Genomic DNA, 52,730 nt, shown 5'->3' on the forward strand with positions numbered 1-52,730 from the left:
TGAGTTATAAGTAAATTATTGCTGAATAATCTGGCTGAAAAGTAAGTAAAATTTGAAAGGACAATATTAACCAAAAAGTCTGCAAAGGAAAAAAAGAAGAAGTGAATTTTGTGATCTCAAGCATTTATATTATTTGTATAAAATGACATTATTTAAGCAATATTGTGATTTTTTTCTTCTTTTTACTATAGGATTAATATTATTTTGGTGATACATGTTTCAAAGAATATAAAAAAAAAGTGATATAATTTTTAAAATTAGGCAGACAAGCGACAAATTATTAACTTTTCTGTTAACTTTAATGAAATTGGTTACCTTTTAGAGAAATGACATTTTTGCCACGTGACTTTGTTTAGCACTAAAGGCACCACCAATTCGAAAACGATATTTCTACCCTTACTCATTGATTTTTAATTTTTCTTTTATGAAAAATATAAGTTAAATCTAAATCTGAGTTTTTTTAAGGTTAAATCAAACTAATATTTCAAACAAAATTCTCGTTGAATCAAACTAATTTTTTAACATAAAAGAAGAAGCAAATGACTCAAATATTCAAGAATCCAATATAATGGGTTGGTAAACATTTGTTCTTTCATAGCAATCAATCTATCTACAAGTCCAGTAGTAACAAAGGTATCTAATATATTTTTTCAACAAAGCTCAATCAATATCTTTTTCTCATGTCTCTATCAATTACAACACCTTTGTATCGTTAGAGTTAACGGTAAAACTTAACGATTTGTCATTTGTAAGAGTATTTTCTAAACAATTGTCACCTGTGTGATATATGCCAAAACATGTGTCACCCAAGTGACATTACCCCTTTTGTTTTCTATTATTGTATCTATTATTCCCATTTTACCCTTGCGTCGTTACAATTAACGGTAAAAGTTTCTGAATTGTCACTTATCTGTCTATTTTTTAAATCATATTGCCTTTCAATATTTGTTGAAACATGTATCACCCATATGGTATTAACCCTTTAAAATATTATACAATCAACTGGCATATTACAATTATGAAATACCACAAACATAAATTTATATAATAATTGTTAGAATATCTATATTTGAGTCTTAATTGTTATTTGACATTAATTTATTAGATAGAAAATCTCTTAACTGGTGAAATTATGATTCTACCATTCATTAAATGAATATCACATTAGTTGTGACTCAAATTATAACTCAATTATTGAGATTCTTGGTATTATTTTAATTTTATATACTCACTTATTTATAAAAGGAAGATATTAAGTTTCTTAGGAGTCTCCAAAACCTTGTCCTCAAAGAGTGATTATGACATGACTTATTTTATTTTATTAAAATTTTGATAGCAACATTAAATTACTTGTTTTAAACAATTTTTTTTAAAAAAGATTTGGGTAGAAATTAATCTAACCAACTATTTCAACACTTGCCTTTTTTATCATTTAAATTAAGTGCTCAGTTGATTGTTGGTACATAACATATTCACGATTGAGCTACACCAAAAAAAAAAAAAAAAATGATGTTAAGTATTGTTTATTCATGATGATTGTGATTATATATAAGTAATCATTGTCGAAAAAATATGCTATTCAATAACTCAACAGGAAAAAATTAATATCTTACGGTTTTTGCATGGAGTATCAAATAAGGCATCGCTTTTTCCTTTCAAATCCAATTGAAATAAACCTTATATTATAATAATAATTGATATCAGCCAATAATAAATCGGCTACAAACTGCCAAAATAAATAAATAAAATTGTTGGACACGTCATTGTTCCAATCGAGTCGGGTGCATGAAAGAATGCCCCAGCTGCATATTTTATTGTCGGCCTGATGCTTGAGAATGAAGCTTCGTCGAATTTACTTAAAAAAGGATTGATGACTTAATGTTGTCCCTTGCCGATTCTATTGATTAGAAACATTTTGTTTATTGAAATCAACAATTTAGCTGCTAATTACCATTATAGTAATCGGTCAAACGAGACTACACCGTGGCACATTGGGACGATTTGAAAGTCAACATCAAGCAAGTGAGTGTTCATAATTTAATAAACAAAATGTGTTTTTAAGAAATATTAAAGTTTGTCTTTAATAGGTTTAATCTCACAAGATGAGTATAATTAAAGAGTACCCTAATATTTAAAACAATTTTTAGTAAAACAAAAAAAAAACAAAAATCAAATATATGGTCAACGACCCAACTTAAAGTCAAGTACAAAATACAAGTGCAGGGAAACGATCTCCAATTTTCCACAACTCAATTATTATTTGTGTGGTCAGAATTATGTATTTGAAGATTAGAATTATATACTTTACGGCATGAATTGCGCAATTGCAAATTTGATCGCCAATTTGGCATTTTTTGTTTCACTGTTTGAAAAAACTTTATGATATTTTTTAATTTGAGTAATGATACAACCACAAACTCTTGTACAAATTTATTTTGTACAAACTGATGTGGCATGATAAGATTAGTTGAATTAAATATCACTTGGCCCACATGGTTTGTTTTTATTAATTTATATTTTCATTCAACCAATCAATTAATGCCACGCCAGTTTGTACAAAATAAGTTTGTACAAGAGTTTGTGGCTGTATCATTACTCTTTTAATTTATAAAATTTGAATAAATATTATGAAATTTGAATATCATCATTTTTTATGTCTCTATTCACTGGGGTCATACTACGGCACTCAGTATTTAAAGACGATCACTGATACATCGCCTAAACATGTTAAATTATTAAAAAAATTAATAAAATTAATAAATTTTTATTATCTTAATTTACATGTAGATAGATCACGATAACTTTATAAGAGTAATGTTATACATCTTAAAAGTTTTATACTAAAATTTAATCTCAAATAATATGTTATTTATCAAATAAATAGTGGAACGATATAATTAATTCACTTTAAAATTATAAAAGATTATTAACAATTCGATAAATGACACGTCACATATCACATCATTTGAAATAAAATTTATGATAAAATTTTGAGAAATCTGTCATTAATGTTTTTTTTTTACGTACCGAACTTATAGCTTATTGATTGATATTCTGCTTTACATTTAAGCATCAATTTAATGAAGGAGAAGATCATGCCTCAGAAGTCTTTAATTCGATTTCAGAAAATGGTCACATGCAATGCACGTGTTAGATTGACAAACATGCAATTTTCATTGTTATTGTTTTTTTTTTTTTTTTTTTTGATAATCAAGCTCGACAATTGTTTTGAGGAAGCATGTGCAACAGATCACGCCAAACGACATAAACGGTTGCTTCTAATTTTATGCAATTTTTATTTTATTTTCTCTTGAACTAAAGGGAAGACCAAGGCTTATTGTGTGAAAGAGTAATCTTCATTCAAGTGTATCATTCGTTTATTAAAAAAAAAAAGGGGAAAAATCCACATAATTTGAACAATGCTTGGGAAAAAAATAAAAGAGGAAAGAAAGAAAACATTTATTTCACTTGCAATTTTACATAAATAACTTATTTTTGGTTTCAAAAATAGAACAATACTTTTTATAAGCAAAAATACATTCAATTGTGTCCAAATTTAAAGCATGTTTGAAAGGGAATGCAATAAGTTAAAATTTTCATAAAATGGACGACATTTTTTTTTCAATTGAAACCCTTATATTTTTTTTTGTAATAACAAAACCAATGACACAAATGTGAGAACCGATTCTTAGATTCCTTGCATCTGTCACAAGTTAATCATATCACTTGGCATGTTATGAACGCAACGCAAAGGAAACATGACAAAAGTGTGTAAGAAAGAGAGCATGTGCATGTTGTTCTTTAAAAAAAAAACTAAAAAAAAATAATAATAATAAGAGAATACGCCAAAACGAAGCTGGGCATTGGGGCAAACGACCGACATCGACAGTTGATAACGATAATTTTTAATATCTTCCTCTCTTTTTTTTTTATTATTATTAAATTACTTTTCCTTTTTGAATTTTGTCTTACACTTAAGCGTAGAGCTGGTAAAATTTGACATGATCCGATTACCCGACACGAATAGAACATAAATAAATAAATATGAGTCGTCAAATTTAACACGATTATTAAATGGGTCGGGTCCGGATCAACACGATTTTTTCCGTGTCGGGTTTGGGTTAAAATTCTTGACCCATTTACCCGATCAATGACCCAATTATATTTTTTATTTTAAAATAATTTACATATTTTTATCATTAAAACTCAAATATTAGAGATGATTTTCTTTTTTTTATTCTTTAAAAAGGTGAATATAAACACAATGTTTTATTTATAAAATTTTAAATACATTTAGAACTTCAATAGTGTAAATGTGTAAAAATTGATAGACATGTATATTTTATAATATTGATATATATATAATTAAAATCTCAATAGTGTAAATGTGTAATATATTGGTAGATATGTATATTTTATAATATCGATAAATTATGTATGTATGTATGTACATACGTATGTATGATAGTATGTAAATATTTGATGTAACTTTTATTCAATATATAGATATTAAATGAGTTATTGGGTAACCCGATTATTTTTTCGTATTGGATTTGAGTCTCAATATTTTGACACGATTATTAAATAAGTCGGGTTTGGATCGACCTAAATTTGACACGACACGAACACGATTCGATGACCCATTTTGCCAGTTCTACTTAAGCGGGGTCACCATCACGTGATCACACACACCAAACATTTTTGCCAATTAATAATTCCTATTGCTTGCAATGTGGGAATTGGACCCGACGGTCGATGTGAGGCTGATTAAAATCTTTAACTAATTACTTTTTTTTTTGTCCCTTTAAACAATTGAGTAAAACGCACGTAGTATTACGAAAGCTGGAAATCATAGAAGTCAAAAGTTTTGATAAAGAGAATAAAGGGAGGAGATAATGTAGAAATTAAAGGGTAAAAGCATTCTTTCTTTCTTTTTGTTTTTTTCTTTCTTTCCCCCCTATTTTTTACAAAAAGGGTAACCAATAAGCCTGCATTATAGTAGGATCCGGTGCTTAGAACTTTTTGTATTGTCTTTTTGTGCGATAATGGTAAAAAAAAAAGTTAAAAAAAAAATGAGTGGTGCTATTGGCGCATCCCCAACATTCTCTTACAACCTCACTTAATTTTACTTACAATTTTATCTCTAATTGAAATTTATTCTCGACACCCACACTTTTTATCTCTAATTGAAATTTCTTCTCGACGTCCACACACATAAATTGTACATGAAGACACATTGTAAAGCCAATTAATGTAAACATTATAAAAAATGATTTCCTTAGAAAGAAATAATTTTACACATGAAAGCACTCACTCTCATATAGTTTGTTTGTAAATCTTTTAATACCCACGTGATTCAACTTCCAGAATTAGCTGCATTCAGCCAACCAAACTTCAAATTATTCATTTTCATAGTATAAAATTATGAAAAGTTGAATAAATAGACAAACTATGATAGATAAAAATAATCAATAAGATAAGTAGTTATTATATTGTTTGTATTATATATTCTTAAATCCCTCGATAAATGGATTTAAGGAGGAGGATACTGCAAAAAAAATTACCTGAAGAAGTTAAAGAAAGAGAACTTAAATGGGCTTTGTTAGGAGAAAGAGTAATAAAGGTATTTGTGAAATAAAAGAGGGCGTTTAATATATATATATATATTTTACTTTGTATGGAAAATGAGTTTTAATTAAGAGGATAATAGAGAGGTACCAATAGGGGTGGCAAAAAAGCATGGGCCGGTCCAGTTCGGGCTTGCGGGCTAAGGCCCGATCCTCACACATGAGGGACTGGACAATGACCCAAGAAAAAAGCCCGGACAAAGCCCAGACCCACTACTTTTTTAAAAAATAATTTTATAAATTAGAATAATATAATCAAAATTGAAAAGTAATTTAAAAAAAAACTTAAATTCTTAACTTATAAATCAATTATGATTCAAAAAAACTAAAATTATAATACTAAATTTTCTCTTTTGTATCAATTAATTAGGAGAGTGTTTGAATTAGAAAATTCAGTATTAAAGAAAATTAAAGTTATTTATTTTATTTATTATTTTAATTTGAAATATTCATTTTCTTTAATTTATCTATGATTATAATAATTTGTTGATCATTAATTTATTTCAAATTTATAATATTTTAAAAAATTTAAAATAAATAAATAAAGCTCAAGTCCTGCCGAGCCCGACCCAGGCCCACACGCTTAACTGACTGTGGGCCTAAATCTGAGCTTGAAAAAGCCCGGCCCAAGCCCGTTGTTTGCTATCCCTAGGTGCCAATGGATCCAATTAAAAAAAACATATCTCCGTCGGTATTGACACGAGGACCACGCGAGACTGAGTAGAGCTGACCCAACGGAAGCCCAAACCAACTTGGGCAGGCCCCAGTCTTTAGCTACAAAGCCCAATAAATATTATGAATTTGGTTATTCATTCGGTTTGAATGGGTCGGGCTGAGTCGATACTATTAAGTTTTAACATTTTTCTTTCACAATATCTGTACGTTGCAACCAGAAATCAGCAAATATTAGCAAATGAAATATTTAGCGTGCAACTTAAATTAAGTTTATGATGACATAAATATTAGAGGAGCCCTTACTACTCTCATACGTAACCCATACACAAGGGTAAAGCTATTAAGGGGCCAGAGCTGGGCTATATAGTCTAGGCAAAGTTTGGCAAAAATTTTTAGTTTTAGTTTTTTTATTATATAGTGCTGATGTTTGTTCACAAAATTAATATGCAGTATTTACAAAACTAGTTACCACTGTTATATTTTACAAAACTGACAAAATAATATTTAAAAGTTTATCACTCAATTTGTTTTAGAATTTGGCCACTGTCATTTTCCTCAACTTCTTCTCCATTCCATCTCGTTTTAGGTTTTTTTTTTTTTTATATGTCGCAGGTAAACTTGTGATAACAAGACATTTATCGATTATTTGGTTTTTAACTCTTCAAAGTTGGAACCTTTCTATGATTTATGGGGAATACCGTACCACACAGACTGGGCATCATCGGATAATTAAATGGGCAAAGCTTATGTTACATTTGTTGTAACAAACAATCAGTACATTTGGGTGGTTGGATTTTAATATTTTTCAATCCAATTAATGAATGAAAATAACTTTAACCTAAAACGAGGTATGGGTGTAATAGTTTTTTACAAAATTTTTATTTTGAATCACATATTTGTTTTTTTTTTAAGTAAGTCCTCATTAATTTTGTATAACTAAATGACTTTGTTAACCATCTCTTCTACATTTATTCTTAAAATTTTTTAAAGTTTTTACTATATTTTTATAAAGATCTAAATAATTATCATATTCATAAATATTTACAAGTTTTGAATATATATTTGTATCTGCATTTATAATTTCTTATCTCTCCTAAGAATAAACTAGATTATATGTATGTATGTATATAAAATTTATATTTAGCATCTTCGATTATAAGAGATATTATATGTCATAAATATGTTATGACTCTAATAAATTACTAGAAAGATGTTACAATGAATAAATCATTAGAATCTCTAATAATTTTACAAAATATATAAATTATTGAGTTACCACATTCCAACTGCATACGAAGAGGATTTTCTTATAAAAGATTTTAATTCTTTGATCCGATCAATGATTCAGATATGTGGGAAAATAATCAATTAAATTGATTTTCACTATATTTATTAAATAAATTAGGAAACTCAAATTTATTTATAAATGATTTAGAAAAAGCAAACGACACCACATTGTAGCTATATACAAAGAGGATTTTCTTACGAAAGATTTTAATCCTTTAATTTGATCAATGATTTGTACATGCGGGAAAATAATCAATTAAATTGAATTTCACTATATTTATTAAATAAATTAGGAAACCCAAATTTATTTATAAATGATATAGAAAAAGTAAACAAAATATTATAAATTAATAATTTTAATGAAGAAAACATCAAACAAATTAAAAAGTTAGGAGATCAAATGAGTAAAAAATTTAATAAGGTTAAACAATTAATAAAAAACTTCACATTGAAGATAATGATATATTAAAGTAAGAAATTGTTAATATAATAAATAAAAAATTAATAAATATAAGATTAAACAAGTTAGAGATTCAATTAGATAAAATAAAAACTTGGTACTGAATTTGCTATAAATATAAATAAAAAACTTAAACAAATTGAAGTACTATTGCAGTGTAGTTTGGGGATTAAAATAAAACTTTAAAATTTATTGACTTTTTCATATTTATTAACTTTTATGAGGATTCAAAAATTTATAGTTGTAACTTACCGCTGATATAACATAAGCTCTGCCAATTAAATGATGCTAAAAGTTCATAAATAGCAACCATCTCATGGTACTAGATTGTGGGATATGGTACACCCATATGATATTTTAGTAACAGTTTTGAAGTGGATGATTTTTCTTATTAAATGAACTTAATCCACAAGGTATTTTTCAAGCCTTAAAAGTATTAATTTAGTGTTACAGTTTGATTTATTAACAGCTCTGCTTAGCCCAACCTACAAAAAAATTCCAAACTTCGCCCCAGGCCCCAGCCATGCACGGGCTTGGAGCTCGTTGCCAGGCCGAGTCAATACATGCACAGAATAGATAATAAATACACAAAAATAATTATTTGTGGACCAGCACATGTAAAGCTCTTTATCAGTACCTTGTGGTAAGCAACTGCTTGTGTAGTTCAATTATGCAGTGCTTCAAACTTTCATAAACGGAATTACAGTTGTGAATATTAATCTAACAATGGTAACGTGTGTAATTTTATCCACTAGATCATTACTCCCCATAATTATAATCAATTAGAAATCACAGCATATGCATAATGGAGCCGATCTTTTGTTAAAAAGAAGGATCGTCTGTGTTGGCACGCACGATGATTAATTTGATCCTCTAAAATCTTACTGTGATTGCTAAACTCTGAAAAAACAAAAGGCGTTCGGTACACAGACACGTGCATTTTATCTTAATTTAATGATTTAGTGGTTGGTAAAAATCCCACTTAAAGTTAATTAAAACCATCTTACTCATTCGAGTGCTCCATTTGATTATTATTTTAATCTAAACTTGAATAAAGAGGATTTTTGATGCTCATTGTCATGAACAACTGGACAAACTACTTTAGTGTTGATGTCCCCCCAATGCATGCGATGCACACCAAATATATATATAATAATCACAATGATATGAAGAAGGAATTTCAAATAGATTAACAAAATCTGAATTTTGTTTTTTCTTTTTGTCGGTGGGGGTGGTGGGAGGGTGGCAGCTGCAATGAATATTCTTTAATTAGGGTTTTGTGTGAAGTGGTGTAAAAACAATGAGAAACTATGAAGTGGGTGGCAATTGCTTTAATGAGATTCAATGTTGGGGCATCGCCTTCACCTTCATCGAATCCGAAGGTTCATTATTTTGCCCAAAAGAAAACTTGAGTTGTCTTCCAAAGCACCTGCTCCGCATAAAGTGTCAATTTTTGTTTTTTCACATTTCACATATTCACATTCACTTATCCAATTGGGAAATTAAGAGCAAATTAATCCTTCTTCAGTTTTAAAGGAATTCTATTGATGCATATCAAAACCATTAATTTTTTTTAAATAATTAATATCAAGAGGTTAAATCTCTCTTTGTCGCTCGGTTTTTTTTTTTTTTTAACCTTTTTAGAATTTTTACATTTCTTTACTTTTGAGCATGCGGGGGTGATTTAAAATTGATTTCCCTTTCGGTGGAGAACTTGGTCCTTATTGAAGCTTTTCATTTGATTTCTTCTTCATTTTCTTTTCCTTTGCTTTGCTTTAGTTTGATTCCTTCCATGGCAAACAAGAAAAGGAGAGAATTTAGTATCAACAACAAAGAGGGCAGAAAGCTTATTCTATTCATGAATTAGTAAACTTCCTCAGCAATCAAGCATTTTAAAAGAAAAGTGTGAACACACAGGCAAATGTTGTTTGAATCACTGCACATGCTCGATTTGTTTTTCAACTTCTAATTTATGAGTTTGTAACTCACAGGCAGGTCAATTATGTTACCGACTTTGACTTGAAAGAGCTGAAGATTCTGAAAGGATTGTGTGCCCATTAATATTAATCTTTTCAATTTTGATTACGCTATTAAATATTAGTTATGATGCTCCGACCACCAATCTACCGTCATATTCTCTCTCAATTTGGTTTACAAAAGTATTCTGCTTTGTCTTCTCTGTGGGAATCTACGATATCAATGCAATAAAAATATATTTAATGAGTACCTCGTTATTAATTGACTTTGTTATTTATTATTATTGTACTAAACTCGTTATACGAAATTGTGAATTATAGGTTGCTCACTACGATAAAACATATATCACAACCATCTAAATATAAAATTACTGTCAGAGTTCTTTTTTAGTGCGAGCTCTCTCATGTTTTTTATGTAGACACATTTTTAAGTTGTGAATTTTGATAGAATTAATTTTTAAGCCTACTAAACTACATGATATTATAATGTATTAAAAATTAACTATGTTAAACTGCACGCTTTAACAGTATGTTCGCAATTAAAAAAATAAGGATATTTTCACTTAAGAATGATTATTTACTCACATAACCTAATGAATTGTGCTAATGATGAATGTTCACATATTAAACATACCAACAATAAAAAACTTATAAAATAAGATTTTAAATGATATATAGACTTATAAAATTAAGATTTTAAACGATGTGCCATCAAGTAATATCTGTAGGAAAATTATTAATTTTCTATACCATCATTATTGATATGAAAATCATTTAGCACCAATTAATGACTCATCTGCGAATTGCCATGCCAATGGATATCCATGCACATTTAATGGATACCCATGCACATTTAATTATTATTTTTTTTAATACTGTTATACAGGACGGTAGGTATTACAATTAATATTTACAAACAGATTCTACAATTGGGACTTTCTTCGTGGTATGTACTCCTCTGAAGCGCTGTCCAAATTCTTCAAACCCTCTCAAATATTCGAGAGCTGTCCACTCTACTCACATTTCGTGAGGAATAGATTGGCTCCACTCAATTATCAAAATATTCGAGAGCTGTCCACTCTACTCACATTTCGTGAGGAATAGACTGGCTCCACTCAATTATTTGATAATTGAGGGAGGATTGTAAATAAGCCTCATAAATGCTTTTATGGAAGCTCGAACCCTTGCACTCATTATTGTAAGTGCAAGGATTCTCCCACCGGACCAAAGGCCCATTGGTACATTTAATTATCTTCAAAATGACAAATTCTGCAATATAATTGACTTATGCCCGGATAGATTAGCGAAGCTCACAAGCGAGAGCCACGGTTAAAAAAAACAAAAGAAAGAAAAAGACGGTGTGGGCACCGGGTGGACGAGGAGATAAAGACCATTAAAGAGAAATCTTCATTTCTCTTTATTGGGGAGTTTTGTCCAATAATGTATGGACATGTTTTGAAGTGGTCACATTCTTCTTTTTTATTCTTAGAAGAATTGATCTAGTTGCTTGGACAAAGTCAATCGATCCCATTAATTACCCATCTAATATATGCCTTTAACGTCTAATTTCAATTCAATCTATTAAACTTATAGAAATCAAACCAAATATGTAAGAGTCCAAGAACATGATCTTGAAAATACAAAAGCAAAAAAGGCAAAACAACTCAAGAATTCTTATTACTTCTTCAGGTGTCAAAGCTGTCTTATTAATAAACTTGCCTGATAAAGCAAAACCCATATCAATGGGGCCGGATAAAAATAACACGCGTACAGTATAAGCATACATATTTGCCAGACCAAAAAGAAAAAGAGAGATCGTTCTATCAATTGGGTATTTGTGTTTGCTCCTCAGGATGAAAAATCCCATCAAAATAAGAAACAAATTTTGCTCAAAAAAGGAAACTGGATTACACCTACCATTCCCCATAATTGTGTTTGGTTTAATTGGTTTGATTTTCCAAAATTTACAACCATGCGCTTTTCAACCTTGTTTTCTTGTTTTAGCTTTTTGATGTTGTCATGATATCATTTTTCATGATGTGAAACTGTTGACAGATTTGTAAATTAAATATCCCAACCATTTAATTCAATCTTGAATTGGAACCTAATCCGATTAAATTGATTAAATGAGATCGTTCCATACGAAAAGGAACAGACTAATAACAAACCACACAATGCCGATTATACACTTCATTAAACAAGCTTGTTATGCGACGCTTTCAATTGTCTTTTGATGGAAATAAAAAGTCAATCAACTTGGAATCGATGGAAAGCTGATTTTTAGGGATCAAATTAAATCAATTAATATCCTTATGAAGGATGATGCCTATTGTTCACATAATATCTGTTTGCTACAAGTTCCTTGTCCCTACTAGCGAAATTACCTAGTCTTGTCTTTCATTTTGTAAAATGGACAAGCGTGACACAAGTGACAATACAAATGGTCGATTTCTTATACAGATTTTTTTCCACCAATTATTAAGTGTCAAAATCGTTATGCAAGGAGCAAAGCTAGTGGTTAGAGCCCAAATTTCACAATTGTGAAGTTATGGGTTCAAGCCCTTGTGGGAATTTAATTTTCTTCCCCAATTTGAATGAATATAATTTTTTTCTTTTTAAAATATGAGAGGAGTAGATATCTCTTGATTATTAGAAGGGTAGATGTCTCTCGAATATTAGATGTGAATAGAGCAGATATCGCTGATGTGAGTGGAGTATATATCTCTTAAATATTAAATGAATAGATATCTCTCGAATATTAAAGATGATAAAAATATGGGCGTTGTTTCATAAGAATTGATTTAAATTAGTCCTAATAATAATCTGATTTATACATATCAGTGTAATATTATTTAATAAAAATTATACTTTTAAGCAATAGTCTCATATAATAAAAATAATAATTCCGCACAGAAAAAAGATTTTGTATAGTCATGATTTTTTTTTTTTAGTTACACATTCAAGATTCAATCTACACATCATATCAACCAAGATTTCAACTTGGAAAAAGGGACACGAAAATGAAGGAAAAAGAAAGTAAAATAACAATAATAAAATCTATTGGCCATTTGAAGAAGCATAAACCGGCGGAGGAAGCATGAAATGCAATAAGGCATCATGATGCCTTAATTTCTACCATCATCATCAAACGCAGGTTGAAAAAGCATTATTTGCAATAATTTGTACCTTAAAAGTAAGCTGAAGTTTGCAAAACTCCATTTAATGAGACTGACAACTGATCAGAAAAGTGCAGTATGACTAAAACTATTTCGATATTTTGACGGGCATAAACGGTTTGAGGTTCCAGCTATAATATAATTAATTTGGGTTGTAGCGCTGCAAATGGTATAATGTAAAGACTGTAGATTAAGAATCTATATTTGTTGGGATTCGTGAACAAGTGTGAGAATTCAGTGATTATCCACCTAATCAAGGCGACAACACGTGAAAATCTTCCCAAATTATAATATATGTAAGCTCTCACATACAACAACATGCCAGCATGCACATATATCTATGTCTATATCTATATCTAACTTATGGGAAGTGAAGAGATGGAGTGGAGGAATCAGGTGCTTTAATTATCAACTAATCAAGAGATAAAGATCGGAAATGCCTTCCATGACCCCACTATTAGTTGTCATCAAAAGGGACATTTTATTTCAATGTATAATGTTTTAAGTCTTCCAAAAGTGTAATAGCAATGACTCAAAGAAAACATTATCACATGCAGTGAAAAAACACAGTGAGGACGACGACCCCTTCTTAGTCAGCACTCAGAATCATTGCAAATCTCTCTCTCTCTATTTATAAATATATTTTTGTGTTGTCTCTCTCTCTCTCTCTATATATGTATATTATACCATCTCTCTCGAGTTCATTACATCACTAAACACCATATAGAACCTCAAGAATCTTCTGCTCTTCTTTGTTGAGTTTTTTTTTTTCCTCTCCTTTTCCTTATGGGAAATTGTCAGAGTTCAGTGATGTTCCATAAACTGAAGGAGAAGGTATGTGCATGGCCGATAACAGGGACGAAGACGAAAGGTGTTGATGAGAGCAAGACGAAGATCAAAGGGACTGTGGTGTTGATGAAAAAGAATGTGCTGGACTTCAATGATATGAAAGCTTCATTTCTTGATCGGCTTCACGAGCTCTTAGGCAAAGGTGTTTCGATGCAGCTTATCAGTGCAGTAAATGCAGACCCAGGTGTGCCTTTTTGTCCCATTAAAATTTTATTGAATTATCTAAGTGAGTACTGTAAATGAAGGGGAAGCGAGCAGACAGTCATGGCGAATGCATATGTAAAGACAGATGAATTTTGAATCAAACACCATAAACGCGTCATTCTTGTACTGTTCATCAAATGGAAAAAAACTCATGTGAATCATGTGATTGATGATACTTAAAATGGAAATCTTTATTAATCCTCTGTTCTTGTTTTGCAGAATAAGCATAATTTGAGTACCGTGATCTTTTATGCATTTTTCATTTTTCTTTCTTCCTTTTTGTTCCCTCTCATTATTTCTCTAATCCTGGCAAGTAGATGAAGTAACAGTACAGTCTTTATAGTTGTTAAAGACAGTTTTCACGTTGGTTCTTCAAGTCTTGTAGATTCAATGCAATAGTAAAAAATATACTCAGGTTTATGCCACTTTGGTTGAAGTTTTGTATCTTTTATGTGTTTAGCTAATGAATTGCGGGGAAGGCTTGGGAAGGTAGCATATTTGGAGAAATGGATTACGACCATAACTCCATTAACGGCCGTAGAGACCTTATTTACCATTACATTTGACTGGGATGAAGCCATGGGTGTTCCTGGAGCTTTCATCATCAGAAATCATCACCATAGCCAATTTTACCTCAAGACAGTTACTTTAGAAGATGTTCCAGGCCATGGCCGGATACATTTTGTTTGCAATTCCTGGGTCTACCCAACACATCGTTACAAGTATGATCGTGTATTCTTCTCAAACAAGGTAAAATAACTATCCTTCACTAACATGAAAGATTTCAAGAGAAAGTTTCCCTCTTTGTCTATCTTGATCGTATTCTTTTGGTAGTCCACTGCTTTGATTATCCAGAGGCAAGAATTATTCTTTTTGTTTAATTCTAAAGAGATTTCTTAAATGAAGGCTTAGGCCCCATTTATTACTTTATGACTCAGTATCAGCATCATTCTGACCCACATAGATAGAGGTTTCTATCATGATTGTTACCTTTTAATAATTATTAGAAGCTTTTCATATTACTTCCTTTTTCATGATAAAATCATACTGTCTAATTTTTCCAGCCAGATTAGACAGTCCTTTTTCTTACTTGATTGATTTTGGATATGAATTTTCAAATCAGAACTTTTTACTGTAAGGCTGAGTAACAAAAGTGGTCTCCAATTTCAATTTCAAGTCAGATAGAAATGAGCTTCAAGTGTCTTAAGGTGTTTTATTTGTTCACAGCATGATGTAAACTTTAATCTAATGGATCAGAATAATTATCTTTCTTTTACTGTCGAAATAGAACTATAATGTACTAATATAAAACTACATGATTTATGTTAGACTTACCTCCCCTGCCAAACACCAGAGCCCTTGCGGAAATATAGAAGAGAAGAACTTGTAAATCTCCGCGGAAATGGAAAGGGTGAGCTCAAAGAGTGGGATAGAGTATATGACTATGCTTTCTACAACGATCTGGGAAATCCAGACAAAGGTCCAGAATATGCACGCCCTGTTCTTGGTGGATCACAGGAGTATCCGTATCCGCGAAGAGGAAGAACTGGCCGGAAACCAACAAAAACAGGTAGAGAACTGAATTCAGAGTGTTCAGTTACTTATTTGAATGGAACAAAAAATATTGAATACAAACAATGGCAAGTTTCAATCAGTATATCAGAGCGGTTCATTTTGTTTCACTTACAATCAGTAAATTTCAGCTTTCTCATTGAAACAGATCCCAATTCTGAGAGAAGACTGCCACTTATAAGCCTAGACATTTATGTTCCCAGAGATGAACGGTTTGGCCACTTGAAGTTTTCAGATTTTCTTGCCTATGCCCTGAAATCGCTGGTTCAGATATTGCTCCCAGAAATCACTTCTTTATGTGACAAAACTATAAATGAATTTGACTCTTTCGACGATGTACTTAATCTCTATGAAGGAGGTATCAAACTACCAAATAGTCAAACTGTCAGTAAGATAAGGGATCGCATCCCGTGGGAGATGCTCAAGGAACTTGTTCGTAATGATGGTGAACGATTCTTAAAATTCCCAATGCCTGATGTGATCAAAGGTACAATCTATTATTGTTTTTGTACTATTTTCCTCATAGCTTAAACTTGTCATTTAGTAAACTTTACTACATATTCATGAGGCCTTAATGATTCATTGCAGAGGATAGGTCTGCTTGGAGGACAGATGAAGAATTTGCAAGAGAAATGCTAGCTGGAGTCAATCCAGTTATCATCAGTCGCCTCCAAGTAATTTAACTCCCACCAGATTGACTGACAATACATTGCATGGTTTGTCATTGCAATTATATAATGAAATCTTAATGCAGGAATTCCCCCCAGCCAGCAACCTAGACCCTAAAGTATATGGAAATCAGCACAGTTCAATTACAAGAGCAGACATAGAAAGGAACATGAATGAACTGACCATAGACGAAGTACTATTTCATGCTTAATATACTTCATTTCTATTTCTGCAATACCAAAAAAAAAAAAAAAATCACATCCAAAATTCACGAAGATTTTTCTCTGCATTATTACTTTGTATTATTTTCTTATGCCATGTTTTATTTTGCACAGGCAATAGAAAACAAAAAGCTGTTTACATTAGACCATCACGATGCTTTAATGCCATACCTGAGGCGGATAAACTCCACTAACACAAAGACTTATGCCAGCCGAACACTCCTCTTATTGCAAAACGATGGTACATTAAAGCCGTTAGCGATTGAGTTGAGCTTGCCTCACCCACAAGGAGACCATCATGGTGCTGTCAGCAAAGTATTCACTCCAGCCGAAAATGGTGTTGAGGGTTCAGTGTGGCAGCTGGCCAAAGCTTATGCTGCAGTGAATGATTCTGGCTACCACCAGCTCGTTAGCCACTGGTGTGATATCAAAAAAGAAAACATTGGCTGGCAGTTGAATTTTGAAGCTTAAATTTAACAGATTAATACTCATGCTTCTGAACAATGTTTGCAGGTTGGACACCCATGCTGTGATAGAACCATTTGTGATTGCAACTAATAGACAGTTGAGTGTGCTCCATCCAATTTACAAGCTTTTGCATCCGCACTTCCGGGATACAATGAATATAAATGCCTTGGCTCGGCAGATACTTATTAATGCCGGTGGTGTACTTGAAAATACAGTCTTTCCAGCAAAGTATGCCATGGAAATGTCTGCTGTCATTTACAAGAACTGGGTTTTCACGGAGCAGGCACTCCCCGCTGATCTTCTCAAGAGGTAAGCAACAAAACCTTGAGTGTGAGATAGGTACTATAACTTTATCATTTTTGAAAATGGATGCATGATTCACTTTGTTTCAGAGGAGTGGCAGAGCCAGACGCAAGCCAACCTCATGGAATAAAGCTGCTGATCGAGGATTACCCTTATGCTGTGGATGGGCTAGAAATCTGGGCTGCAATTGAAACATGGGTCAAAGAATATTGCTCTTTCTACTACCCCAGAGACCACTTGATCCAAGGTGACAATGAGCTCCAGTCATGGTGGGAAGAACTGCGAAATGTTGGCCACGGTGACAAGAGAGATGAACCATGGTGGCCTGAGATGCAGACACGGGCTGAGCTTGTACAAACTTGCACTATCATCATATGGGTAGCGTCTGCCCTGCATGCAGCTGTCAACTTTGGACAATACCCCTATGCCGGTTACCTCCCCAACAGACCAACCGTAAGTCGCCGGTTCATGCCCGAACCAGGAACCCCGGAGTATGCTGAGCTTGAAAAGAACCCTGACTTGGCCTTCCTGAAAACAATCACAGCCCAGCTCCAAACCCTCCTTGGTGTATCCCTCATAGAGATTTTATCACGGCACTCAACCGATGAGGTTTATCTTGGACAGAGAGACACCCCTGAGTGGACTTTGGATAATGAACCATTAGCAGCATTTGAAAGATTTGGAAATAGACTGTTAGAAATCGAAAACAGAATTCTAGAAATGAACAATGACAAAAGATGGAAGAACAGAGTTGGGGCTGTTAAGGTGCCTTACACCTTGCTCTATCCTAACACCTCAGATTACTCCAGAGAAGGTGGGCTGACCGGAAAGGGAATTCCCAACAGTGTCTCAATCTAGAGCCGAACATCAAACCTATGTTTTAGCATCTCGTGTTTAACTAGGCAAGATTGGAAACTATTAGCTTTCATGTATTCTCTTTTTTTATTGAAGGTGTAGTTTTGGTGCAGATTGTCAAACAGGTAACACAAGTAGCTATGTACTGTAAATATAGTGTGATTGATATGCCTATTTTTTCAGAAGACATAGTATGGTGTGGGGTTTCAATGTTATACATTTATTGATTCTACTTCTCTCTTCAATTTGATATGTAGCAATAACTACAAACTCACTAGCTTGATATACCAAAAGCCAAGACCAGCCGAGACCCCAACATAAACAGTCAAATGATCCATTAGTTAGTTAATATTTTTTATTTCAAAATTACCTTTATTAAAAATAAAAAATAATTTAAAAAATAAATATGTTTTCTTCTCTTCTAAACTTTCAATAGATTAACTTCTCATCTCTCAATTATTCTTTTCAATTGATTCGCAAATTGAATTAAAATTAATTCTTAATCAAATTCTAAAATGAAATTAAGTAAAATCTAGATTGCCATAGAAAATCAAAATCAATATTATAAATAACAATAAAACCCATCACATGTTCATAAAATTTAATAAAATTCACTATTCAAACCCATAATTTTTTGGTGGAGGTGATAAAAAAAATAATGAAGAAAATAGGTGGTTGGTGGTGGTGGTGATAAACTTGTTGTTGATGAAAATAAACCGTGGGGGTGATGATTAGGCTAGAGAGGGGGAAGGGGGGAGAGAGAGAGAGGAAGAGAGGGAACAAAAATAAAATAAGTATAATTATATTTTATTTTTAATAAAGATGATTTTGAAAAAAAAAAGAAAATTTAAAAATAAGAGAGTAACGAGATAATTTAAGAGGTTAAATGACATGACTTATATTTTTGGTGTGGGCGATAATGGAGGACCCATAAGGTAAAAATTGAGAAGAAGCTGAGGTGTAGGTAAGACCAGGACCAAGTATCAAAATGAGGGAATCTAATTGGTTAAAGGCTTAAAAGCCATATCACCTTATCCAGTACCCAGCACAAACACCACCCATATGTTTTTGATCCGCACCCGAATTACACAACTCATTACAACGATCAATAATAATGGCCATGGCCGCAACAACTCAAGCCTCTCTCTTCGCACCGGCCAACTTCTCCACCACCAAATCCTCTGCGCCGTGGAAGCAATCATCATCATTTTCAGTAAGGCCACTAAAACATAATGCCCCACGTACCAACACCATCAAGGCCATGGCTGAGGGAAAAACAGAGACACCCACAAAAGAGGCTCCGGTGGGCTTCACCCCACCAGAACTGGACCCCAACACCCCATCTCCGATCTTCGGAGGCAGCACCGGCGGGCTGCTGCGGAAGGCTCAGGTGGAAGAGTTTTATGTGATCACATGGGAGTCTCCTAAGGAGCAAATATTTGAAATGCCCACTGGGGGTGCGGCCATTATGAGAGAAGGTCCGAATTTGCTGAAGCTGGCTAGGAAAGAGCAGTGCTTGGCTCTGGGGACAAGGCTGAGGTCCAAGTACAAGATTAAGTACCAGTTTTACCGAGTGTTTCCCAATGGAGAGGTTCAGTATTTGCATCCCAAGGATGGTGTTTATCCTGAGAAAGTGAACCCCGGAAGGGAAGGAGTTGGGCAGAATTACAGGTCTATTGGTAAGAATGTGAGTCCTATTGAGGTCAAGTTTACAGGGAAGCAAGTGTATGATCTGTAAATTTAAATTGTAAGCTGCTAAGCTGACGGGCCTCGGATGATCTGTTGATTAATTGTTGTGATCATTTACTTGTTTGTATTCGTGTTTTCTTTTCCTTAAAAATATTGTATGAAAGCAAGACTTGATCGCTGAAACTATTTTATACATGCAATATCTCTTTTTAGTTTAGTTGAGAATTTGTACTCTGTACTGTGTAAGACAATTAGTTATCTTGTGATTTTGTCTCCTCAATTGAACACATTGCGCCAAATATTTTCTGTTAAATATTAGGAACAAAGTTTGATGGAATCTGTATATGCTATTAATGCAGATTGTAAAAGTGTGCACAAAATGAATCTCAAATTTTGGTTCATCAAATGAAAGCTTTGGTGATGCTTGTAATTATGATTTTGTGTTACAAAGAGTCTTATTTTAATAGTTCAAAGACGGCAATCAGGGCATTAGATGGTCTTCAAATGCCAATCGATGCATAGATATGGCCTCCGGCTTTGCTATAATCACGAGCCGGACTAGCACCTCCCAAGTACCTCTTGAAACCCCTTCTCTGCTCCTACTCCATTAAAAGTAATTTAAAAATTATAAAATTCTTATAACACCCATTTTAGTTTTAAAAAAATTACATTAATTTTTTTTTTACCGAATAAATCCCTTAAACATTTACACACCCCTCCCCATTTTTCTTCATATTTCGCACTTTTTCTCCCTCATTTGCTTTTATTTCCATCTCTCTCTCTCTCTCTCTTTGTAATCATAACAATCATAATTATGAAAAGAAAATTAAGATTTGGTGAAAATGTAGTTACTTGGTATTCTTGATTTTTTTTTTTTAACAAAGTTGAAAATTAAAGTAAAGCTTCATCAATGACGACACTTACCGTAGCAGCAAAATCAAAGATATTAAAATAAGAATTTTGCTGGATTTTGAACATGTCTTATTGTCATTATATTCCCTATGCTTAGCAATAATTTTAATGTTCTATTTTCAGATGAAGAAGAGAGTTTGAAATGATAAAGAGGTTCAATGAGAATAAAACCTCCCTTTTTTTCCCCTTGACATTAATATAATAACCGTAGAGCCTACAAACTTGAAGATATTTCAATTGTCAAACAAGGGAGTTTGAATAACGAAGGGGTTCAGTGAAAATTAAACTTGTCATTTTGTGTTATGCAAACAGTGAACCTGCAAATATTTGACTGGGATATTAATAAGATATCAGGGACATGGCCTCTGCTCTTGTATAGCTGTGTCAAATGGGCCGGATATAGTATTGGTTCGGCCCAAAACAATTAGACCAAATAAGAAGATCTAAGTATCTAACAGGATCACACATCAATATAATTAGGATCCCTCTAAGTTACATTGCCATTTGAGCAGCTGTTTGCTTTTTTTTTTTTTCTTCTCTTGATGGAATGGCCAGTTGTTTGTTGATCATGAAAAATTTAGAGAAATCACTGTAACACATGATTATATCAAATCAAAGATCAATTCTTCAATTATTTTATTGTTAATTTATGATTAATGATGTGATAGAGTCAGAATCCTTTCCCAAAGAGAGCTAAGCAGAAGGTAATTAAATATTAATTTTGATTTAAAATTTTAAAGGCGGCTGCTGCTGCTGCGTTGGAGCAATTCCAACGTAGAACAGCCATCAGAACCGTTGGATGCATGTAATTAAATTTAAAATAATTATATTTAACAGTTATAAAGATTATTTTATGTTAGAGCATCTCTAATGGAGCAATCTAATTTTAAATGGTTGAAAAAGCCATCAGTTAAACAACCATAGATGGGGAATCAATGAATGTGTTTTTCGTGAACGGTGATATAATGTCTTTAATATTTAATATGAGAGAGTCTTATGTTACATTGAATGTACCATATACAACCCATAAAAACCACACAAATTATAAGACCCATATAATTATGTGGTTCTTATTAATTATATACGGTACATTCAATGTAAGGTAGCAAAATCTTTAATATGAAGGTGAAAAGTTGATGGTACCAATATTTCTGAATCTGATACCCTTTGGGGAACACCAGATTAAAGATGGGCTTTAATGGCCTGCTCTATTGAACGAACAAAATTTGTGGAGCTGTCTCATCAACTCCCGTACTGAGCACAGGGGTAGTTTTAGCATTAAAGTAAATTAAGCCGCTGTTCAGGACCTCAAAATTTTAAAATATCTTAATATTTCACATTTATTTAATTAATATACTAATGAATAATTATTTTTTAGATTTTAAAGATGTTATTTAAGTTACGTATTAAAAAAAATAAGTTTTAAATGCCTCACTATTATTGCTCCCATTCATAATTATTCAAAAATAAAAATTTATTTTCTTTAAAAAATTTGATATTTTAATAATGTTCACTTAAAATAATATTTATTTTTGGGATAATTCCGTCTTGCCCCCAAATGTTTTAACATTTTCCACCGCATCCCCAAATATTTCAACAATACTCACTCCACACCCAAATCCGTTATTTTGACCGTTTATTCTAACGGTCAAAGGGTAAATTTGAAAGTTCATACCCTAAATATTATTTGATGATGATAAATTAAATTTATTTGATAAGTTAATTGATGAGATTATTATTAATTAACTTTAAATAAAATTTTTTAATGTAAATATTAATTATTAAATTAACATTTTATCTCATTTAATTCTTCTCTAATTCAAGATAAGGGGTATTTCGGACATTTAATTAAATTTCAAATAGCTCTGTTAAACATAACGGTCAATTTAACGGAATTGAGTGTGGAGTGAGCATTGTCAAAACATTTGGGTGCGCGGTAGAAAATGTCGACACATTTGGGGGCTGGGTGGAAATAACCCTTTATTTTTTAATAAAAATTTCATACTTGATGACATGCACATAAATAGAATTAATTGTTTTACTAGCTAATTCTTTATTGTGTTAATCTTTCAAAGTATTAAAAGATTACATACTTTCACTTTAAACAGAATCCTCTATTAAAATAATTAACATTAGAACTGACTTTTAATATTCCTTTAAACTATATTAAAAACCTCCAAACCAATATACATTGAATCAACAACAATTTCAATTAAAGAATTTCTTTCTCAGTTTGCTATAAAGAAAATTATTCTCCACGAATCTACTGCTATCATCTGATCATCGTATTCATCTTAACTAATCAACTTTCTATGTACTATTGTTCTATCATTTATTTCAAATTACTATTGTTCTTTTTTTCACAAATTTAATTTATTTTTCTTTTTAATATTGACACATGGCTTGTATAATCTTAAAATAAAAAATTATGTTACTTTTATGTTCCTTCGAGAATCGATGTTGTTGAATGTTCAAAGTCCTAAACAAAAGAAAAAGAAAATTGTCTGAGGCCTCAGATCCCTTAAAGCCGGCCCTAATTGAGCACTTAGTTGGTGTGGAAGTCTAATGATATTTCATTATTTAGTAGAGTAATAGGTTCTATAATAAAATTCATAAATTTTTTTAGGAAAATTATCACTTGTATACCCTTAGTTTACTCTGTTATCAAACTTACTACAATATTTTCAGGGTGTATCAGTCGTCTACTCTTAAGTTTACAAAATGTATCTGTCGTCTACTAAATCGTTAATTGCCGTTTAAATATGATGACGTCAGAGGGGTAATATGGTCTTTTCATATGATATAAGTGATAATTTAAGAGTATACAAATGATAATAAGAGAATTTAAGGGTATACAAATGATAATTTTCTTTTACTTTAATTTAAGTTTCAAGGGTAAAATCGTCAATTCACTATAATTCAGTTAAGTTTCAAACTGTAACTAATGGTTTAGTGGTCGACAAATAACTTTTGTCAATTTAGGGTGAACAATTGATACATTATTAAAGTGTTGTAGCATTTTTGATAATAAAGCAAATATAAAGTATACAAATGGTAATTTTTTATTTTTTTAATATAAATATAATAGATTATACTTAATAACTCACCAATAATTCGTCACTAAGATTCATTATTTTGTTATATAACATAATATTGTTAGGCTGTTCTACGTCAAGCTGATGGGACAATCTTCAACAAATTATTGATAAAAAACGATGCATCATAATCATGCTAAAAACATTTTGCAATTTCAAACAGCGATGCTGTCACAATCATATGGGCGAAGCTTGTCGATTAAAGCAAGACCATAGTTTGGTGTTTTGTGACAACGATTGCAATATTATTCAATACACGTAGCAAAGTTACATAATTTGAGAGCATATACATTTTATTTTCAAATATGGACAGCACGTTAACATTCATGATACACATCAACAGTTGTAGAAACTGATCAACATGATATCTACACAGTGGGGCCCTAACCGAAACACGAACGGTTCTGATCTAGGCTCCCACTGGCGTGGTAGTGAGAATGGATTCCAATTCACTTCTGGTGCGGCTGATCCTTTGATCGCCATCGTCCGATTGGCTGACCCATATCTCTGGAACCACTTGAGGTAAGTTATTGACATTCTCTAATGCATAATCCGCTTCACCGACGTTCACCGTCTTCCCAACCTTCATAAATATAAATAAAAGTTAAATGATTTTCCTTAGAAAAAAAAGTCGAAAATTTGTTCCCAAAAAAAAAAAAAAAAAAAAAGAAAGCAAGGAGAATTACCAAAACGGTGCGTAGTCCTAAAGCCTTGCCGGCGGTGACATTTTTAATGTTGTCGTCAAGAAACAACTGCCAAATAAAACGCGTTTTAGCGGAATAATTAATCATTAAAAAATTAAAAAAAAATCAAAATAAAAGATGAGAAATGATGATTGTCTTACGGCGTGACGAGGATCAACATTAGCAACATGGAGGGCGAGTTTCATGGCGTCCATTGAAGGCTTCAAAAGGACGGGGAATTCATCGGGACGAGTTGCTTTCGAGAGATTCGGGTTCATTGTCTCGAAACAGATTATTTGATCGAAACAATCTGCTATTTCTAGTCGTTTCAGACATGTAATTGCATGGTTCCTGTCCGAATTGGTGAAAATCTGAAGAAAGTTGAAAAAAAAAAATGAAATTAGCAACTTCATTAATTAATTGATTTATTAAAGATTATTCTGGAAATACGGCTCATAATAATTATGACTATCATATCGTTGTTGATGACGTACAATCTTTCTCTGGGTGATGCTGCATAAGAGGTTGCGTAGTTGAGGATCTGGTTTGATCAAATCATACGGCAATCTTCCGTGCACGAAACTGATGATCAAAAGGGGGAAAAATTTGGATAAAAAAACAAATTAATTAAAATTTTACTCTTTTTTTTTTTTTAAATACGTAAACTGAATTATGATTTTTGCTGACCCGTGGTAATCATCGGCACCAATATCATAGCCTAGAGCCTGCAAAAATTGGAAAAAGAAATAATAAGTTAAAAAGGGGAGGAAAAAAAAAAGATAAATGTTAAGAAAGTTGAAGCATTTTAGAAGAATTAATTACTCGCAAGCCAGCGAGGGTGCTGCCGTAAGCTTTGAAAAGCTCAACTCTGAGACTTGAAGCTTTGGTTTCTGAGAATCCGCATTTCTCAATAAGAAATCCTTAATTTTTTAAAACAAAAAAAAAAATCAATCAGTGATTAATCCTTTAAGAGAAGCTTAAAGAAGCTTAGAAATTCGTTTTTCTTAAAAAAAAAAAAGAAAACCTTCAATATTTCTCTTGACAGCTTCAGCTATTCCAGTTTCTGAAGGGTACAAAGTGTCATCCAAATCTGTTTGAAAGGAAAGGAAGCCAATTTAAGAATTGAAATTTATGAAATTGGAAAATAATTAAAAAAAAAATGCGTACCAAAAACGAGGCAGTTGAAGGGAGAATCCATGGCTTCGCTTGAACCGAAGAAATGAAGTAAATTAATGATTATAACGAGGAAGCAAATTTAATTAATATCCAGCAAACAGCAGGCGAGGAAGGGGCCTCTGAGAGAGGAAGCTGAAGCGAGAGGATTTTATAGGCATAGAGATTCCAGATAAAACAAAAGACAGAAAGCTACGTTTGCTGACTCGGAGTTCAAATCTCATGCGTTCGAAAGCCGAGTTAGACAAAGGCCCACACGCCTGTCGTAAATTAAAAGAAGATTCGATTAGTTTTACTCAAATGCCCCTGTTTCAAAGGGAGGTGCTTTGGCTGTTCGGCTACCTGCCTTACTTTTGGAGTCTGCCACAGCGTGCTATGCAGCCAATCAGATTACGGCTTTGTATTAAAAACAAAGATTCCCAGGGATAATGTTGACAAATCATCACGTGCCTACCTGTTGGCACTTGGCACATGGCGTTTACCGAAAAGCTGAGGGCTAATTTACAAATGGATAATGTGCGGGTATCTTGGTAATTTGGCAGTTGCAGAATATGAAACTTGGATAATTTACAAAATGGAAACCACAACGAATTAAGGCATGTGGATTGCATGGTAAATTTCATTCAAAATTCTTCTTAATATTCTCTAATTATCTTTATTGATTCCCAAATCAAAAAAATAATTAATCGGTTGATTGAATGAAAAGATTTCAACTATTGACAAATTGACAACTAGGAATAGGCAGAAAATTCTCACGATTACAGGAGCCCTGGGAGCATGTTATGTTAGGGTTGGATATCGGGTTTTATTTATTTTCATTTTATTATAAAATTGGATAGGGTATAACTTTTAATACCGGTTGATTGGGGGCTCGGCTTAGGACTCGTACTCGCTCGCTAAACCTGTTTAACTATTAACTATTTTATTTATTTAATGTTTTAAATGTTAAAATTAAAAGCTAAATCAAATAAATATTATAATAAAAAGTCAAAACAGTAAAATGCAAACATTAGCACTTAGCAGCTTGGTAATAAGAACAACCATATAATATGATATTGTCATATATATTTACTTGGAGATTTTAGTAATTTAATGGACTAGACGTTTACTAAACCATTTAAAATCTTGACGTAATCAGAAACAAATGACAATAAAACAAATGTTCAAATAAGATCAATTGAAAGGAGTGAAAGATGGATAAGAAAAATGTTCAACAATTTTATTTTCAATTCAAATATTTAGTAATACACAGATTAAAATAAAACTTGACAATCATCAAATTATAATAGATATTTACCCAAAATTAATTTTTTTAAAAATTATTTAGAATAAAGTGATATATGTTCATCTAGTGATATATATATATATATATATATATATATATATATATATATATATATATATATGTTAAAAATAAAAGAGGATATAGGGAAAGAGGACATCTATCTCTAATTTTTATTGGGAATCCGACCCATACACATTCAAGCCCACAACAGGGTAAGGACTAATGACGAAGATATTTTCTCCTAAATAGGTAAGGGTACTAGTATTAGTTAGGGATGGCAATGGGCACCGCCCGCAGCGGGTTTGTCATTACCAAACCCAAACCCGCACAAAATTTAAATTACCAAACCCATCCACAACCCGCAGCGGGTTTTAATTTTTTTTAAAAAAATTCACCCGCAGCGGGTTTTAACAATTACCAAACCCGCAATGGTACCCGGCGGATTTTTTGCGGGTTTCCGTATTTAAAATCACAAATGTTTAATATATAAATTTATTATAATAATCTCAAATTCCATATAACATACTCAATTTTATATTTAAACAACATAAATGAAAAATTAAAATTTCAACATCAATCCAACACAAATTCTCAAATTTAAGTATAAATTACACAAATCCATTTAAAAAACACAAACTAGTATCTAAAAATAATAATTACATTTCACATTATCATTTAAAACAAGCTTTAAGAGAAGATATTTATTTCATTCACCACTGTTGAGTATTAGAAAATGTATATTTATAAAGGAGAAAATCGTCATTTTACACTTCAAGTTTTACTAACACCCTTACTTTTATGTATTTAAACTTCTTGTCATTTAATTATGTGTGTTGTATTATAATTAAGTATTTTATGTATTTTAGGGGCATCATAGTCATTTCACAATAAACGAAAAATCAGACGGCAAAACAGACATCACTTTTGAACTCAGGACGGTCGAAAACCTTAGGAGGAGCATAAAAGGAAAAATGGCATTGTTCACATGTACGGTACTGTCTACGTTACTGTTCACGACACTGTTCACGTAGGTGGATCGATGACGTGGCATTGATCGATGATGTGGCATTGACTGATGAGGTGTCACGATCCTGTTGGACTAAAATTCTTATGCATTGTTGATCGATGACGTGGCAGCATATCAGTGGACCAAAAATTTTGCGTACGGTACATGCATTACACAGGATTATTTTCAACCAAACTGCGTCACTGTTCAAGCCGAGTCAAACCGTGTTACTGTTCAAACCGCGTGGTCAAACCGCGTACTGTTGACTAGTGACGTGGCAGAATCCTGAGTGTCCAAACTATTTTTAATCTGATGGCCATGATTTAATCAATGTATCTATAAAAAGGGGGCTCTACCCCCCAAATTTGATATCTCTGGATCCATTTTTGGACTCCATTTTCTGTAATTCCTTCTCCATCTTGTATTTTTTATGTATTTTAATAAATTCTCATTTTGCCCCTAGTTCAATTATGAGTAGCTAATTTTCTTTCAAGCTTGGGTTGAAGATGAAGTCTCAACATGTGTCATGGGCTTTATTTGGTAAATTTATTTTCTCTTCCCCTATAGTTTTTGTGGATGTTTTGACTTCTCGTCGACAAATAATAATAAGCTTGTCTAGATACCACCCTGGTTTCACCGGCTCCATAGTACAAGGTTATTATTATTTGGCACGATAAGCCCTTAGCACCATATTGATTAGAGTGTGGTTCATGAGATGTGGATTCCCCCCTCATGATTTAATTGGTATTAAGAAGGAATATTTAGCCCATGGTGTATGTTGATATGGATCCATATACCAAAGTACGTCATTTCAATAGAATTCTCTTCAATTTATTCTCGCTATTTGAATTCTAATTTTAGGATAATCTAAGTCACTTTCACCATAAATCCAAATACCCTCGTACAAAATTAATTCTACATATAATTAAAATTCACCTCCTCGTGGGATCGACACTCGTCACCATTAATCTATTCTACAATAGATTCCTGCACTTGCGAGTTCAATAAAATTTGCACAACAACCACCATAAGCACCCATCCAACACAATGCCTATAATAATAATTAAGATTAATATTTTCAAATACTAATTCGAAGGGAAATACCTTTAGTTTTCTTTAGGTTATGACTTTAAAATGGGAGATGGGCCACATACACACATACACAACTTTGAGCCTTTGGCTATTTGGCTATTTGGTAATTTGAATAATGACATCTTTATACATTTTTAGATTAAAATTAAATTAAAAATATTTAGAAAAAATATTGCGGGTTTGGTGGATATCCATGCGGGTATTCACCGGATATAAGGTTAATACCAAACCCATCGGCATCCATGTGCGGGTTTTAATTTATAATACTAAACCCGCCCGCAACAGGTAAAATTACCCACAACAGGCGGGTTTTGGCGGGTGGGTTTGCGGGTACAATTACTACCCCTAGTATTAGCGTTCTCGCACAATACCCAACTTATTGCCATCCTTACTAACAACAAATGGGCAATTCTAACATGTAGGGGTGGATAATTCGAGTGGTTCAAGGAATAACTTGAAAATTGTCCTGCTCTTATACCATTCAATCTGGGTGTGATTGGTTTGGTTCGTCAATTTCCTTTATTATTTTTCTTAATTTTGGTTATTGATCAATTCAAATTTTTTTGAATTGATCTATAACTTATCAATAAACCGAAGTACCAAACCAACCTAAATTGATTTGATTTCACTCAAGCATTTTGCTAGTTATGTCATGACAACACTAACTAAGACCTTCCTCTACGAAGGAAATGAGTTGGATGGACTCATAAACACTGATTTTCCAACAATAATTGATAGAAGGCAGCTGCTACATTAGAGATGCTCCAATGTAGAGCAGCCTTCAGAATCGTTGAATGTATGCAGCTGAATCTGAAACAATTGTAATAATGTGCATCCAATGGCTCTGGGGACTGCTCTACGTTGGAGATGCTCCAACATAGCTGAACCCTTGATAGAAACATGGGTTATGCCATAATATTATGATTTTAACCTTCTAATAAATATATTAGTAAATTGTGGGAAACCTCATTACTAAGCATCAAACCTTTAATTTGTATTAATAACGATCTTATCATACTTATTTTTAATAATATTTTATCATGTGTATATTTATAAAGATATATGGTTAATAATTAATTATCTCTAAATTCTTCTTCAATAATTACCAATCACAACTTTTTTTTAAAAATTAACCGAAAAAGATCATTCTTTATTTTTTGTCCCTAAACCTTATCCGTATTATTATTCATTGAATTTGAATGACAATAGGCACTAAGAGCATTCATGACCAGCTAATTGTGCTTAGAGAGACTCTCAAAATCCTTTTGAGATTGCATTTGATACTTAAAAAGTGATTTTTAAAAGTTAAAAGTTAATTTTGATATCTGTAAATTTTTTTGAAGAACCATTTTTGATAAAATCATTTAATTTTATAGTAGATTTTGAAAAGTAAAGCCATAAATGGGTAGTTTTTCAAAATTTGATTTTGAAAATCAATTTGCACTTACTACAATTTCATATATATCCTCACATATATTATAAAAATATAAAATTATCCTTAATTCAATTAGGAAATAAAATTAAGAAATTTAAAGAGATTAATATTATCACCGGTAATATTGAAATAACCAAATTAATAAAATTAAAATAATTATTTAGTTATCAATTACTATATATACACAATAAAAAAATATTACACACACACACACACACACACACACACACACACACATATATATATTTATAAATGTGTAAATAATTTTATTAAATATTAAATTCATTTAAGTCATTTGTATTTTGACAGTAGCTTAATAGTAAGATTTACCAAGCACATAAGACTGATTTTAAAACTCACAATACTTTTGAAGATAAATTTTACTAAACTTCTAATCAATTCTTTTCATAGTTAATTATTTCTATAGTACAATTAACAATAATTATTTTAAAAGTTACAATATTATCAATTTATTTGTTAATTAATCTTCTATCTTCATTTCATTTGTCACTGTACAGTGGATTATTTATAAATTTTTTATTTTTAAATAGATTAGGTAGTTACGTGTTTATAAATTGATTTCTACATATTAAACCTATCTAATTAATTTATTTATCAAAAAAAAAAATTGATTTCTCATCTATCGTGGAATTCTCTTTTGCTGCACCAAATAACCCGATTCGTGTGAAGGCAAGAAAAGTTAATTAAGTCGATGTCATCAAGCTAAGTGATTAGAATATAATTGCAGAATGACAGAAGGATTACCATATTGAAGCATTAGCTCGCCCAACTGAAATGATTGATTTTGCAAACGAAACGACGGTGAGGCGTGTAACACGACACGCCCTGTGATGATTGTTGGATGGTGATGTACTGATATGCCGTGGCACCCACCAAGAAGATGATACAATTTAGCCCACTAAGAGATTCAATCTCTTTGGCATTTTGTCGACATTATTATCAATTTTTTTTTTAAAAAAAGGTTTCATGATAATAATATTATTCACTCAATAATTAACATTATGAAAGTTGTTTATTCCACGATAATTTTATTCTTATTCTTTTGTCCTAAATACATGCTGATTTTAATGTGAAAATGCGTCATATAATCCAATGAATTTTGAGAAAAATTCTATGATGTTGTATGAAGCTTTAGAGTGATAGTAATGAACTTTTTTTTTTTTAAATTGTCCATTAAATTTAAAGGTGAAGATTTCCACCCTTTATTTTAATGAATTAAAAATAACAAGTTATATGGATAATATGTAACTTCTTTGTCTTTTTAACTTTTAAAAGGAAAATTATTCCTTTAATTATTTGTAGCGATCTTTTTAAAGTTTATTGTAAAAAAGGAAACACTAAAGTCTGGTGAAGACTCTTTTTTAAATTAAAATATAATTATTTTTAACCTTAAAAGAGTATTTTTAATTTGTACTCGCATGTTGTTTTGCATTGCTATTCAAAGTTGAGTTCGAATTGAAAGAATTGTGATTTTGCTTTTATCTAACTAGAGAAAACTAAAAGAGTTGTGAATTTTAGTGAAAAGATTTTCTTTTTTGGGCTCTCTATTTTTTTTAATTAGTAAAGTATAATTCTAATCTTATTTTAAATGACAAAGTTCTTTTTCTCTAATAAATTTTAATATTTTTCTTAACTTTAAATAACTATTGTGAACTGTTGGATCACATCTATTAATATGACATATGACATTATCACTTTTATCTCACAACCAATCCTGATGTTTTAGCTCAGCACTATAGAAAAACCCTGGATTTTGAAATGTAGTAGCCTTTAAAAAAAAAAAAAAAAAGAATTTGCTAAATTTGTTTGATAGGAGTTGGTTCATCAGATGAATCTTCGCAGTATAAATTATAAATTTATATGCATGCTTTTTTTTTTTTAATTATATCAATTCGTTGTGTGTGTGGAAGTAGTTGTCTTTAGATCGTGATTGCGCCCATTGTGCACTTGCCACCTTGGCTTGACTTGGCGCCCGCCTGACATGCGCGCGCTTTTGACTGGCGCACTTGGCACTCACCCAGCATGCGCGTGTACCGTTGGCCCCGTGTTTGTTTGGTTTGTTATCAGGTTGAGTTTTTTTCATCGTTTCCAAAGCCTTTTCTGTCAAAATCCTTGAGAGAAGTTTCAGTGGAACCAGCGATTGGAGTTCTAGTTTTTATTTTTTTATTTTTTTAATTGTGCTTATTATCACCAGTGTTCACTACTGCCATCGCTTCATCTTTTAACAGACCTTCGGATATTGTGTTTGGCTTACGGTGAACTGGAAGGCTTAAGAGTTATTGGAGAGTTGAAGAAGAAGGGTTCTTAGCTCGTAAGGTTCTAGCTTAGCGTGCGTGTACCTTGCCCCGCACGCTTTTTTTTTCTCAGCTTGAGCTTTTTCTACAGTCACGACCCGCTTGTTCCCTTACTGAATCGTGCGGCCTTAGGCGCCAAATTTCACTCTCTTGTCCCTAAGTCAGTCTTAACACACTCAAAACGTTGCTGGATTCGAAAGTAGGAAAGAGTACTCAAACTCGCTCAAGATGGAAGGAAAGAATTATTATTGTTCAAAGGAAAGCTTACAATACCTTGTGTGTTAGATTTCTTGTATGTTTTTTATGTTCTGTTGGCCAAATGAGACCCTCATATTTATAGAGTAAAAAGAAGTGTCTAGATGGTGCTCTATAACTATCTTCACTACCACTTAACTTATTAATTACACAGAATTATCTACAAGTTACCACATACACTACATGAGCCTCCATGATTTTAGAACCTTCAGGGGTGGTGGCAGACACCAAGACTTGTGGAAATGCTTGGGGCGTTAGTACACTGCATATTTTAAAAGACTCCTCTCAAAGTTTTTGATAAAAGTTTCGTTACAATGACAAAGATCAAAGTTTTAATTTTTTTTTTAATGTGATTATCATCATTACTGTCATCGTTTTATCTCCTAGCACATTTTCAAATATTGTGTCTGGATTTTGGCGAAATGGAAGCCATTAAGAGTTATTAGGGCGTTGAAGAAGCTATGCAAGGTTATAAAATTTAGCAATTGCATGGGGGGTGATAGGTAAATTGACTCGGCTAAGGTTGCTCGATTTAAGATGTTGTTCCAATTAAAAAGTTATTGTACCCAATTGTTCTACCAACCTTATCCCAACTGGAAGAACTATACTCAGGTAATTGCTTTGTTGAGTAGGAAGATCAAGGGCTTAACACTGAGAGAAGTAATACTAGTCTTGATGAGTTGAAAAATTTGTCCCGTTTGACTACTTGGGAAATACATACTCTTGATGCATGGATTCTGCTAAGGCTTGGTCTCAAGAAAGCTGGAAGGGTATAAAATTGTCGTAGGGGATAAGTGTAGCAGATTTGTTGAATATAAGACTTATGTACAGACCGCTGAAAGTCGAGCTGAACTCTTGCATTTGCTTGGAGGAATGGCAATGCATCAAGAACGTGGAATACTTGTACTTAGACAAATTGCATGGTTTCATGAATGTTGTTCATGAATTGCACGGGGAGGGTTTTGCGCAGCTGAAGCATCTCAGGCTACGTCTGGTACCCTGTGCTAGGCTGGATTGTACTTTATTACAAAAAAATTAGGTCCACAAGAGAGTGTACTGCACTGCACAAACTAATCTATTTTATCCACATTTCTCCTCCTCATGAATCAAACCTGCGGGCTCTATGGGATCTACACCTTTTTTTTAAAAATTTTTTAATTTCGTTAAATTCTTTTTCAGTTTGGAATTGAATTATTTATAATTAACAATAAGTTATTTTTAAAAACATATACAAAAAGGAAAAGATAATCAATCAGATAGGAATTCTATTTTGAACAAGTGTACTAAAGGTTGAATTAGAAACACTTTATATGTTTGGGCCGTGACACGGGTATCAGAATTATGGACTGGGCCGTTTCAATGCCTCTGCATCTGACCCACCCATGCATTTCAACTTTACAAGACACCATTTTTCATGGCCAATTTTTCAAGTGCGTAATTTTATTTGTGGAATATTTAATAAACTATGACGTCATTAAAAATAATGAATTGCATACAACTCAATTTTTTTGTGAAATGAATGCAAGTTATAGAGATATAATACTTATATTAGAGATAACACAAACAAGGGTGCATTCTTTTTTGATATATCGTAGCTTCCAAGAAAACTACACAAGCAAATTAAACAAAAAAAGATAATTAGAAGATTAGAAACCATTAACTAAACAAAAAGGGAAAATAAGAAGAAGGAAATTATGTTCCACTTTCAGTCTTTATAATGTCTATTAATTCCACTTCTCAAGCTCGGTTTTGTTTGAGAGCACTGCCATATCCATATATGAACCTTGCTGATCCCTCTGTGTAAACTTGAGTCTCATTATCCAATCTGTCAGAGTAGCAATTAGAATCATTCGCTATTCAAATACTGACAGAAAAACAATTGAAATGCACCAATGTACAAGAAGAAATTAAATTAAAGGGTATTGGGCCGTACGATTTTCGAACGGCTTTGCTAAGGGTAGAGGATGATGAAATTGTCTTGCCATCAAGGTATCTGTTTTCCCCTTTGATATTCTTCTTCACTTTCATGTCCAGCTCTTCAGCACTCAACGTAAATGGAGAATCCGAAGCCTGCAGCCACATTTCAACAATTCTTAGGTCACCTAGAACTTATTAAGGCACGACAAGTTAGAGATAAAGTCGCATGAGCAACTTTGGGTTCGGTTAAGAGAAATGTGAATGTACTGATTAAATCGAACTGGTTCAGTTTCTTTTATTTATTCATTTTGGTTTTGGTTTTGGTTCATAGATTTGACGACTCGAATCAAATCGAAATCGGTTCGTTAAAAACGTTCCGAATCGAATTAGAACCGACTCCCAAACCTGACCCAGTTCGGTTCGGGCGCCAAATTAATGTTCACCCCTCCAATGTCTATAGTAGCATGCAGCCAACTTACAAAGTTTCTCAACAATTAAGTTAAGATTTTATTAATGATTAATTGGAGAAGTAAACGAATTTGGTCTTGATGAATCGAGATTTTCAAAAGAGGAAAGACTAAGGATAGAGTGCGAGTGTGGGTTATATATAGATACCATGATCCATCCCCAAGTATCAGCAAAAGAAGGAATATGAGCTGAATAGGGCACAACATCTGCACATATGAAAAGCAAAAACATAACAAATAAGATTAATTAATCGACTTCCATTAACGTTGAGGTTGGTAAAAATGATGAAAAATTTAATTGTTTTACAATAAGGTTAAATTATACCCACATTTGAAAACCTGCCTCAATGTGTTGTAAATGCAAGAAAACACTTCTGTATGGCTGAAAATTCCAGCTGGCCCTGCCTGCAAAGTCAAAGCAAACATAAACTGAGTTAAATTCTTCCTTACGTATTCTCTGAGCGGAACTATGTTCAGGCTGCCGAAAAAAATCATTATGGCCCTTCTACTGCACACACGCGCACGCATGCATAGTTTGATTTTATGTACCTGTGTGACAAATATGCCCTCAGGATTGAGTCTAGGCTTGACGACGAATTCATAGAAGGATTTGGTGTACAGTTTATAACACGGGCCTCCTTCTATCGGATCCGCCAGGTCTCCTATTATCACATCGTAGTTCTCTTTTCTACTCTCTAATTCAGCCCTGCAAAGCACAGGCAGTAGGTAGTTAATTAACGATAATTCTTATTCTTATCGACCATGGCGATTGATAACAATAATTGAAAACTATTTTTAAGTGAAGATTAAGTAAAACCTGGCATCATTGATGACAAGCTCAAGTCTTGGGTCAGAAAATGCTTCCTTGTTAACAACCAAGTATGACTTGCAAAACTCTACCACCTCCTGCTCCAATGAAATATGTTTAAAAGTTTGTATCGTATCAGTTATAGTTGTGTAATTAACTTTTTGATTTTTTTTTATGGGATAAAAAAATCATTTACATTGTATAAATGAATAAAATAAAAAAGAAAAAGAAAATGGGAAATGGGAAATGGGAAATGGGAAATTTTACCTCATCAATGTCACACATGACGACTTTCTCTACAGTTTTATGTCTGAGTATTTCTCTTGCTGTGGAACCTTCACCTCCTCCCATAATAAAAATGGTCTTTGGACTAAAAATCAAACACAGATGAAGAATTAATTATTAATAATAATAACCATAGATTAAAAGAACATATAAAAGGAAAATAATATTTACTTTGGATGATGAAGAAGAGCTGGATGGACGAGAGATTCGTGGTAGATAAATTCATCTACCTCTGCACTTTGAAGCTTGCCATCAATTACTAATGCCTATGATGAAATTCAAAGTGACAATTTTTATTATTTAAAAAGAAAATATCATTAATCTTTTTTTTAGTTATATTTGATTGATTGATTTTATCTAATACCTTTCCAAAGGGTTTTGTGTCCAACAATGCGATGTCCTGGTAACGTGTCTCTCCTGTGTGCAATATGCTGCGACCAAAAAACATTATGATTAGTACTATACATGAGATAAGAAAGGTGTTTAACTAAGTAATTAAAATACTAATTAAAATATATTTTTCTCCTGTATCTTGTCTGGCTTTTTCTGGTCAAGTACTCAATATTTCTCCACACATTGATTATTCTTTTGAAGAATGTTTTCTTCTTTTCAATTAAGTATATCTTTCAGTCAATATTATAAATTAAAACAAGCCGAAAATCTAAAATTCCCAAGAAAAAAAAAAAAAGGACAGCTAGAAGCCTAGACGGCCCTAGTACTTGGTTTTTGTCTCACCCGCTAAAAAAGTTTTGCTTCTTTTTTCTTCAGCAACAAGATTTTGTAATAGATTTAGTCCATGTATCTTGTCATAAATTAATTAAAGATAAGTTTATTACAAAATAATAAAATGATAAACAAGCCGAAAGAAAAAGAAACTGTAAAAATGAGAATATAAATCAACTTCCATTTCCTGAACTAAATTTTCGTTTGATTATTTTTAGAGAACCACTACAGCACAAGACAATCCGATTCAACGCTCTCATTCTCATTTAGAGAATAACCAAAAAAAAGTAAAAAGATATTGTAATGAGAATTTATTAGTTTTCAAAAAAGAGTCAGGGACGTTGTAGCAAAAAGCAATGCATTAATGCAGAGATATACCCTTATTTTATTTTATTTTTAATGAAAGAAGCAACATATATATGGGGAAAATATTCTTGATCTGATTCAATTTGCATGTATACCTGTTAAGTGCAAAACTCCATCTCAAGTTTTCTTCAATCTCTTCTTCATACCAGCAGCTCTTTCGATAACCTGTGAGTGCAACATTCTTCGCATCAGCTCCATTAGCTTGGCTAATTCCATTAGAGCAAGAAATTTCACCCATTTTATCTTTTTTAGTAAGAGCTCAAACTTTAACTAAGTGCCTCAAATAAGAAAAAGAGAGCTAAAGTGATATAGAAATTAGAAGAGTAAGTTGGCAATTTAAATAGGAAGGTGTTAGCCGGCAGTGAAATCGAAAAAGAATAATCATAATGACGTTTTGGTATGGCAACTAGAGTTATGAGTGAAATCTATCGAAGTTGATAGAGTGCTTACTGCTTAGGAGTCAAAAAAAGAGCCAAAAAATCTTCATAGAATTTCGAAAAGAAAAAATTAAAAAATTACCAAAGACATTGTGGGGATTTCTTAGGATGATTTGGTCGCGTGGGTTAACAATTACATTCTGTGTCGTCTTCTAGACTCCATCCTTTTATCCAATAAATAATAATATTTCGGTTTATAATTTTCTTCAAATTCGTGATGCTCTTTGCCATGTGCATGCGCAGGATTGATTTTACGTGTATGAATTGGTAGAGATGAAAAAATGAAAAAAAAAAATTGCCCTAGAAATTCATTGTACGGAGCCCAATGGGAGTTGGACATGTAGGATTTATCCATGTGGCCAAGTTTGGACAAAAGATGGCATGCATATAATGATGATGATGATTCACTATTAGTGTATTAATTAACTTTAAAAAATAAAAACTAAAAAGGACTTTTGGTCGAGCGAAAAGAATGAGCGGTGATGATTATTGTGGAGTAGTAAATTACCAAAAATTATGAAATAACCTTAAATTTAGGCCAATTAATGAAAATAGATAATTTATCATGTTTTCAAATTATACTAATAAAAGAACAACATTTTAGATATAAATGTCCACTATGCAGTCGATAAATAATCAATGAGCAAGCGACATATAAATAATTAACTACGTATTAATCATTTGTCTAACGTAGCAGATCATTTGAGAGCTTTTGTTATATCTATTTATATTTGAAATGCTCACTTGTTGCAATCTACGTGAAAAAAAAAAGTAGGTTTTTTTCTTAAAAAAATTGACCATAATTTGGATTTGTACTGCTTATAAAAATTTCCCAATATTCCGGTTATCGTTATTATTATTTTTCAGAGATGTGTGCAAATCTTCGTTTATCTTGGTAAAAGAGAGAGAAGGAAAGAGCGTGCAGTGAAACCATCATCAAATATTCTCTTGCTTCAAATGATGAATATTAGGGCGTGCCATACCAGGCGCACTCATCATCACCATCACCATCACCATCAAAACAACAGCAGCAGCATCAAGTAATAATCTTCTTCCTTTCAACCCCACCATGATAAATATTGATAAAGACAAACAACATATATAACTATAGTGTGCACTATTAAGTTGCACCCAGTTGTAATATCATGCCTGGCATGCCACGTGTCAACTTATGATCCCATTTGGTAATCTGATGGGAACCCAAAGTGTAGCATACGTGCTTTGTCTTTGTGATGAGGTAATGGCACCGTCAGCATGATGTGCATTGCAATTTGCACAATCCCTCGGCTGAAGTGTGGACGAAAAGGTTCAATAGTCGCTAAAGAAGATAAAGATGCTCCATGCAGGCCTAATATTAATTGAGTACAAAGAGAGAAAAGAAAAAAAAAACATCCTAATTGAGTTTTTGGAAGTGATTTCCTTTTTCTCGAAATACTTATGATGGCCCTCAGGCCCCTAAAGGTTTGAAAGAAAAAAAAAATTGGAAAGGGAGGAAAAATGTAGGAAAATAATATTAGAGAGAAAAAGAAATTTAGAAAAAAAATATTATCAGTTATCATTATTACTAAATATCAATGTGATGAACTACATTAATCTTGAACATTTGATAAATCACTAATCTAAAGATTAAGTGCATGTTTTGGTATGAATTATCCAATGACCATAAGTATTTATTTAATTTAATAAGTTCTCTTCCATTTTTTATTTATTTATTGTTGATTGGTTGTTTCTTAGCAGTACTTTTGAAGATTGAATGAGATACTTTGCCTCTACTAGCAAAAGTTCACATTTTGAATTTTTAAAAATAAAGGTTGAAAAGTCTTTTGAAAATATTAAAAATTTAAAATATCTTCTACTTATTTAACAATTTTATTTTGTTCCTTTCACAACATAACTTAAAAAACTTGTCTAGTAAAATATTTTTTTTATAATTATTAATAAAAATTTTCATGGACAACCAAATAATTAAAATATTTGTGGTAAAAGTTATAGTAACAAAAACTTTACTTAAAATATGGATAATGAAGCATGTGAAAAATTGTTAGTGATACTGGTTTACAAGCAAAACAGAGTACTGAGCAGAGCATAGAAGCATCTTAATAATATGACTGGTTGTAGTTGATTACCTCATTAAGCTGACTTGGCAAGTTAGTTATACAACTCACCTCATATGAATCAAATGTCATGTGTTTATAACAAAATCAATGAATCAATTTAGCTTGCTATATATATGTAATGTGTACACAACTTTCAGTTAGTTAACGAGATAATCTTCTATTTGCTTCCATACAAATTCTCTTTTCTTTTCTTTCATTTTCTTGCACTTTCTTGCTTGCCAAACAATTTTGTTTAGAATTCTTTCATGGTATCAGAGCTGTAAATGGCAAATATAACTCAAAACAACTCTTTTTTTAGCTTTGTTACACCAGTTAAGCTTGATAAAAAAAAATTTATTTTGTGGCGTACGCAAGTTCTTACATCTGTAAAAAGAAACTGTCTGGAAGGTTTCATCAATGGTGATCATGAGTTCCTGAGCAGTTTCTTATCTCCGAGAGCAATAATGGAGATGAAATTTCAATTGGAAACAATTCTAGATTTATAAATCCTGAGTTTGTAACTTGGATGAAAACTGATCAACTCCTTTTAAGCTGGATGATGTTATCAATTCAACAAAATTTACTATATACTGTGATTGATTGTACAACCTCCAAGTAGCTTTGGGAGACTCTTACTAGTATGTTTATCTCTCAATCTCAACCTCGAATTCAAACACTTAGAATGCAAATCCAAACTATTAAAAAAGAATCAATGTATATGGCTGATTATTTTGCTAAAATCAAACGCATATCTAATACTTTGCTTAAAGGTGTTGCTAAGGGTGGCTTGTATAAGGTCCAAAGTTCATTTTCTCATTTTTTTTTGCAGACCAGTCAACTCATTTCAACTCAACCAATTCAAATAAACTTGAGTTTCTTTTTGCTTCTTGTTCCATGTCACATGTCAATATACTTGATGTTGTAAACACCTCAAAACTAAGTCACAAGTTTGTCTATTCCGCTGCTACAATACAATTTGTTGATGTCAATATTCTTTATAGGAAACTGAGACATTCAATACCTTATATTCTCAAAACTATATTATACTATTTTTAATAAAATTGATAATTTTCCTTTCTGTACTATTTGTTAATATGGTAAAAATCATATGTTGCATTTTAACTCAGTTGAAATTAAAACAATAGCACTCCTACAACTGATATATGCAAATCTTTGGGGACCTTCTCACATTTTTTCCACTAAGGGGTACAATTACTACCTTTCTATCCTAGATGATTTTAGTAGATTTACCTGGATATTTCCATTATCTGCAAAATCAGATGCCCTTGAAGTCTTTTCAAATTTTAAACTCTTTATTGAAAAGTATCTGCAACACCAAATTAAAATTGATCAAACTGACTGAAGAGAAGAATTTAGAATCTTTTCTTCCTTACTCACTACCCCTTACATACATTTTAGAGATCCTTGTCCCCCACATTCATCATTAAAGTAGAAGAATTGAATGGAAACATAGACACATAGTTGATATTGGCCTAACTTTACTAGCTCAAGCTCACTTACCCCTCAAATTCTGGTAGAATGCATTTCACAAGTTATTCACTTAATTAATAGACTCCCCACTCTAGTCTTAAATAACATTTCACCTTTTCAAAAGTCGTTTAACCAAAACCTGATTATTCATATCTTAGAACCTTTGGTTGTGCCTATTATCCAACTCTTAGACTATACAATAAACACAAATTTGATTTTAGAACTGGTAGATTTTTCATCTTCATCATAAGGGTTATCAATGTCTTCACTCTTCAAGGAGAGTTTACATTTCCAATCATGTTACCTTTAATGAAAAATCTTTTTATTATGTTTCTGGTTTAGATTTTTCATCTTCTACTAATTGTCAGTCTACTTCTTCTATATCAAAGTCCTCTATCTCTTCCTTTGTTCCTTCTTTTGTTCATTTTTAGGTTCCTTTTGCAACACCATCAACAAATGTTCATGCTGGTTCACAATCAAGCACTACTCCACACTCTCTTATCAATTCTGTTTCTCCACATTCCTCACATTCATCCTCACAACCATATTCTTTACTATTCAATACTTCACCAATTCATCATTCACTAGTCCATGTATTACCTTCACCTCCATCAACATGCCATGTAATGGTAACCATATCAAAAGTTGGTATCTTTAAACCTAAGATTTATTTGTCAGCACTGTTAGCTCAACCTTTAGAACCTACTTCAGTTTCTCAAGCATTATCTGATCCTATGTGGTTTAAAGCCATGTAAGAAGAGTTTCAGGCTTTTCAAAACAATCAAACCTGAGAATTAGTCTTACATGATACCCCTGTTAAAGTAGTTGGAAATAAGTGGGTGTTTAGGATCAAATAAACTCTTATGGATCTATTTTAAGATACAAAGCTAGATTGATTGCTAAAGGGTTTCATCAAACACATAAGATTGATTCTATTTCAAGATACAAAGCTAGATTGGTTGCTAAAAGTTTTCATCAGACACATAAGGTTGATTACATTGAAACTTTTAGTCCAGTGGTTAAGGCCTCAACAGTCAGAGTTATTCTTAGCTTAACAATACTTAATAAATGGGTTTGTGGATCCTAATAAACCTTAGCACATCTACAAATTAAAAAAGGGCTCTATATAGCTTGAAGTAAGCTTCCAGGGCTTGGTTTGGAAAATTCAAGGCTGCAATGCTTTTTAAATGGAATTTTCAGCACTCAAAATCAAAAAATTCTCTCTTCTACAAGTGGATCAATGGCCATGTGATTATGGTTTTAATTTATGTTGATGATATCATACTCATTGGTTCTAATTATTATCTAATTTAGCAAGTCATTCAAGACATGCATCATACCTTTGCTTTAAAAGACTTGGGGGAACTTCATTGCTTCCTAGGAATTGAAGTGGTCAGATTGGCAAATGGAATTTATCTATCTCAAGCCAAATATATTTATGATATATTGTCTAAACATGATATGGTCAACTGCAGTCCAGTGCCTACCCCTATGTCTACTAGCCATTATCTCACAAAAGACTCAAGTGACATTATTGCAAACGTGTCTTAGTACAAAAGTATCTTAGGTGCATTGCAATATGTTACTCTTATAAAGCCTGAAATAGCCTATTCAATTAACAAATAAAGTCAGTTTTTATCTAGTCCACGCACACAACATTGGGAAGCTTGTAAAAGATTGTTGAGGTACTTGAAAGGAACTTTACACTTTGGACTGCATTATTACACTAGTGAAGTTATGCAAATACATTGTTTCACAGATTCTGATTGGGCCTGTGATCGAGATGATATGAGCTAGTTTTGCAGTCTACTTAGGTCCCAATTTAGTCTCATGATCCTCCAAAAAACAATCAGTAGTTTTAATGTCAAGTAAAAAAGCTAAATATAGGGCATTAGCTCATGCTACTTCCGAAGTCATGTGGATACAATCTCTCTTTAGTGAGTTGCAAATTCAACTTAGCATTCCTCCAATAATGTGGTGTGACAATCAAGGAGCTATTGCATTAGCATATAATCTAGTATATCATGCTAAAACCAAGGCAGTTGAGTTGGATACACATTTCATTAGAGACAAAGTTACAACTAAGTGCATTGAGGATAGTTATGGGCCTAGTGAAGATTAACCATCTAATATATTCACTAAAGCTCTTACATTTAAGTAGTTTCATTATTTGCGTAGTAGGCTGAATGTCTATCTTGGACATTTCATCTGGAGGGGGGATGTTAGTGGTACTAGTTTAGAAGCAAAGCAGAGTACTAAGCAGAGTACATAAGTATCTGAATATGATATGACTGGTTGTAGCTAATTAGCTCATTATATGGATAACAAAATGAATGAATCAACTTAGCTTGCTATATATATGTAATGTGTACACAACTTTCAGTTAGTTAACGAGAGAATCTTCTATTTGATTCTATACAAATTCTCTTTCCTTTTCTTTTGTTTTCTTGTACTTTCTTGCTTGCCAAACAATATTACTTTAGAATTCTTTCAAAAATAAACATTAATTTTCAATTAAAATTATGGATTTAATAAATCTTTAAATTTTAGGATGGTCAAATATTGGGTTCACATTTCCAATTGTAATTATACATTGAATTTTGAGATTTTTCTAACAAGAACGGGTGATAACAAATTGTCCACCAAATACAGGAAGAGACATATGTATTTTTTTTTTTTTTAATATTGTATATAGAGATGTATGTAATTTTTGATAAATATTGCCAAACGATCTTATTAGAATTACATGACGTAGAATATATAAAATGGTTAAGTATCACGGGCTTTAAGTAGATAAGGCGTGCGAAATTTTGCTGAAATGAAGTTGATATATTTTTCACATTTCATGCCTAACTTCACATGCAGAAGCTCAATTTAATATTAGGTTGTCTGACTGACAGCCATTAATTTCTCGAATTGTGTTAACAAGAGTCAGACATGTTTTATTGCCAAATTGCTAAAGAAAGCTATAGTACCTAATTTTCAAATGAAGATGATATATTTTTCCTTCATTTTTGCTTTAAAATGATTAAAACGTGATTTCTCAAAATAAAATCATTAAAATGTAAGTAATCATGTGGCTAGTAGGCTAAGAGTCAAAGACCATTTACATGTCATTTCTTTAATGTCTGTTGAATCGTTTTATTTAAACTATTTTGGGGCATGGGCTTGTTAAATGCTTTAATCTCACAAAGCATCACATTTTGTGAAATTAAGAAAAGGTAAATGTGGTCTGTAGAAACCGAAAGCAGAACAGTTTCTAGAATTTGACCGAGACTAGTTTGAGCGAATTTTTGTTAGACTACATATTTTTAAAGGAAAAGGATTAAGGGACACAAATTTTATACATAAATTTAGAGGTAAATTGAAAGCCTTATATTAAAACAAAATGAAGGAATGAGATACAATGAATTAATTAGATAATATAGCACATTCATTTCAACACACGTTACTGTTATAATATTTGTTTTTCTCTATCCTCTTTCATTAGTTCTTCTTCTTCTTCTTTTTTATTCTTTTAAAATTTCCTCCATTGTATTCTCTCTGTTTTTATGAAGAATACAACTCTATTTCTTATCTATTTTTTCTTGTCTCGCATTCCCCTCAATTTTTTTGAGTTTTTCTTAGCCTAAAGTTTTGAAAAGCTTTTCATTTGCGCAAAGCATATTAAGATGAGAAAAAAAAACATCTAATTTATGGTTGAAGTAAGTGACTTTCAACTTTGAATTAACCACTAATCATAATTAATTTAGCAATACCTTTTCAATTGGTCTTTAGTAGAGTTTTGTGTTTATAGTATATACCCGAAATTATATATGATTAATTGGTCTTTAGCAGCCGCTACCAACACCCACAAAAAACCTGAACCATCAATACTTCTAACAAGTTCCAGCTAAGGAGGGAGTTTCCTTCTTTGGTTGGCCTTCTTCTCTATCTTTTGTTTGCTTTTTTATTTTTACTTCTGCTTCTTAAGATTTTTCCAATGACCTTTTGAGGCATTGTTCTCTTGTTCAGATTGGGAGAATACATTTATGTTGGTATAGTTTGCAGCCTATTAGGTTATTCTCATATGAAACTTTCTCATTTCCAATGTGGGTTGATTTAAAATTCTGGTTAATATGACTTATAGATTAAGTTTTCTTTCTTTAAAAAAAAAAAGAAATTATTTCTTACTATAAATTAAATTGACTATCTAAACTCCACAAAATTTTCACTCACATAAATTTAGTTGTTGTCGAAACTTCTATGATTTAAAAAATAAGGCTACTTTTTTTTCCAAAATAAAAAATAAGATTAGTTATGTGACATATAAATTTATGACAGGCTATGACTTACATATGCCATTCCAAATTGGTTATTTAAAAGATGGATAAATACTCATTTAATCTCTACATTTTGACTTAAGTGTCTGTTTGGTCCATATATTTTTAAAAAGTCTCACAATACTATGCAGTTAAATATGTTACATTCTTTTAAGGTTGGCAAAAAAGCTTGGGTCGGCCAAGTCCGGCCCAGTCCAGGCCCGCATGGGTTGGCCTAGACTTTTTTAATTTATAAATAAAAAATAAATTTAATTTAAATAAAAAATAAGAAAAAAACTCAATATGCTAAATTAGTTTAATTTTTTATATTAATATTTGTTATTTATTAGGTTGTATTAATAATATTTTATGTATTGGACTATTATTCTATTATGTATTAGATAATTATTTTTATTTAAATAATTTTTCTTAATTAAAAAAATTATTTTATGATTAATGAAAAAACCTAGGCCCGGCCTGAGCCCAGGCTAGTTTTGGACATGCTTTTGAAGGGCAAAGCCCAAACCCACAAATTGCCAACCCTATATTCTTTCCCTTAATTTTTATTTACTTTTATAATAATACAATTTGCAACAATATTTTTAACATTAATTAATTTATCAATAGAAAATTTAATTAGAAAGTTAACTAATAAAATTTTATTAACAAATTAACCAATAAGTATGAGTATGAAAGAACTATATTTTTTGTACTCCTCCAACAATCTTGCTAAACATATTTGTAAATAAATTTAATATTAGCCAACTTCCAATGTTTAAAATCCTTGCAACAATCTTATTAACAATTATTTATAAAAAAATCAATTTACCAAATAAATCTGAAAAAGTAAAATAATAACATAATTTACAATTAAGATCCAATAAATTAAAAACATAATAATAATAATAATAATAATAATAATAATAATAATAATAATAATAATAATAATAATAATAATAATAATAATAATAATAATAATAATAATAATAATTCTTCTTCTTCTTCTTCTCACCTGCAAGCCACAATTAATCCAATAATTCTCACCCAACAACCTGAAGAAAAAGTTTCAAACCAACCCTATGAGAGTGAGGTCAACAATAATTGATGTCAAACTTAAGAAAAGGTGATGGAAAAAAATTAATAAATATCTGAAAACATCTCACCAAATTCTATAAAACTTAATTCGATGGAATTAAGAAAATGGCCCTAGAATGGAGTTGAAAGATTTGGAGAGATGGATAATACAAAAGAAGAGGAGATGAATTCATCCATTGTGCTTAATACTGGTGGCTTTTATTTATTATTTGTTTGTTTGTTTATTTATTATTCTATTAATGGATATGATTATGTGGTTGATCGAGAGATTTGTAAGAGAGAATGGTGAATGTGGGGTTAGGGTATGCAAATCTTTTGTATTAAAAATTTTACTTTGGTGGCATGTAGTAATTAAGTGGACCAAACAATTACTAGAGATAATATAAGATATTCAAATAAAAAAATCAATCAATCAATTTATTTATTCTAGAGATAATATAATATATTCAAATTAAAAAAAATCAATCAATCAATTTATTTATCCTAAGTTAGTTATTTCATATTGATAAATATGTAAAATTATTAGCATATGATTCCATAAATGGAAAACAAAACTTCTTGTCATATTAATGCAAATTTGAAGTTTGTTATAATTGAAAAACGATAATATATAATACCTACTATGTGATTACTAGATTGTTTAATTACTCTCTAGCCTAAATTAATTAATAGAACATCCTTAACATGAATTTTAAATTTAAATTAATAAGCTAAAAAGAGATGAAAAATGTTATTGACACAAAACAATGAAGCTATATTAGTTTTAATAATTCGTAGTTAAGCTACGTTTCAAAATATAAATAAATTATTGCAATAGTTCTTATTATATGTTGATCTTAATTATATGACCGTCTTAGACAAATAGACTAATTTAATAAGCGATGTTTCAACTATAATTAAATGTTAATTACTAATTATCTAATATTTTATAATATATGCAATCAATTTTAACTATGAAATATATGTTCCATGTTCCATAATTATGAGTATAATACAATTATGAAAACTATGAAACTCTATTTATTAAAATTGTAACTAGATAACTAGATTAATTTGAAAATTAGCTAGTCTCCAAATTGATTCAACTATAATTATGATCAATCACAGACATTATTTCTTTAAATGCTTAACTATAAAATACCAATTAGTTTGATAATCAATCTCTAAATTGATTCAATGATAATGATTAAAACAATTGAGATTTAGACATTAACATAAGTTTTAAGTTTGTTTATAAGATTGAATGGGATCATAAATATTATAGAGTTTTCTTGAACTACAATGCTATTTCAAAGTTGATTGATGTTTAATTGTAAGATATCATACATTATATCAATGCCATAATCAATCAATGGTATCTTGTAAGTTAAATAAGGTAATTAAATCCTATTGTTGCACCTAGTAAAACCTTCAGAAAAAAAAATCAATCATTTAATATTATTTAATATATAATGTATTGCAGATTACTTCTTGGTCAAGTGGTATGCACTTTCATATTTTATTTTATTTTTTGGATGAGGTTTCAAATTCTGTGTACATTATAAAAGTTAATTTTACTTAAAATTAAGTATATTAATGCACACAAAATTTGAACTTTCATCCCAAAAAAATATGAAAGTGCCTACAACTTGACCAAGAAGTAATTTGCAATAAATTACATGTTAAATAATATTAAAGGATTGGTTTTATTTTAAATGAAGTACATTAATTAATTATTTATTCAATTATCTAGTTTGTGTTTGATTTAAAAAAATAGTAAACTTAGGGGTAAAAAATTATAATTACTTTTCTTTTAGATGATATCTAATTTTATATTACATTTTCTTACTCTTATAGCTTTGCTTAGACCAACCTTGCAAGTTATACCGGTGAAAAATATTATTAGTGCCTATGTTGTCTGTTAAAATTTTATATCCTTTGAATAGTTTTTTCAACCGATTCTTAATAACAGTTAAAAGTATTTTTCTATTTTCGACAAAAAAATTACAATAATTGAAAATATTACTTTATTTTTTACTATGTTTTTGAAATCGTAGAAAATAATTATACATTTCGAATGGTTAGTTTCAGTGGTTATAAATACCAATGGCGCTAACATTTTATGCTAAAATAAATTTATTATCGACCAATTTTGAAGTTATTTTCAACAATACTTTTCATTAGAAAAACTATATAGCTATTTTAGTTTTTTTCAATGCCTTGATTTTTATAGTTGAAAATTGCTCTATTACCAACCATTTTAACTATTACCAACTATTTTAACTATTGCCAAAAAAGTTAAGTCCAAAATGACTACTTTTATTTTCGTGAGAGAAAATAAATATTTAGCATAGTTATTAAGAAAAAAAAGATGTTTTATTTGGCAAGAAAAAATGAGAAAAAATTTAGAACAAAAAAAAATTGATCTTAGCCATCGATTGTAAATGATGATAGGTATAAGTAGTCCTTATAAGTAATCTATACCCAACTGCATTTTAAAATTTTATCCCAAATGATATAACATGTGATGTATTTAGTGATTGAAATATCTTTTCAAGTTCCCAGCGAATTAATTATATTAACACTCCATCCATTTGATGAATGCCACATTATTTAGGAAGAAATTTGAGTTGTCTAGCACTATTCTTAACTTAACTGTAATTATAAATAGGGTCCAGCTACTATATCCGTGGGGTTTGGTACCCCATTCTTTTGTCTTTTTCAAATCCACCGTTGGATTTAACGCAAAAGTTGTATAATGGCTTAGATGAGATTATTCGGCCATTAACATTAAAAGCCCTTTTTGTTCATGCAAAATAAGAAAAATCAAAAGTTTTATAATTATGACGTATAAGTCCACAATATTTTTTTTTCCTCTATTGAACTAGTTTTCAAATTAAATGACTTATTCTTGCATTTATTAATATTTATTTAAATTAACAAATTTACTTATTAATTAATAAATTAACTAATTTATTACATAGTTAAACTATGTATATTATTTACTAACCATAATTGATGATAAATATAAATATGATATTTTTTAATTTAACGCGGCAACCAATTTCCTCCCACCCATATGAGTAGGGTTCAAACCCCATGACTTTTTTCTTTTTCAAACAAGAGATTTTATATCTCAAGTAGATGAAATATACAAAATACGAAAATAAATTTAATTTGATATTCTATGTAGTTAATGTTTTATTTATTTTTTGTAACATAATATTTAATTAACATACTAATAATAATATTTTAAATTACTAATAATAATAAAGTGTTAGTTTATGAATTTGTAAAATCATTTTTGTTTATTTTAGCAATGAGTTTTGTATTTTTGGCTGAGTTTTTGTCCTAAAATAAAAGAAGTAAATTTAATTGCACACTTACATAAATTGATATTTGTTACTCCACCCCAACAGTTTAAATAAGTCATTAGCACACATCCATATGATTAAGATCTTTCATTAACTTAACTGAGAGAAGGCTAAAAAAAATTCTAAACAATTACTCTATTTGAAAATAATTTAAATATTTCTTTAGTACAAATAAACTAAAAATAAGTATTTTCTATTATTTTTTCTCTCTTGCTAACATCGCACATGGACAACTATAGAAATAGCAATTCAGCACATGTCTATCAATTAATAAATAAGTCAATTAGTATAATTAATTAAATAATTAATTGTGTAAAAAATGGGTTATCATATTAGGAGTTTTAAAACCAAAACCAATATAGTTATTAATTAACTTGACAGATAAAAAGAGAAAACCAATCCATTCAAGTTGGATACCTAAGTATTTGATCCAAATAGATTGGATAATATCCATCCAAAATTTTCCGAATTTGATTTATCCGATATCCATCCAAGAACTCGAATATTATTAATATTTAAGTGTATGAGACTAAAATTGAATATTGTAATTAGTATTTAAGTTTTGTAAATTAAATGAAAATCCAAAATAACATTGCTAAAAATTATTGCACCGTCGATGACAACATTGACGACACCATCACTAAGAAATAGAAGTGAGTGAACAGAAACACAAATAATATAAATTCAAAATTCTCCAATCTATATAATGGTGGCAATGTTGCCGGATAAATGGATGTGTCGTCGATAGATACACCTTCTAATGTAAACACCTATAGCAAGACCTCATGATTAGACGACTTTTCAAGGTTCATCACCTTTAACAACCAAGTTGGCGGTCTCTAAATTGAAAAAAAGTGGTAGTGCAATGCAACTCATTGTGTTTTTGTGATGTAGTTGTGGTTGCAGTTATTTTAGAAGGGGTGTGCAACTCTACATATCACCATTTTATGGTATTGAGACTATCATTGTGTAGATCATTCAAATTCACGTCTAATGATAACCTTCATGGCCCCTTTCAGTTAATAATGTCATTGTAGGCGAAGAAGCAATTGACACCCAGTGATTGTCTATATTTTTTAATGTAAAATATTTTTTTTAATTAATTAAAAATAAGATTAGGAAAAAAATTTAATTACCTTTTAATATTAATCATTTTAGGAACTGAAATAAAAAAATAAGAATTTTTTTTAATGTAAAACACATTAATTAATTTTTAGATTATGAAATTCATAGTGATTTATAATAAAATTAAATATCCATGTTTACCCATGAATATATCAATATTCATATTGGATAATTATATACCTACACATGGATGGATAATAATTATATTCAACAAAATTTTGTCATTCCTAATTGACATGACTATGATCAATAAAATAATTGTGTCATGCTGACCATTCAAAAATATTTTTTTAATGTTATATTCATTTTGGATTTATGGGTCACCGTTGGACAACAGCACCATGGCCATGACCAATTTCTTTTTTATTTTAATTTGTTAGTGAAATAGACTTTTTTTTTTTAAATTCTAGCAATTTATGTTAAAGGTGAATAAAATTGGATTTGAAAAGGTTTGTATCAATCCGATCAGATTTGAGGTTGATCAGGTTGAGAAAAAGGTCATTCTAACTCAAACCGAATTTAAAATCTGACCCGATCTGTTTGGATTGGACCGGATCAAAATATCGGTGTGAAATTAGATCAGATCGGGTCAGGTCAATTCACATTAAATATGAGGTCAATTCACATTAAATATGAAAAAAGCAAAGGCAAATTTGGAGAAGAAGCAGCAAGCTACTGGTGAGCCAAAAACAACCAAAAGAAGACCGTTGAAGTGTCAAAAACACCCAAAAGAAGTCCAAAGCCTGGTGGCAGCAACTAGTTTTCTTGTTTTCCATGTTTCTCACAACCTCGTGAGAATAATTAAATTAAGTTCAAATTATATTTATACCAGTACCTATAGAAATCCTTCAACATTTTAGCAGCTTATTTTGTATAAAAAGCCTTCCATTTCCGATTGACTTCATCCACAATCACTAAATATGGAGAATTAACATAATTTTTGAGGAATCATACAATTATTTTTTAAAGTTTTGCTCAATGGAC

General features: G+C 31.2%; 4 protein-coding genes across 4 annotated transcripts; 2 read left to right on the forward strand and 2 right to left on the reverse strand.

Moving 5' to 3' along the window:
* The first annotated feature begins 13,817 nt into the window (after window positions 1-13,817).
* LOC18031493 (probable linoleate 9S-lipoxygenase 5) lies at window positions 13,818-18,540 on the forward strand. The gene is made up of 9 exons (XM_006419835.2): window positions 13,818-14,234; window positions 14,715-15,004; window positions 15,584-15,824; window positions 15,975-16,313; window positions 16,415-16,500; window positions 16,581-16,688; window positions 16,831-17,135; window positions 17,230-17,493; window positions 17,577-18,540. The coding sequence occupies exons 1-9, from the start codon at window positions 13,988-13,990 to the stop codon at window positions 18,343-18,345; spliced, it is 2,649 nt and encodes an 882-aa protein (XP_006419898.1). The 5' UTR covers window positions 13,818-13,987; the 3' UTR covers window positions 18,346-18,540.
* An 813-nt stretch (window positions 18,541-19,353) lies between these two features.
* Window positions 19,354-20,344, forward strand: LOC18031419 (photosystem I reaction center subunit II, chloroplastic). Its single transcript, XM_006419836.2, has one exon. It carries the CDS (start codon window positions 19,457-19,459, stop codon window positions 20,078-20,080), a length of 624 nt encoding a protein of 207 aa, XP_006419899.1. The 5' UTR covers window positions 19,354-19,456; the 3' UTR covers window positions 20,081-20,344.
* A 3,917-nt stretch (window positions 20,345-24,261) lies between these two features.
* LOC18031420 (suppressor of disruption of TFIIS) lies at window positions 24,262-26,040 on the reverse strand. The gene is made up of 8 exons (XM_006419837.2): window positions 25,889-26,040; window positions 25,746-25,811; window positions 25,544-25,641; window positions 25,409-25,446; window positions 25,216-25,303; window positions 24,883-25,092; window positions 24,725-24,790; window positions 24,262-24,621 (listed from the first exon to the last, which is right to left on the reverse strand). The coding sequence occupies exons 1-8, from the start codon at window positions 25,917-25,919 to the stop codon at window positions 24,448-24,450; spliced, it is 771 nt and encodes a 256-aa protein (XP_006419900.1). The 5' UTR covers window positions 25,920-26,040; the 3' UTR covers window positions 24,262-24,447.
* An 8,907-nt stretch (window positions 26,041-34,947) lies between these two features.
* On the reverse strand, window positions 34,948-38,161 carry LOC18032993 (thermospermine synthase ACAULIS5). The gene is made up of 10 exons (XM_006419839.2): window positions 37,944-38,161; window positions 37,124-37,190; window positions 36,931-37,025; window positions 36,742-36,844; window positions 36,484-36,572; window positions 36,216-36,372; window positions 35,996-36,071; window positions 35,815-35,873; window positions 35,216-35,352; window positions 34,948-35,107 (listed from the first exon to the last, which is right to left on the reverse strand). Exons 1-10 carry the CDS (start codon window positions 38,084-38,086, stop codon window positions 35,020-35,022), a joined length of 1,014 nt encoding a protein of 337 aa, XP_006419902.1. The 5' UTR covers window positions 38,087-38,161; the 3' UTR covers window positions 34,948-35,019.
* Window positions 38,162-52,730: the final 14,569 nt, after the last annotated feature.

The sequence above is a fragment of the Citrus clementina genome, unplaced genomic scaffold (genome assembly GCF_000493195.1).
Source record: "Citrus clementina cultivar Clemenules unplaced genomic scaffold, Citrus_clementina_v1.0 scaffold_9, whole genome shotgun sequence".
Classification (NCBI taxonomy): domain Eukaryota; kingdom Viridiplantae; phylum Streptophyta; class Magnoliopsida; order Sapindales; family Rutaceae; genus Citrus; species Citrus x clementina.

What these genes read in the sequence shown, in the direction of transcription:
- LOC18031419 (XM_006419836.2), top strand. Translation starts at nt 19,457, where the DNA reads ATGGCCATGGCCGCAACAACTCAAGCCTCTCTCTTCGCACCGGCCAAC.
- LOC18032993 (XM_006419839.2), bottom strand. Translation starts at nt 38,086, where the DNA reads ATGGGTGAAATTTCTTGCTCTAATGGAATTAGCCAAGCTAATGGAGCT. An exon ending in ACACAAAACCCTTTGGAAAG is followed by an intron (nt 37,026 to 37,123) that starts GTATTAGATAAA and finishes ATTTCATCATAG; the next exon opens with GCATTAGTAATTGATGGCAA. An exon ending in CTTGTCATCAATGATGCCAG is followed by an intron (nt 36,373 to 36,483) that starts GTTTTACTTAAT and finishes TGTGCTTTGCAG; the next exon opens with GGCTGAATTAGAGAGTAGAA.
- LOC18031493 (XM_006419835.2), top strand. Translation starts at nt 13,988, where the DNA reads ATGGGAAATTGTCAGAGTTCAGTGATGTTCCATAAACTGAAGGAGAAG. An exon ending in GTGTATTCTTCTCAAACAAG is followed by an intron (nt 15,005 to 15,583) that starts GTAAAATAACTA and finishes GATTTATGTTAG; the next exon opens with ACTTACCTCCCCTGCCAAAC. An exon ending in CCGGAAACCAACAAAAACAG is followed by an intron (nt 15,825 to 15,974) that starts GTAGAGAACTGA and finishes TCATTGAAACAG; the next exon opens with ATCCCAATTCTGAGAGAAGA.
- LOC18031420 (XM_006419837.2), bottom strand. Translation starts at nt 25,919, where the DNA reads ATGGATTCTCCCTTCAACTGCCTCGTTTTTG. An exon ending in GCACCCTCGCTGGCTTGCGA is followed by an intron (nt 25,447 to 25,543) that starts GTAATTAATTCT and finishes CAATTTTTGCAG; the next exon opens with GCTCTAGGCTATGATATTGG. An exon ending in ATGTTGATCCTCGTCACGCC is followed by an intron (nt 24,791 to 24,882) that starts GTAAGACAATCA and finishes TTTATTTGGCAG; the next exon opens with TTGTTTCTTGACGACAACAT.